Raw genomic sequence first — 72,089 nt, 5'->3', positions numbered from 1 at the left:
TCATTTTCCACCATTGATATATCCTTATGCAGTCAATCACTCTGAACTACATTGTCATGAAACACTTTGAACTCATTATATAATAGTGACCACTTTCCAATTTCTATACCATCAGATCACATTCATCCCCCTTGATTTCCCAATATATCAGTCCTGGAAATTAAAAAATGCAAATTGGGCATCCTATCAATCCTATATCAATAATAAACTTGAAAACTTCCATTTAAGCAATGATATAAACTATGATATCACCTCTTTAAATAATATTATTATAGAAGCAGCTTTAGAAAATATAGGAAAGACAAAACCCTGTAAAAGCAACCCGTACCTTGGTGAAATAGTGAAATTGCAAAAGCACTCTCATCTTGTAAACATGTCTTTAATAAACTTAAAAAACATAATACAGACCAAAACTTACTTAATTTTAAAAAACTCAGAGCTGAATCAAGATATCTTATGAAAAAAAGCAAAAAAGATACTTGGAAAGACTACGTATCGTCCATAAATTCGGAAACTTAAAGGTACTAACTCCTTTAGGCATATCAATGCACTAACATATAATAATGAGATCATCACCTGTAAAAAAGCTATTGGTGAATCTTTAGCCGAAGTTTACCAAGAAAATTCTAGCGACCAAAATATAACGCCGCAATTATTATTTCATAAACAAAATATAGAATCAGTTGAAATCGTTGATAAGGAATCTGGTGATCCATTAAATGCTACCATAACTCTTCAAGAACTAGAATACTCTATTGTAAACTCCAAAAATACATCCCCAGGACATGATGATATTCCACCAATATTCATAAAACACCTACCTTTCAGAGCAAAAATAATATTGTTAGATTTATTCAATACCTGTTTTTTAAATCATAAATTCCCAAAACCCTGGTCTCAGTCAATAACTATTCCCATTATTAAACCCAATAAGCCCGAAGATATACCCTCATCGTACCGTCCTATTTCTCTCACATGCAGCATGTGCAAAATACTGGAAAAAATTCTAAATCTCCGTCTAACATGGCATTTAGACACAAAAGATCTCCTTACCCCATTTCAGAGTGGTTTTCGCAAGGGACGGTCTACATTAGATAATCATATTTCACTGCAAATCTCAATCAATGAAGCCTTTGCAAACAATCAGAAGTTGATTGCAATATTCTTTGACATAACCCAGGCTTTTGATAGGACATGGGAACACTCTATATTAGCAACACTTAATAATTATGGAATTCAAGGTAACATGCTTGCTTTTATAAAAAAATTCTCAAGTAATCGTTCTATACAAGTTAGAATAAATGGAATCATAAGTTCTCCAAAAATGCTAGATAATGGAATCCCTCAAGGATCCATTTTAAGTCCAGCCCTATTTTTAGTGGCTTTTAATAGCATCATAAATGTAATCAGAGCTCCTATTAAAGCTAGCATTTACGCGGATGATATTGTTATTTACACCAAATCTAATAACCTAGTTTCAGCAACAAATATATTACAACTTATGTTAAATCGACTTTAAAATTGGCCATTACAAACCGTATTCAATTTTTCTGCAGAAAAAACTCAATACGTAATGTTTAGTAAAAATAACACTCACCATACAATTAATTTAAGATTAAATGATTTACCTATAAAACAGTCAACAGAAGTAAATTTTTTAGGCCTAACTTTCGATAAAAAATTAAATTGGAATGTGCATATTAATAAATTACAACTAGCATGCCAAAACCGGTTAAACATACTTAAAATATTATCTAATAAATTTTGGGGTGCCGACTGTAAAACATTAATTAACCTATACAATCACTTATTAGAAGTAAATTAGATTACGGTTGCATATCTTACGGTGCTGCAAGCAAAATTGCTTTAAAAAAACTAAATAGCATACAATCTACAGCTTTGAAATTAGCACTGGGTACCTTCAGAACTAGTCCTATTAGTAGCTTACAAGTTTTAGCGAGAGAACCACCTCTATATATTAGACGCCAACAATTATCCCTAAAGTATATAGGGAAAATATCAGCACAGAAACAACATCCAGTATTCTCCCAAATTTGCCATCCGAATATTGGTTCTAGAAAACCAACTAAAAATAGTACTCCCCTTATAAAACGAATGAAATCTTCTAACTTTGATATGGATAAGCTAAATCGATCTCTACAAGTCAGTGTAAATTTTCCTCCATGGATAATCCAACCACTTACCATTGATTTAACCCTCACAAAATACCCCAAATCAACTACAAATCCGATTTTCATTAAACACAATTTTCAGTGATGCCTCTAAAGCTCATGACGGACATGCTGCTGCATACTACTGTAAATACACTACTCACACTATATCCATACCTACATCCATCCATCCAATAGAAGGGATCAAGTAATAATTAACCGACTAAGAATTAGACACACTGCACTGACCCATAGATTCTTAATCAACAAAGAACCTTCTCCAACCTGCAGAAACTGTTCTCTCCCATTGACGGTGAAGCATATTCTGATGGACTGCCAGTACCACGAAGAAACAAGAAGAAAATATGGAATCTCAGATGACATCAAAACCACTTTTACCATAAACACTGACCATGTAATAAATTATTTAAAATATTTACGTTTATATACATCTATTTAATGTAAATAAAATGAACTATTGTGTACGTTACTCCACTAATAACCCTTCGTGGTTGATGTGGATTATATGTTTTTTCTAAATAAAAAAAAAATTGGGAATTGATAATATTAGTTTTGGAAATAATGGGCCAGCTTATGTCTGGAAAATTGAAATCTCCAACAACAATAAGATTTTCAAGGGATGATAATTCCTCAAGTTTGTTAATAAGCATATTGTCCTGAGTAAGTACTGTATCCAGAGGTCGGTATACGCAAACTATACTAAATATGAAAGAGTTTTTAGTAATAAGTAAGTGGATAATTTCTATACCGGGTACGTCTATTATTTTATTACTGATGGAAAAAGTATTAATAATTTCATTTGCTAAATAGATGCATACTCCTCCCCCACAACGAGCACCTCTATCTCTACAAAATATAGTAAAATTATCAATGTTTATAATAGCATCGGGAATAGAAGAATTAAGCCACGTTTCTGTTAGGAGAATAATGTGAGGTTTTAAAAGTTGAACAGTATACATAAGAAGCCAATCCGTAAATTTTGGTGCAGAATTTTTGTATAATATGTCCATATTCTTTTGTAACAAATTATCATGAACAATGGAAATTACCCTGTTTTTCATACCCAATACTGTATTATATTTTTGACGAGTGGTGTGGTTTGAAAAGTAATTCATATACCTGCCCGATGCTGTTGGCTTTTGGTACCAATCCAATGTCAGAATATTGTCATTTGATCTTATTACCTTTGTGTCTAAAAATGGTATACTAAGATCTGTCTCGGTTTCAGTTGTGAACTGAAGATGATGAAAGATTAAATGAATTAAAAATTTTTAATGTGGTATTGATGTGATAAGATGGAACTGCACATATGATCTCATCGACATATTTATATATAAATGGTAATTCAAAAGGTAATTGTGTGGTCACATTGTCTAAGACATGATCAGTTACAATAATAGCAAAGATAAGACTAATCGGGGAACCTATAGGCGTTTCAAAAATTTGGGAGTAAAATTTTTCATTGAAACTGAAATAAGTGTTATTAAAAATGAACCTGAGAATTAGTTAAAAATTACCTTTAGATAATGTCGTGTAGTCTTTTATACGGTTCCAATTTGATTCTATAATGTATGTGACCATATTTAGTGGAATGTTTGTAAATACGGTCACGGACATTATAGAATCAAATTGGAACCTTATAAAAGACTACATGACATTATCTAAAGGTAATTGTTTACTAATTCTCAGGTTCATTTTTAATAACACTTATTTCAGTTTCAATGAAAAATTTTATTCCCAAATTTTTGGAACACCTATGGGTTCCCCGATTAGTCCTATCCTTGCTACTATTGTAACTGATCATCTCTTAGACAATGTGATCACACAATTACCTTAGCTTAATAGGAATATTTTGAAACGGAATGGGTACCGTTGTTTTAAAGTTTCAACAACTCAAGAGTTATTAGCCGAGGACAATTTCAAACGCATGGAATTTTGTGAACTGATGATGAATAAACAAAATAATAATGAACATTTTTTAAAAATCATTTTGTTTACCGATGAATCGTTATTTTCGTAAAATCGGAAACATAATCCTTCTATCGTATGATATTGGTCTCAGCATAATAAGCACTTGAGTATTCCAGTACGAACACAATCTCCCCAAAAACTTAATGATTTTGACAGGTATTTTAGGGGACTACATCGTCGGTCCATTTTTTATTGATGGTAATTTAACAGGAAATGAATATTTAGAATTGTTAAAAAATCAAAGTATTCCAGCAGTTCAATTGCTTCCTGTCAATTTTGAGGATATTTGGTTTCAGCAAGACGCCTGTCCTGCTCACAATACACGAGCAGTTCAAAATTATTTAGAAACCATTTTTGGAAATAAATAAATTTCTTCTCGTGGTACGATCAAGTGGCCTTCCAGATCACCAGACTTATCCCCAAATGATTTTTTTCTTTGAGGATATTTAAAAGCAAGTGTTTATCGACACGATTTTAAGAGAGTCCAAAATTTAGAGGAATTGAGGGACAAAATAATTCATCTTTGTGAAAGCATTAAACCGGAACTGCTCAGAGATATGAGAGTATCTTTGTACAGATTTGATTTTTGCTCTGCAGAAAGAGGCGGAATATTTGAACCTCTATTACGTTGGATTTTTTTTAATATTAATATTATGTTATTTTTGGAATTCGTTTTTATTTTAATTTTTAGAGGTAGGTTTTTGGCGAATTGGCATGTAGGTACCCCACCTATGTTTCGTTTTTATACTGGCGGCTTGGCGAGATGCGAGATGCGAGATTTTATTATACGATAATTATTGTTTGCGTTTGGTAACGTGCCCACGTGCGCAGCAGTCGAAAAGTATCGACTGGAGAGGGAGTCCAGTCGAACAAATGAAATAATTAAAAGGATCGCGACGTTTTATTGATACTTACACTGGGTAATTGCAAATCAGATAATCATTGTATAGTTATAAAATTACTATATTCCGCAAAATTAATTCCAAGTATATATATATATATATATATATATATATATATATATATATATATATATATATATATATATATATATATATATATAAGCAGACTCTAAGTGTACTGTATCCTTTGTTCAATGATTCTAGGTTCCGCCTCTGTATTTGTTCTCCTCATAATTGTTCATTGAGTTTGTCATAAATTATTGGTTCTTTTTATCGTCGTTTAGCAATTAAATGTTGAGTTTTATTATATTTTTGGGAGATCTTAATGTATAAAGGCATGTTATAGGTAGTTTAAACCACCTGCTAGAGATACAACTTTTTTTCTTGGCAAAATTTCGCTACATTATCCCTTCTTTCGCTTCTTATTTCTCTTGACTACTTTTGCGTTGAAGTTCCCTAATATAAAAGTGCTTTTGTCGTTTTCGGTATGGAATAAAAATTATTTTATTTTCCCGTAAAACGATTTAATATCTTTTTTTTTATTTAAATTAATGTGTCTCGACTGCAATGGCCATTGACACAAACAATATTGTATACAATAATTATTACAATAAATACATGTTACTAATTGCTACAGTAAGTTAATCTATAAGCTTAGAGCCTATGACTAAATAATACAACAGTTTTATCACTAAGATATAAGTTAAAGGTAAAATACATGGAAAACAAAAGGTCATAATCTATTGAACAACTGAATGTCTTTCAAGAAACCAATTAGGTTAAAGACTTGATCGGGCGAGTTTAAAACGTCTTTGATATTTGACTTAAGTTTATGTTGCACTCTGTGTTTTGCGTACTGGGGACACTCGATCAGGATATGTTTCACGGTTAATACACTTGAGCAGATTTGGCAATTGGGCTTCGACTCGGATTTCATTAAATATTCATGTGTGAATCCGGTATGTCCTATTCTTAATCTTCGGATGACAGCTTTTTCATTTCTAGACATATTTGGAAGTTTAAATTTTTCAACAGTCTGCCGGATCTCATGTAATGCACTCTTGATTGTGTTCCAGTGGGTTTGCCAGGTATGATACTGTTGTTGCTTGAAAATTTGCTTTAGGTCATTACGGATTTGAATGTGTTGAGCTTTTGAGGATTGACTGTTTACACAAGAAGCTTGCTTGGCTGCTTGGTCTGCTTTTTCATTACCGGGGATGCCGACATGGGATGGTAGCCAGATGATCGTGACATCTACACCTTGAAAAGCGAGTGTATTGTGTGTCCAATGGATTTCTTGAACTAAGGGATGCTGAGAGTATAGGCTTTTTATCGATTGTAGTGACGACAGGAAGTCTGTGCATATTGCTTGGTTTTTGATTTAATATCTGATTCTGGTTTATTAGCGGTTTCAGAATAGACTTAAATAATATTAAGATTATTCGGTATTGCCTTGATTAATATCATAATTGTCTTACCAGAAACTGGTATAAAATTTGTTACCTAGTGATCTGTTATCGGATCTAGCATAATAATGGCTTAGATCGTCATTTTTAGGTTGGTAAAACGTATAATGATTTACTTGAACTTCTCGGTTGTTTCATGATCTGGTTTACTTCTATCCACGATATTTATTTTCATTTCATATTTCCAGCCGAAACATTTCATGGTTTGTATTATGCGTCTTTTCCTACATGTCAATTGTTTTAACATTTTATGTTCTGACTTTCATTGGCTTACTACAATCGGTTTTTGTTATTTCTCTTTTTGTCCTCGTAAGTATTCTTAACACACCCGACCATTTAAGGTCTGCCACGGACTTAAGACTTTTATTTCTTCTGCCGTAATTGTTTTTGAGCAATATAAAGTGTTTATTTCTCCTTAATTTCCACACCGCTTTACAAGCACCATTCTATGGACTCTACTCTGCTGCTTGGTGTCTAATTCATAATCGTAAATTTTTTAACTTCCCGCCCGTGATCAGTTTTGTGTAACCGTCTGCCGCTATTCAATTTTTTTGCCATATCTGACTACCTTCAGTATATCTACATATCCCATTAATATTTACAGGGATGTTTTTGAGAATAGATTTTTCAAATGTTAGATCTGATTATGCTTAATATTTTAATCTAATCTAATTGTTATGTACAATTTAAGTTATAATTCTTGGTTACGAGAAATCTTGCCAACAAAAATTTGCATTGTAGTGGTATTTTAAAAAAAATAATAATATACTAAAAGGTTTTTTAAGCAAATAATTTTTTATTACTGCTCACTATAGTACAAGGATACATTTAATGAGTACGTTGTATACGAAACAGCGGCTTCGCGTGTTATAGTGATACTTTGATTTACAAGTTACCGTTGCCAGCTTAATTTAATAGAATTCGAATGGACTTAATTTAACGGGGACGTTGCCGGTAACAACATTGATTCAAAATAGACGATATTAACCAACTCTCCCATAAATCACGTACGTAAAGAAAATTTACATTTGTAACGTTTGAATTAAACCTTAAAAGGAGGATACTTCCAGCCCCCTAACTAAATTATTAACGGTGTAAGTAATCCCCCACTTGTTGGTCAATAGCTACCAGTGAAATAACTGACACGTGGTAGGGCAATTCATTGCTATGCAGTTGAAAAATTTACTACGAAGGCGGAAGAGCTAAATTAGTCAACTGTATTGAGACATGAAAAGAAACAGGATGACTACAACATTAAAGATCTGCATGGCTATCCTCAGTGAAATTTATCATGGATCTGTAGCATTTGAAAATCCCCTCGTATATTTATTAAATTAAAATCCCCTTAATATATGCATTATAATAACGAAGAATTTTTTCAATGTTTCTTAGTTCGTATCTTTCAATTTAAGACCCAAATAAAATTTCGTTCTTTTCACGTCGCCGTCGATAATAAATCATTTTATTGTTTGTTTATGTCACAGGCGCAAATTCTTCGATATTTCTTTGTTCAAACCGCCCGATATTGCGTTTTCAAATTAATAATTTACGTCTTAATTTCCGTTGTGTTTTGTTTATACCCAAAGTGCTTTGTTTATTTCAACTTATGCGATCAATTTTTAAAGATAATTTCGTCACTCTCGCAGGAGCCACTGTCAAAGACAGTTGGTGTCCGTGTTAGTCCGAATTTTCTTCAGATTCGTAAATGTGTTTTTATTGTTTCTTTTATTATGGAAAATAAGTAATTTTGTGGCAGTTTTACAGTTAAAAGGAGGTTTGAAATGTAGGCGATAATAAGCAGATGTATTTGGTTAGTTGAAGCTACGATGGTTCCAGTTTTTTAAGAAGCCGAGTCAAAGGTGTGTTCCAATACCCCAACTTTCAACCTTAGATTTGTATTCGTCCTAATTAAGAAGTCCAGTTTACAACTTAATGAGTGATTGTGACATCCAGGTAACTCTTATTGTTTGTTAAATTTTCAAGTAAAGACAGACATTTTTTTAGAACAATAATTGCTTTCGTACCAATTTAAATTTTTGTTTTCTAAAAAAAAAATTGTAAATTTTAGGTTTTAACTTTAGCTGTCATTTTAATTGTTGTTTTAAAATTAATGTTAATTTATGACAGCTCGTTTTAGTATTTTTGATATTGATTTGTTTTGTTTTTTTTTAAAGGTTAACCTCCATGCAATTTTGTAAGTTTATGTTGTATCTCCAACTCGTAGAGTTTGTAAACAGATAGGACACATGTAAGTTTTTCTCTGTATTTTGTAATTTGTAACTATTAATATAGTGTTTTATATGTGTCTATTTTGTGTAACTGTTTGTGGCAAGACACAATAAATGTTAAATTTTGTTTTCTTAACATTTTGTTTATTCTTTTTTAACTAACCCTTTTTTGAGTTTCCATTTGAAATAGACATGTTTTGCATTTTGTTTTTTTGTTCCATATTTTTGTAGTTACCCAAATCCAAACCCCTTGTCATTTACTTATCCACTACCCCAGCTCTCCTAACAAACCCTGAGTGCCGTTCTCACAAGTAGCGTTTATTTTGCTTGTCCTATCTTTGCCCCAGTAATTTCTACCCCAATTTTGAACCCCATAATCTTACCCTATGGTAGGCAAAATATCTTCGTTACAAAAATGTCGCCCAACGTGTGAGGCGTTTGAATATCCCTGCACCATAAGTTGTCTTAACAAAGTAAGACAGATTCTTTTCCCCCAAGCCAGATATCTTTTTCAATTCTTCCCCGAGTTTTTCTGCCATTTATATGAAACCCTGTCTTTCAGATAGTGCCCCGAGTTTCCCACAAACAGTTTGTTTATGTATTTGTATTAAGATATGTATTTTATATCAACATATGTATTGTTGTTTTTCTATGTAATGTACTGGAAATTTTTGAATATGTATTTTATGTGTATTGCTAAATGAAAGCAAATATTTTGAGATTGAATATTATTTAGATATGAATTTTAAATAATGTTTTGATATTGAAATGATTTTTAAAAGATATTAACAGTAACAAATAATACCGTTATTGCTGTATTTATTTTTGATTGATTTGACATACTTTACAGAATAATCGGTTTTTGTAATTTCAGTTTGTTCGGTCATTTTGAGTAGATGTTTGTATTGTTCGAGTGACTTTTCTTTAAGCTGATGAGTATAGTTGAGTTTTGCCCTTTTGTCCCAGTTGTATTTGTATTTTGCCTTTTGCCTCAGCTGTGTAGATGTGTTTTCCCCTTTTGTGTCTCCTGTCTTGTATCTGAATGACCACAAGTGTAATACTGGTGATCGGAGATGCTGTTTAGTTTCTGTTATATATATATATATATATATATATATATATATATATATATATATATATATATATATATATATATATATATATATAATATATATATATATATATAATATATATATATATATATATATATATATATATATATATATATAAATATATATATATATATATATATATATATAAATATATATATATATATATATATATATATATATATATATATATTAAAAGAAATAAAATAAAACTTAGAATCAATTTAATTTTACTACCAAAATGACGGGTTTCGCTTTCTACACATTGCAAAGCATCTTATCAGGTCAAACAATACAAAGTAAATTAAATGCTGAAATTGTAAAAAAAGCTCATATTAGGGTGCTGTCTTATAAAGATAAAGTTCAAAAAGGTTATAGTAATTATACCAATATTACGTGTGTGGGTTTATTAATATGCATAAAATTGATTTAACAGACAATGTGAAAACCCACAAATTGGTAAGAGATAAATTATTGAATTGTAATAAATAAGTAACAAACAAAATACCACTTACATTCCGGTACAAGAAGTTTAAGTTATTGATTCGTGATACATAGTTCAAACTATCCTGTATTGCTGATGTTGGGTGATCTTCGGTTAATGTTGTAACTGTCTGACAATTAATAAGGAAGTTTCTTGAGGGGAGAGATATTAACAAATGAAATAGGAGTAAGGTATATGTGATTGTTTGTTAAATGAAAGTGATGTTTTATATTATTTATTTATATTTATTCAAGAGATATATTTTGGAAATATGTGCCAATTTATTGATATTTTTACAGTAAAAGTACAGTTGTGTGACAATGAATTAAATTAATTTAAATTTAAATTAATCAGCACCCAGTACCCAGGAGGGTAGAGTATTTTCTGTTGCGAAACCGATCGTTTTGGGTAGTAAAATTAAATTGATTATGAGTAAGTCTAATTTATTTATTTTACCTATTTGAAATGGACTCACACAAGCAACACATTCATGATTTTAATGGAAGTATTTTTTTGTAGTTTAGTTTAGTTTACATTTAGTTTAATCCAATTTTTTGACTTATAGAGCACCTTTCACTTGTTCTTTTGTCAAAAACTTATTCTCATTCTCATCCTTAAAGTACTGACCAATTTTAGGTAAATTTTATTTTTTTTCATCAGATTTTATTTTTCTCTTTCGTTTTTCGATACCACTTAAGATATTTATTAGAACTAGACATGTTGGTATTTAATTTTCACAATTAACTTTACTTTGCCTTTATTTGTAGGTTTAATAAAAATAAAACTACGAAAAATCTAATACACAAATGACCCATTAGCACAGTAATTAAACGAAAAATGTTTAATACATACTTACTTGCATAAGAATCTAGGACATCCCCTAACACCATACGTCGTTAAACTGCCAGCGCAATAAAAAATGTATTTCAATTAACTAAGTGTTCATAGACCAGTCTGTGAGAAAATCATTGATTTCATATAAAAGTCTTATATAGATATTTAAAGGTTTTAAAAGTTATATGAGGAAAAACTTATGACAAATTCGTGAATTTGCTTTGTTCGTCATCAGCTACCGCTGTCGTCATAGACCTTTTAGAAATTTAAATACCTGTAGTAAAGCAACCAAAGGATTCGTTCTAAAATTGATCGTTTTTTTAGGAATGTGTTTAAATCTTAATTATTTTTTTGAATTTGTATATTGGTTCTATCTAAAGGTAACTGATTTTAAGTACTTACACAGAATTTATACCTTTTAGCAAATTTTGTTAAAAACATTATTTCACATATGAGCTCGAGTATGGGGGACCCTTCAAGGCAGGGGCCCGCGGCATTGTGCCACTCCTGCCACGCCGTAGTTATTCCTTTGGAAATAAGTGACGTAAACACACAAACAAAAAAAAATTTTGAAAATGATTTCTGTAGTGGAAGTCGAAACGTCAAACATTAGTTAGTTAAAAATATAATTTTCGATACAATCAGTTCTTGCTTAATCTCATATAGACATAATTATTTTTTATGTAGTTCATAGTTGTTTTTAATACATTTCATTTTATATCAGATACTTTAGATTAATTTATTTGGCAAAAAATTTGTCCGTTCCACTGGCTCAAAAGCAAGACGGGAGGTTAAACTTCTACACAGTAACAGAAAACTATATATATATATATATATATATATATATATATATATATATATATATATATATATATATATATATATATATGAGGCTGAGGCTACCAGCGGGGTCACAGGTGGCGGATAGTGGATGGCCTTCAGATATGAAGGTTAGTTGCGAATATACTGAATAAGCAATCCCCGACCAAGCAGCGGCGATACTGGAGGGTGTAGTGGGCATGCCTTAGGAAAGCATACCTTATAAAATGCTACAATAGCCCAAGGAAAGTATTGTGACATGGCGAGTATTGCCGCCATTAAATAAGCATAGCCTAACTCCCTTACCTTACCGACTGACTGCCGGTATACGCAGTCCCTCTCTTGTTAGTCAACAGCTTCGGGTGGACGAACTGAGAAGAGAATAAAAGCACCCCCTTGTCCCTGGAATAAGAAATTGTCCCAAATGGCGGATGAGCCGATAAACGGCCAACGGCATGAAGATATAGTAGGCAACGGAACACCACTATATTAAAGATCCCTAAGGATATTCCAAAAACAATCGTCAATGCAAGCAATAACGACGAAATAACAGTTACTGATCATGGATTCGGACCCCAAGATCCGGCAGAGGAAGATCATAGGGCTTCCCCGGTCGACAACAAGCGAAATCCCTATAAAAATTCTCTTAAGTTAAATAAACAAAAAATTAAAGTATACACGTGGAATGTTAAAACGTTGTATGAAGCAGGAAAGCTTAGAAACCTCTTACTTGAAATGGACAGACTCGATGTTTCTGTATTAGGAGTCTGCGAAACAAGATGGCCAAACAACGGGCAGTACAATTCTCAAGACTATCGGATTTATTACTCTGGGACAAACGATGAGTCACATCAAAACGGTGTAGCGGTCATACTAAAGAAATCACTTGCAAAGTCTGTAAATCACTTGAAAATTTGTCTCATTATCAGACCGAGTAATGCTAATTCAATTAGCTGCATTCCCAGTGGATATAAATATAATACAAGTATACGCACCTACTGCGGACAAAGAAGATGCCGTGATTGAAACATTTTACCGACTTATATCGAAAGCCTTAGCTGTGACAAAAAAACATGAACTTACTCTTATGATGGGGGACTTCAATGCAAAAGTGGGATCAGAAAGTACTCTCAATATTACTGGAAAGTTCGGTCTAGGACAACGCAATGAAAGAGAAGAACGGTTGGATGCAGTTCTGCCAAGAGAAAAAATTTGTATTATGAATACATGGTTTTGTCTACCAAAACGTAGACTATATACTTGGAAGTCTCCAAGCGATCGAGGAGACAATATTGTAAGAAATCAAATTGATTATATAACAGTCAATGAACGATTTAAACACTGCATAAAATCGGTCAAGACCTACCCAGATGCCGACATTCGGTCAGACCATACTGTACTGTACTCTACAATCACAGTTAAGCTAAAGAGAGTATGTAAAAATCAGAAAACCTTCAAAATATCACTAGATGCACTCCAAGACCCATGTACTCTAAATAAGGTTTCTCAAGAAAATAACGACAAGTTCCACGAAATTAGACTAAAAGTTACCAACAACATAGATGATTGCTGGGAACAAATGAAAACGACAATAACCACTGCATTTCGAGAAAATCTTCTAAGACGACCAACAGTTAAAAATGACTGGATGACACCAGACATCTTAGATCTAATGGACGTTCGGAGGCAGTATAAATCCATAAACAGAGAAAAATACAATGAAATACACAAAGAAATCCGAAAAAGAATTAAAGTAGCAAAAGACCGATGGCTACAAGAATCCTGTTTAGAAATTGAGAAACTGGAGCAACAACACGACAGCTTCCATTTGCATAAAAAACTCAAAGAATTAACAGGCAAAAACAGAACTTATGGGCAAAATATATTACAAGACTCTGTTGGTAGAATTTTAATTGATAAAAAAGAGCGCTGTACCGAATGGGAAAATTACATAATAGAAATTATTTAACGATGACCAAAGAATCTACCAAGAAATAACATCTAACCGAGATACAGGCCCACCGATTCTAATCTCAGAAGTTCAGAAGGCTATCGACCAAGCGAAACGAATTAAGGCTTCTGGTCCTGACGAAATACCTGCAGAATTGTTAAAACTATTAGATAATGAGAGTGTTGCAATTATCACATCCTTCTTTAATAAGATATACAGCAGCGGCAAATTACCAGAAAACTGGTTAGAATCGATATTTATAACTATTCCCAAGAAAAAGAATGCCAGACAGTGTAGCGACTATCGACTTATCAGTTTAATGAGTAACACGCTCAAAATTTTTATGAAAATATTGCATTGTCGCATATATAAACTTTGTGAGGGGATAACTGGTGATGAGCAGTTTGGTTTCCGAAACGGTATGGGTACTCGAGAAGCTCTTTTTTGCATGCAAATACTCTTACACAAGAGCATTGAGTTAAGGAAAAATATTTACGTATGTTTTATAGATTTCGAAAAAGTCTTTGATAGAGTACCACATACATTATTATTTCAATGCTTAGACTCACTTGGTCTGGACACGTATGACATTAGATTGCTTAAAAATCTTTACTACAATCAGACCGCTTGTGTTAAGGTGGACCAAGAGATTTCAGCTAAAGTTTCTATTAAGCGTGGTGTCAGACAGGGATGTGTTATGTCACCGATGTTGTTTAATGCCTACACTGAACCAGTTTTTGAAATAGCGTTAAATAATCGCCGCGAAGGTGTTAAGATCGGTGGTGAAATTATTAACAACATCAGATACGCCGATGACACCGCACTAATGGCAGAGAGTCTAGAAGATAGCTAAATAGCCAACGCTTGAATACAAGCACGGCACAAAAAGAAGAAGATATATATATATATATATATATATATATATATATATATATATATATATATATATATATATATATATATAAATAAATGGCTGATCTTTAATAATTTTTTCTACGTTGAAAACAGCCTTCATTAAATATCAGTTCACCCGTTCCAGATATTGTGGTTCAATGGATTCTTAAAAACGCAACTTTGACAGATGGCGCTGTGTAGGAAGTATGTGTTTGTGTATAAAGAATACATGCAGCGGATGTTAGTGGATTTTTGGAACCTTATTTTATTTTATTGAGTTCCGTATATTATTCATTGTCAATTTAAAGTTTAATTTTATAAATAAATAAATTAGTTTGGTAATATAAATTTATTTCCAGAAAACCCCGTTTTACTGAAAGTCGACTATTTTACTAGAATATTTTGTATTCAAGACTATGTTTATTTTAATTTTCAAGTTCTCGTTTATTTCCTGACTTTATCTTCGAAAAATAAAATAGACTGAATCTTATAATGTGAATACAAAAACTATACAACTTTTACAAAATTGTCAACTTTTTTATTAATAATATTATCTATGCACGTTAATAATGTTTTCAGCGGCAGATTGTAACAGCAGGAATATACGGGTGAGTTTTAAGTACGACATTGATCGATAATTCCATTATGGTACAGAATATCCAAAAAGTTATATAGAAAAAATGTAGACAGTGATATGCTCCAGGCTTGGGTAATATGCCGAATTCGACAGCTTAGTTAATAACTACGCCATAAAGCAAAGATACATTTTTTTTAATTAGGTTACCTTGTCTATTTTCGCATCTTCCCCTTTAAATTTAAAATCCCTGTTCTTAAATGATGGGGTTTCACAATACTATACAAGGTATTTTACGAGTTATGGCAATTTTTATTTCGACATTGCTATGAAATAAACGTATAGAAGGAGTATTTAAATAATTAGTTTACATAATAAGCTAAACTATATGTTTTGGTGTTCAAATAATTTTAACAGAAATCATTGACTAATAACTGTATACAGGGTTAACTACAAAAAAATTACAATTTTCGCATATTTTTGAAATGTATAACCCTTTGTTTTATTTAAAAAAAAAAACAAATAAAATTCCTAGTGCCTTTTTATGTACTGAAAATGGCATCTGAGATGGAGATATGAGAAACATAAAAGAAATAGAAAATTACCGGGTTGAACCGGGTTCATTTTTCTAAAAATCTAATTTTCCACAATTTTTACAAGGTAAAATATTTTGTTTTCACGATCTGCCGTTATGACTTTTTTCTACTACTAGTAAGTAGTAGGAACTACTAGTAATCATTGGCCCATATTTTTTGACGGCCGTGTGAATGGTACTATATATCTGGATTTTCTGAATAATCATTTGTCATTACTACTGCAAAATGTTCCACTTAATATTCGACAAAGGTTGTGGTATTTACACGGCAGTGCTCCAGTTAATCACGTTCCTCTTATTCGGCGGGTGGATTGGCAATAGAGGACCAACTGTGGCTACAGCAATCACCAGAATTGTAAAAAATTGATTTTTTCATATGGTGCTGTATAAAAAACGTTGCGTACCAGAAGCTTTCGACAATGCGAGATCGTATAAAAATATAATCAGAGAAGCTCTTAATAATATTTGCTTTCAAATGTTAAGAACTGCGGCTCGGTCATTTGAAAATCGGTTACAAACTTGCATAGACGTTGGCTTTGAACATTTTGAACATTTACTTTAGACTTATTTCCTTTATACCACAATTATTGTTACAGTTATTGCATTTTTGTTGGTAACTGACCCAGTGCCAGCAACATGATTCATTCATTTTTCAAAAGCTCTTTCGTTTGGCCCCTTCCGTTAAATAAATCGTTGTTTCTGGAGGTAAGTAGAAAATTTCTCGAATTTTCTCCTAATACCCAGAATTTGTTCTTTATTTTAAAAATGAGAATAAAGTTCTGCTGTAGAAGAAAATAATAGACATGTCACACAGAACGCTTAAAAAGATAATAATTTAAAGACTGTTATTTTTTCAAGTGGCCTTTTACTAATTATTAATTGCCCGTCACAATCGAAAATTATAAATGTTTTATTAAAACTTTCTTGGCAAGGAGCTCTTTTTGTATATAGGGTGCGTATTTCATAGCGATGTTAAAAAAACATGGACATAATTTGATAAATATCCTATATGGCAACGTAAAACTTCATATTGTAAAAACAGGGATTAGAGAGGAATTCAAATATGAGCGCATAGAGTGTTCCATTTAAAAAATATTTGCTTTACCACGTAGTTATTAATAACCGTGTAGGAGTCTATATATTCACTAAGCCTGGAGAATTTCTTTGCCTAAATTGTTTCTAAATATCTTTTTTGGATAGTCTGTTCCATAATGGAATTTTCGACCAGTGTCACACAAAAAACTTACTCAATATATATTGATAGGCGTATTTCAGTTGGTGTTACTAGATAGATATTGGCGGTAATTACTTAAAAATGTTTTGTTAAATATCTTTGGATAAAAACGAAACTTCAAAAAGAGTAATTATTTTATTTTGAATTTAAATTACTTTGCATTATCCGCAATCAATTTTTTAACTTTCTAGGTTACGCTTTTAATTCCAAGGAAAAGGTTCTTCAAGTAATTTTGATGTATTTTCTAAGATTGAGTAACACCATGGTTTAGAGAGTATGGTTTATAATTTTTGTTCGAATCGATAAAAATGTCGATTTGCTTAGTTTGATCTAATATCGTGTTCGGAAATTTTACCGGATTTTTACGTCCAAATTTATATATTCGATTTTGTCACTGCAAACCGTATACCGCTACGCTTTATAAGATTTGAATTAAACATCAGTGGCGCCATTATTAGCAACTATACTATATTATAGTAGATATACCATAATTACACTCATTTTTACTATGTAATATGCCTTTACAATAATCTTTAAAACTATTATAATTTTTCTAAACCACATTTTTAGACCGAAAAAACAAATTTTTTGTAATTAATTTTTAAATGTTTTTTATTTTATCGAAAATGTTGATACAGTAGAGTACATTTCAATATAGCGCTCCTACCGCATAAAACATCAACTACTTCAATTGAATCATGTAAACATCTGCAACCTACTCAGTACTAAAAAAATTGAGAAATATTCCTAACCACTATTGTGATCTATATACTCGATAACTGGTATTTAGATTACTTATTCTTTATTACTTACCGAATTATCGGTAGAACCAGTTACAAGTCAGTAATCATATTTTCAATAATTATCATTCAATCAGTAAGCCGTTACAAAAAATAGTATTACCATGCTGTAATGGCATTGCTGATCTTATTGTTGGTATCAGGACTAATTTTGTCAGGTCAGGCCATGAAGTTAAGGCATCTACATAGTAAAATGTCGTGCACCCTCCGTGCTATGACATGCTGAACGAGCCATACAGTCTGTAGTCCACACCCTGAGGTATAAGCGGGAACGCAAAGTGTATCAATACTCTTATGAAACGCACCTTGCAGATCGTAAGGGCCTTCACATTTTACTTTTTAGCTTGTATTGAGTAAAATGTCTTTAATTTTTTTTATCAATCTCTCTTGGCTAACTCTTGTCTCTTCCGACCCCGAATGGCTATTAGGATTCCGAGGGCAGAAGGGTCACTATATTTCCTTCTACTACAAACTCTAGTAACCAAACAATTATTGGTATAAGTTAATATTGTTCTGAAGCTATTTTCTTGTGGCATTTTAAATTAATTTATATTTAAATGGGAATAAGCCACAATTAAAAGTTAAAATACGTTTATTGACGTTTCAATTTCCACTTCGGAAATCGTTCTCAAAATACAAACATTAATACTAATGTTTGTATTTTGAGAACGATTTCCGAAGTGGAAATTGAAACGTCAATAAACGGATTTTAACTTTTAATTGTGGCTTATTCCCATTTAAATATAAATTAATTTATTGGTATAAGTATTCTCCCACTTGTTCGTAAACAGCTACGGGTGGAAGAACTGACAGTGGAAGAGCACTTTATTACTCTTAAGCTGACAAGTTGAATCCAATGACAGAAGAGCTACATTTTTTAACCGCATTATATTATTGAAAGCCACGAGATGACTACCACATAAAAGATCCATAAGGATATCTCCAGGACACCATAATCTTGGCGATTCATGAAAAAAATTCGAAAGAAATGGCGATAAGTACCAGGGTCTCCTTAATTGGGAGAGGACGATAAGACTCCCTCGAGACTCCCGGTCAGCCTATGAATGTCCTTAAAGTAAAAAGGATCGATAAGTGAAACATTCGAAGCATATAGCAAGCAGACAAGATAGTAAATCATTTTCTGCAATGCGTACAAGTTAGATGAGTAGATTCTGGAGTAATAGATATACATGAACCAGAAATAGAAATGGCGCCCTTATAAGACGAGAGATGTGTTATGGAAAATTAATTAAGTCCCTTTTAATATAAACATCATTCAAGTCTACGCACTGATATCCAATCTATTGAAGAAGAAATAGAAACTTTCTATCTGACTCCAGAAGATTACCTAAAACTAAAAAAAAAACTAATCATTATGTTGGGCATTTTAAACGCCAAAATAGGACAAGGCAGTCAAGAATTTTGTGCAGATATATGATCTTATCACAGGAAACGAAAGATGAGAAAGAATGATCCAATTCTGACAAGACACGGATATGGTTGTAATGAATCCATTTTTAAAATTACATCCAGGAAGACTTTATACACGAAAAGTACACAGTGATACTCTAGAGCGAAATAATGTTGATTTTATCAACAGAAACAAACGATGTTTTCTCGTCTCATAGTTTATTAGTTGTAAATATCAATATACCATTCAAAATGATTCACAGGAAATAAGGCTCAACATTTACTAAAAAAAAACAACTTCCTGGAAAAACTAAAAACAAAGCTTAATAAGAATTTTGCGAAAATAGTTGAAAACACTAGTAGCAACATAGAATAGTGAAACGAAATGAAGACATCTATTACCATACTTTTACGTGAAAATCTTAAATCAAAAAAAGAAAACAAGCAAGAATGGATGAGGGATATTATATTGCAGAAGCTCTTTTAACGGTCTTGGGAAGATTCTGTCTTAGAAAATGGACTGGTCTAACGTCAGCTGATCTATTTCGAGCTGCTATGAATAGTCGACGTCTTCTACTACCAGTAAAAGATATCATATTAAACAAGAAACAATTCTGTATATTTTTTTGATTGGAAGCAAGAATATTAAGAAAATAGAAGTTGCAAATAAGGTAAGAATTTTTATTTAATTCTTGCATAGTATTTTTAATAATTGCTTAGTAGTTTAATTTCTTATCTAATTTTCGTGTTAGTTTATAATTTACCTCTTATATTTTAAAATAAATTATCTTTTAAATATTATGCTTGCATTTAACTTATGTTATTAACTTTTGATAAGTTTATATTCTTTAATTTTATAAATTTTTGCTTAGAACATATTCTTGATTTACATATTGATATCTGCTTGGATTTTCATTTATACATAACTATTTAGGATACACTGTATAGTGTGTTTGAAACAGCAAGAGAACGGCTCTTTTGGTGGATGAGCCCCATGTTGTGTCTTATAAGACAACGATTCTAATATCCCTTGTGGTTATTTTGTCTCTTTTATGGCGGGACGTAAGGGTGTCTTCGTACTGTGACGTTAAAAAAACGAATATAGAGGCATATAAAGAAACATTAGATCGTGTTTTTGTTGCTACTATTGAAACTTTGACGTACGAGACGTCAAATGAAAGGGGACTGGAACCCGGGGTAACAGAGAGAAAAACATGACCAAATTGGGCAATTATTCGGTATCTTTATTCTGCTCAGGGTCGTTTTCATCTTTATTTTGCTACATTTTTGCAGTAAAAAAAAATATTTTTTCGTATTATTTTAATGTGCACTTGCCTTTTGCATCGATTTTTTTATCTAAAAATGTTAATTTTTCTGCCAATTTCAAATATTTATTTACAGTTAGTAATCATATTAAGTTTACATTTTGCACAATATTTATTTAAATTATATTATCAACTTGTATAGAATCTCCTTTGGCACAGATACATATACAGATTTGTGACACACTATATTGTTTACTAACTGATATAGTTTTATTGTTTTTTTCAAAATCTGTCATTTTCGTCCAAAAGGACTTCCAAGTTACTGCTATTTCAGTGTTCTCAAATATTATGACTTTTATGTTTGTCCTCTGCTAATAAATATTAAAAACATTTGTTTTTAGTTTATTTATTTTCGTTTCATACTTAATTCAATATTCTTCGTGTTTTAAGATATTCTATGTATCTCTTTCTTATTGTTAGCTGCCAGCAAGTACTAAATTTAGAAAGTAATACTCGTTGTGGTTTTTAAATCCTCAATGTACTTTCTTTTATTTATTTACGCTGTAACCACAAGGGTTATTAGCGACCTAAAAAATACAATACAGGCAAAGTAAGAAAAAATTACAATAATTGATACAGTCCTGAGCCTTTAAGATAACTTAGTGTGTTTTTAATATTCATGTTTTTTCCTAAGGCTCCCTTTATATTATTTTTAATAGTGTGCTTCTTTCTTGCTTCTTTATATGTTTTGCACTGAGTTAGTCTATGCTTCACGGAGAGTATTACTTGACAATTTTCACACACTGGCAGCACAGTTCGCGTAAAGGGGTGTTTATGTGTAAAGTTAATGTGTCCTAACGTGTTATTCTCACTTGGTTGTGTCTATTCGCTGTAGGTTGGAGCCACGGTTTCACTAATTGTTTGATTTCCTTGAGTTTATTTTGTGATACACTTCACTTATTTTGCTACGCACTTAACACTTTATATTTTATTTCTGACCCGAAGTCATCTGAAGAAACCTCATTAATAAGAATGGAGTCCTGGATGAAGGATGCTAAGTGGGCTGGTTCATCTGCTTCTTTATTTCCTTGTATACCTAAATGTGATGGAACAAACATAAACTCAACAGTGATCTTATTATTATTATTTCGAATCTCTGTTTCTGATTGGATATGGAGGCAATTGGAGTATTGGTATATAAACGTTTGATTATTGCGAAGTGAGCTTAGCGAATAGGTTATTATGAGAGACGGGGATTGTTTCGACCCTTTTATGTGGATAACTGCTTGTAATACTGCAAACAACTATGCAGTGTATGATGAAGTAATTGGGATTGAATTTAAATTTTAAGGATGTATTGGTAATGAGGATGGCCGCACCAACACCGTTTGAAGATTTGGATGCATCAGTGTATATCTTATAGTGATTTTTATAAGTAGGGTGTTCTTTATTACTAGCTATTTTAGAAGAATATTAGAGAGGAAGGTATTTGCATCGTAAACTTAGGTGTGGTTCTTCTGTCAAGCATTGTAGACTTTCAACTGGTGTCGTTCGAAACGCACCTGTAGCTATTCGTAGAGCTGTGTTTTGAACAGTTTCTAAGGTTTTTAATACTGATACTTTGCTTGATGAATAAACTATCGCACTATAGTCGAGTTTGAATCTGATTAAAAATTTAAACACATCTAATAGTGTATTTTGATCTACTCCCCAGTTTTTGCTGGAAATAGTTTTCATTAAATTTAATTCTGCTTGGCATGATTTTTTAAGTTCTTCTGTATGTTTTTTCTAGGAGAGCTTTTGGGTAAAACCATACCTAAAAATCTGATATTATTTGTGAAACTGAGGGTTTTTGTAATCCGATAGTCCTAGACCACAATTTTGACTAATTGATTCTTTGTTGTAAATGTTTTTAAATAGATGTAGAGTTTTTTCCTTTGGCAAGTAAAACTAAGTCATCAGCGTATAATAATCCTTTAGCAATCGGTGAGCATTGTTGAAGTATGTCGTTTATGGCTATTAGAAAAAGGGTTGAGCTTATAACTGATCCGTGTGGTACTCCGTTCTCTTGAACTTTTTTATTTGATTAACCATTGTCTGATCGAACTAGGAAGTTGCGAAATTAAAGAAAATTTGAAATAAATTTTAACATATTGCCTTTGATATTTCAATTTTGCAATTTTGATATAATGTTGAATCGCCAGACAGTATCATAAGCTTTATTAATATTAAAAAAGACTGCGATACAATCTTGTTTATTTGCAAATGCTTCATGTATTCCTGACTCTAAGTCTATTAGGTTATCTATAGTGGATCGATTTTGCCTAAATCCGCTTGGTTGTGTAATAAGGAGTTTTTGTTGTTCTAAATAACATCTCAGCCTTTTATTTACCATTTTCTGTAACACTTTACATATAATATTGGTTAAATATATTGGTAGATATGACTCAGGTGATGTCCCGGATTTCTCAGATTTAAGAAGTTGTAGTACTATTGCTTCGGATCAAGTTCATGGGAAAACCTGGTTACTCTAGATAAAATTATAAAGGTACAGAAAGTTCTATGATGGAAAAAGAGACGTTAAGGTTGTGAATCTCATGTCCATCGAATCACAATATATTTTTTTCTACGTTGTTTTTATATATTTTAAAATTATCAGTGTAATTTTCATCTTCTTCTTCTTCTTCTTCCTTTGCCCTATCCGTTTCGGACGTTGGCTATTAACAAGGCTATTTAGACTTTGTTTACGGCACCTCTGAACAGTTCGGTCGATGTTGGTCCGAACCATTGTCGTCCTACTCCTACTGTCGATTCTTCCTTGGACTATTAACTGTAGCAGTCGGTACTTAGTATGCCTCATGACATGTCCGAAGTACTCAAGCTTCCGTTTCTTTACGGTGAAGATTATTTCTTTGCTTTTGCCTATTCTCTGCATTACTTTCACGTTGGTGATGTGGTCTGTCCAGGATATCCGAAGAATACGGCGATATATCCACAGCTTAAAGGATTCTAGTTTCTTCAGGGTGGCTTCCGTTGTGGTCCATGCCTCTGCTCCATAGAACAAGACCGGGAAGACATAACACTTGACCAGTCTTAATTTTAGTTCCATTGAGATTTTGCTTGTGAACCACTTTTTCATATTGTTGAACGCGTTTCGCGCTTTTTCAATTCGTGATCTTATTTCTATTGACTGGTCCCATTTTGTGTTGACTGTGGTTCCAAGGTATGTGTATGTCTCCACTTGTTCTATTTTTCGGTTGTTTAATGTCAATTGCATCGGAGGTTGTTGTGTTCTGCTAATGAGCATGCATTTAGTTTTGGTTGTATTGAGTTCTAAACCATATTCTTGACTTGCTGTGTGTATGCTTTGCATGAGTCTTTTCATCACTGAAATTTAATTCGAATTGGTCGGCTAATATATCTACGATTTCTTTTCTATCACTAATTATTTTGTTATTTTTTGCTTGAAAAGGAATCTTATATGGTTTGCTTTTGCCAGAGATTTTCCTTAAATTCCTACAAACTGTACTTATGCATGAAGAGTTAAGAGCTAATATGCTATTTAGAGATAAGATGAATTTTTTTCAGGATTCTTTTCTATTTTTTTTTTCTTTTTCTTCGTTTTTTGTAGTCCGTTATATTTTTGTCTGTTTTATGATGCTTTATTCTATTGAAATCTTTCTTATACACTTTTGTAGCTTGGCTACATTCAGGTGTCCACCGCGGAAAAGGTTAATGTCTCTTTAAAATTTTTGTTTTTCTTACATACGTCTCTGCAGCTGCTGTGATGGTTTGTAGAGATGTACTTTAAAACTTTCAATATCGTTTGATGATGTGAAGTTGATTTTGTTAATGTTCTGTTCGATCTGTTTGGTAAAGTTAGTCCAATCAGCATTTTTAATATTCCACTTTGAGACAGGCCATTCTATATTTGTGATTTTCTGATGTGTTAAAGATATTATAATGTGGTAGTGGGGTAGAACGTCCCATGTTAACGTAGTGGACAGAACTGGGTCACACAGAGAAATATCAATTGCTGATGATGTGCCATTTTGTATGCTGAATCTGGTTGGTTTTTAGTCGTTAAGTAGATTCAGATTTTGGGATGTTATATCTTATATGTAATATTATCTTCTATAATTCGTCCTGTCGGGTTCAGTTTTATGGAACCCCACATCGGATTGTGTCAGTTAACATCTCCAACGATAATTCTAGGTGAAGGAATTTGTTCCAAAATAGTTGTTAAATCTTCTTGGGATATGGTCTTATGTGGTAGGATACACATATTAGATATACAAAATTTTTTGATGTACATTTATTGTGATCGTTATTAACCCTACGTTGGTCGCATGGTGAGCGCAACGCTCACCATTTTACTTTTTTTTTAACATTTTTCAAAATTTTACTCACATTGGCAACTACGCTCATGTAATCCTTCCTACTACTATTGTGTATAGAATGTTTTACGCAGAATTGTGATCGAGCAACCGTCAGTCTATTCCAAGTATTGATTAAACGCAGATGTCGAGAAATGAGCGATTAGCTCACCCGCGACTAACAACGTGATAATTTTGGAAAGCTACAGAGTAATTTTGGTTGGGTTTTTTTATTGACTTTGTGTTTTAAATTATATAACTTTAACATATTATTGTGTAATAGATCCTAAAGAAGAGGCCAGACAGTTAAAAATATATGAAGAATTGGAGCAAGAGGATTTGTTACTTGAACAGACGCAAAAGCAAAATTTGGACGATGAAGAAAGCGACATAGATTCAATAGAAGTCAGTTCTAATCATGATACAGACTCAGTGTTTTCGGCCGATGATACGACAAATACTATTTCAACGTTTTGGTCTTAAGATGGTCCCAAATATATCGGCAGAGACAAAAAGACCATTTGGAAAGTTCACCGTGAGCGAAAACCTAGCCGTATTCCACAGCACAATATTATTAGAAAACTACCGGGAGTGAAACATGCGGCAAAGGATGTTAAAACTCCATATGAAAGTTGGAACCTGCTCATAAGAGATGATGTTATTAAAGAAATTGTGACGTGCACAAATTTGTAGATACCTACAGAAAATTAGAAGCAACTATACACGCAAACGAGATGTTTTAGATACTGACTGTGACGAAATAAAAGCAGTGTTTGGATTGTTGTACATGGCAGGAGTTTTGAAATCCCCACACACCAACCTAAATGACCTATGGAGCAACGATTCTACAGCACCAGAGTTATTCAAAATGGTGATGCCCCTGAAACGTTTCTCTTTGTTGCTTCGAGCACTATGTTTTGATAATATTCACACAAGAGCTCAACGCAAATTAATTGATAAGCTAGCTCCAATAAGAAATATATTCCAGAAACTTATAGAAAGAAGCCAAGCCTGCTACATGCCTGGTAAGAACTGTACTATTGACGAAATTCTGGAGGGTTTCCGTGGAAGGTGCAGCTTCAGGCAATATATCCCGAGTAAACCAAACAAATACGGGATAAAAATATTTGCCTTGACTGAGAGTTGTGTATTTTATACTGTGAAAATGGAGATTTTGATAGTCCATTTTGTATTGAGAACAGTCCAGCCAGTGTGGTAAAACGATTGTGTGAACCCATTATGAATTTAGGACGAAATTTAACCTGTGATAACTGGTTCACGTTAGTTCCTTCGGCCAAAGAATTAAAAAAGAAAAAAATAACTTTAGTTGGGACAATTAGAAAAAACAAACGTGAAATTCCTGAAATATTTGTTGCAGCTAAAAAAAAGCCAATTTGTAGCAGTTTATTTGCTTTTGGTCGTGAATGTTTATTAGTTTCGTACGTCCCAAAAACAAATAAGAATGTCCTGCTTTTGTCAACCCTCCAGGAATATGACGAAATTAACGAGGAAAGTGGTGAAGCTTGCAAACTAGTAGTAGTTACTTTTTACAATCAAACAAAATCGGGAGTAGATTCAGTGGACCAACTGAAGAGTCTTTATTCAGTGGCAAGAATCACACGTAGGTGGCCATTGACTGTTTTTTTACTGTGCTAAACATCGCTGGAATAAATGAAAACATTATATTTAGGACAAATGTATTAGAATCCTACCAACCAAGACGTGAGTATCTGAAAATTTTACCCAGACAACTCATTACCCCACATATGCAAAAAAGAGCGGCCCAAAACTTGCCATTTCTGCTAACTTTGCAAATTAAAAAATATCTGAATCTCTTCCTTTGACACAGAAACGAGATGTTCCTGAGGAAAATCAAGCAGGTGCAAGGCCAAAATGCTCCTATTGCCCCAAGAAAAAAAATCGAAAAACAGCATCAAAATGCGCCAAGTGTTTCAGAGCAATTTGTAAAGAACATACAATCACTATTTTCACAGAGTGTGAACGCGACCTATTTGAAAAAAAGGAATGAGGCGAAAATTTAGGATGCTGGTTTTATGCCAATTTTGACAACATCCTGTATAATAAAAAAGGCAACTTTACACTGTGAACGATAATACTATATCTGGTTAATAAGCACCTAAAAAATAGAAACTTTTATTTAAATTACGTTAGCGGATATTGAATATTATAACATGGTAGAAGAGTGTAATTTTCATATAAAAACCATTATAACTTAAAAACGGTTCACAATAGGATAAGGAAACTATAAACAAAAAATATTCAAAATAACGAAAATATTTCTAAAATTAAAAAATTCATTAAATAGGTCACTCTTTAAAACCCCTTCATACCAATTTTCATTAGTCAGTTACCTTTATTTCTCGAGATATTTCTAATTGGACATTTATCTGCCGCACCCTGTATATTAATAATAAGTACTTATTTTCAGGAAAGATTGCAATTCCGCTTCTACGAATACGAAATGGAGAAAAAACGTGGTTTGCTCTAAAGGATAAAAAACTACGAACGAGGGCGAAAGGAAATGAACCACAAATTATTTTAGAAATGATAATTCAGCGGAATCCTATGAGAGCGTGTATAAGAACTTTAAATCCAAGGGAGGAGAAATATATGCAAACTGAAGTAAAGTTTAAGCGGCAAGTTTTTGTAAAAAATGTTCTAAGGCTAAAAGTATTTGTTATGTATTTCTTAGAAGTCGGCAAGCTTTTCCAGTAAGTAATCAGATACTTCTTGAATACATATTTTTATCTAACGTAAGTTTTTTCAATAATGATCCTAAACATTAAGGCAATTTTTTTTAATTTTTTCCTTTTTCCTTGCATTATCCTTAGAATTATTCTTGAAAACAAGATAATATTTTTTCTTCACAACTCCATCACATTATGTCCCATGATATACCTATTGTATTTCTAGTTAATTGTAAATGTGCTGTAAATCTTATTTAATATTTTAGAAATTGTTTTGAATGGGAGTCAAAACTACAAAGTTTTGCGGCATTGGTAGTTTGGGTTATACTTTGCTACTATTTCCAACCATGGATGTTTCCGATATTAGTTCTCTTGGTATTCTTAAAACAGTATATAGTACGATCTTTATTAGGACCTTTACAAGTCCCGTGGGATGAATCGCAGGATTCAGAAGGAGAAGACGACGACGAAGAAGACAAAGAGAAAGAAGAAAAGAAAAGTCTGAAAGAACGTTTGCAGGCGATTGAAGAAGTAACGCAGGGTGTTCAGAATGCGATTGGATGGATTGCATCCTTGTTGGAAGGTATTAAAAAGTAAGTTATTAATTATATCAAATCATATTACAAGACAAAAATTTACATAGGATAAAAATTATGTCTGTTTTTTTACATAGGTGCATATTTAATCCATTTTTAGACACAGCTGTGCCCATATTCTCTTCGATGGCTGTCCACCAATGATTTTGTCCCTATTGTTGTAGAATTTTTCTTATGATCATCCCTCTATCTCATGTAAAAGCGCGTTTCGCAGTCACTTTGCAGTAGGCGCAGCATACGGCTATTTAAATCTTATGGAACCTTTGAGCTTAGTGTCGCCAGTTTTAAGTAGGCGGAAAGACTTAAAATCCATCCAAATAGAATATTGCAGAAGTCCCAAACACCTTGACTTGAAAATCTGTGTTTTGGTTTTATTATTTTTAACTTTGATCAAATGAAAGGCAGATATCGAGCACAGTTTATTAATTAAATATTACCCAAGTACTTTCGTTTCCTACAGCATATTCAGGGGTATTTTGTCAATTTTGGCCTATCCAACATTCTGTTGAGAATATCATCAACATAAAATTGTACATTACACTACACGACACAAGGACAAACAGTTTAAAATTTTAAAATTTTTTAAAAAAACTGCTAAAAGGAAGCGAAAGTACTTGGACAAGATTTAATTAATAAACTGTGCTCGATATCTGCCTTTCGTTTAATCAAAGTTCATTTATTCGAGCATTCAACCTAATATCAATTTATTATTTTTAACTAATTCGTAGATACTATGAAAGGTATTTATACGATAGAACAAATACGCCACAGGACATAGGTCTTTGTTAGAACAGTTTTAAGTTTTGTATTTTGCTCTCATTTATCATTCGTAGCATAAATGAATGATTACGTCTTCTCTGTCCTTTTGTATGGTGTTGAATCGTGGACCTTGAACGAAGATATGTGCAGAAAACTGGAAGCATTTGAGATGTGGCTATATCGGAGAATACTTAAGATCCCGTGGACTGGCCGACTCACAAATGAGGAGGTCCTCAGAAGAATGAATAAGAACCGGGAGGTGCTGGCCAGCATCAAATTTCGAAAGTTACAGTTCTTCGGACATATTATGCGAAGTGAATCCAGATATGCTCTCCTTCAAGCCATCCTGCAAGAAAAAATATTTGGAAAACGAGTTCCAGGAAGAAGAAGAACATCTTGGTTAAAGGACCTTAGAATCTGGTTCAATACAACATATATTCAGCTTTTCCGCGCTGCTGCAGATAAGATAAAGATTACCATGATGATCGCCAACCTTTGTAACGGATAGGCACATCAAGAAGAAGACCTGAATGATTACAGGCCTCTTAAACTTCTTTACTAACGAATCTTTATCTTCATAACTACAAATAATTTAAATTATCATTTAAAACCGTACGAAATAATAAATGTTAGTGTATTTTTACCTTTTACTTTTTTTAACCGATCTTTTAGACACTTTAGCCATTCTCTTTCGACTTCCCTTGTTACCATCTTTTACACAAATACTAGATATAACGTCTTCCATTTTAGTAAATTAACATGCAGTCTCTGATGTAACTGTACAAACAAACAACTCTCTATAAAATACCTAAGTAACAAAATACATTCTTATACATAATAAAATAGAAGAAAAAGAGGAATAAAACTGTGATTGCCATCTTTTGGTAATTTGCGCAAACTCAACAAAACTTTCACAAAGATATTATTTCAAGCATTTATTGCAGTTTGGTTAAATATGATGAATTTATGTCAGTTTGCCTAGTCTTAAATTGGGATTTATTGCATTTTTGTTTGGTTTTGAATTATTCATCTAGCAATATAGGTATATTGGATTTAAAGAACATTGCCTGAAATAAATAGCTCACAATGTAGATTGAACTAAACCAAGTTCTTTGTAGTATTTACTTAAAAATGTCTAAAACCTGGATTTATTGCTCATACCACAAATAAGGTACTCGTATTTTATGTACCTAATATAGATTAAATTTACCACTAAAATTTACCAATTTAATTTTACTGAAGCAAACAATATAAATTTAGTTTAGTAATTTTTTCTTTTTTATCAAATCTTTGTTACGTGTTAGAATATTTCTAAAAATATATTTTAACAATTTTTAATTCATTTTCAGTATGTTCAACTTCACAGTTCCTTACTTATCCTGCATAGCCATATTCCTGCTGGTTGTAGCAACGGTAGTCTTGTACATCTTGTCAATTAGGTACTTACTAATGTTATGGGGTATTAACAAATTCTTAAGAAGGATATTGAGACCTCATTCAGTGCCCAATAATGAAATTCTCGACCTTTTGTCGAGAATTCCAGACGATGAGATGTTGGTGAGTGTTTTTAAATATTTAAAATAACCACAAATATGTTAAGAACTAAAATAAGACATTTTATACGTGTTTTAATATATAAAGTATAACTAATGAACATTTATTTTGTATTCGAGGTAAACCTTAAATAAAGCTTTTTGTTTACAATTTTTATTAATATGTAAAAGAATTTACGGTGTAAGGGAAGAACTATATTATTTAAATAATAATTTTGAGAACTTGTGAGATCTTGTCAGTAATATACAAAGCAGAGTTTATAGATATATGATAAAAATTATTATAGAAAACAAAAGAGGAAGCAAAAAAACAAACTGACTTCAAAAGTGAAAGATTAACAGTAAAACATCTTTATAAATTCACTTAAATAAAAAAACAGAGCATATTTTAAAGTTAAACTAAATAAGCTTTGGTGGAAAGCCAGAAAAAACCTAAAACCAAAATTTAATTAAAAAAATTAATTAGAACACATCTGTATCTGTATCTGTAGGGGAAGGCGAGTTAAGTTCCACAGCACTAAGGCCACAATTGACCCATTGTGCATCCTCCCAGGGAGCTGTCGTCCTTAGCTCATTGTCCATCTTGCCATTTCTAGGAAGGTGGACAAATCGCCAGGGGACATCTTGCTTTTGTGGACAGGTGTGGGCCAGGACTCGCCGAACGCATACTCTCGTAGTAATGATAACTCCAGGCATTCACATAGGACATGCTATATAGTTTCGTCTTCTCCGTTATACTTCCTGCATAGAAGTCTGTCTACTAGCCCCAGTATAAAGAGGTGTTGGCTTAGTTGACAATGACCAGTTTTGAAAATTTCCGCGATTATTGTAGTTGACCAACCAAAAAGTTCCCCAGGTCCTAAGAATCTTAGACCTGCCGCCTTCGTAGCCAATTGGTCAGCAATGCGATTGCCTTTATTCCTATTGTATTCTTTAACCCACCTTAGGATGATGGTATTCCCATCTGACGCTTGAGTTAGTGACTCGTAACACTCCATTACTAACCCTGATGTGACACGTGGTCTATTCAAGATTAGTAGCGCTTCTATGCTATCTGTGCAGATTATTATAGTTTTCCCGGCTATATCTTTTTGGGTTATCTCTTTTGGGGCTATGAAGAAACCAGCCAGTTCTCTCTGAACTACGCTGTCATTTTTGCTCATACTACTACTACTATTGGTTTACAGCGTTCTCCGACGCCTTTCGACTCCTAACCGCCATTCTTCTCTATTTAACCATAGGCCTGGAGGAATTTCTCTTTCCTCTAGTTCTTTTTCAATTCCCTCTCTCCAGCTTCTTCTCGGCCTTCCTCTTTTTCTTCTTCCTTATGGTGTACACGTCAAAATCTGTTTCGGAATCCTGTCATCTGGCATTCTCTGTACATAGCCGTACCATATTAACTGTTTTGTTCTTATGTCATCAACTATTGTATGCTTGACTCCCATCACTTTTCATTTCTTATTATTCATTTCTCGTATTGTTTTATTTGGTATCCGATCTCTTCTTGATTTGCCTGATGCTCTTCTCCAGAAGTCCATTTCTGTTGCTAGCTAGTCCATTTTTGCTCATACCCCACTTTATTCTTAGATTCAGTGATCTTGAGTTTATCCCGAATCCTGAGCCTTCCTCCATTTTGGAGCCATGCAATACGCATTTGCCACGTTTTTCTCCCTATACTGTCCTGTTTAGATTCTGTAGGGTTTGTCAAAGACAAACTTTAGCTTAATTGAGTCGCAGTCTGTCTGTAGGAGAGGTAGTGCACCAAAAATGAGTTCTTAAATATCTCATTCCTACATCAAGGTTTGCACCAACTGAGCGCAGTTGCATCATTGTTACCAGCGCCAGCTCTGTAACATACAGTGTAGGTAAAAGTTTATGGTCGGTATGGACCTTATGTGAGATGGAGTGAGAAACACCTATTTAAAAAGAGAGAGGTATATTAGGTCAGCCCATTATATCGTCAAAATGGCATTAGTGGAACTAAGAAAAGAGGAGAAGTTCAACGTTGCCAAACTTATTGGTTTTATTTGACCTGTTGTCTTTTTAGCATTTTAACAACGTTCTAAGATAATCAAATTTGGCGAATTGATTTAAATGGCAGCTTACTGTTTTTTATTTTAAATTTGCCACAATTTTTCTTTACGATAAGTTTAATTTAACATTTTGATTTTCACTTCGGAAATCGTTTTATGTAAATAAAATTTATTAATGTTTCGTATTTTAAGTACGATTTCCGAATTAAAAATCTAAACATCTTGCTGAAAAATAAGCTCATTTTAAAGTCACATTGTGCCTTATTTCCAATAAAAATAATAAAATGCATATAACTCCACAATAAATAAACCTTCATACGAAATTATTTGGCACCGACTCATGTCGCGTAGTCAAAGCACCGAATCAAAGTAGGAACACAGATAACGAACGAGTAGAGGTGGGCATTCTTTTTTTTTTCGAATCCTGAGAAAACTAATAAATATTTTTGAAAAATTTAAACGCAGAATGAAAGAGTACATTATTACCGAGGACTGAAAGTCTCTGAAAACTTCTATAATGTTTATTTTAATAAGTTACAGGGGCGAAAAAAGAGAAAATTTAGTGTGATTTTGAATTTTAAGTATCTCATTCAAAAAAACTTTTTGTTTATTTCGGCCCTCGGCAATAATGTCACCTTTCATTCTGCGTTTAAATTTTTCAAAAATATTTGTTAGTTTTCTCAGGATTCGAAAAAAATTAATACATTTAAAAAGCATTGGCCTGAAATTTTGCGTCTACGCTCTTAACGCGACTAAACCGATTTTCGTAAACAATAACTATGATTGTTTAACAGTAGTTTCAAGTAAGAGAGTACCTGCATAAACAAACATAATGGCTATTATCGTTTATGTGTATATTTATTGAAATAAAAGAAACTAATGAAGGATATATTTATTATAACTTGAAAAATAAACTAAACAATACAAATAGTAAATCGTACTTACATTTACATTACACGTTATTATTAAATCGTAAATCGTCTAAATTGACATTTAAAAACGTAAGTTTTTCTACTCTATTTCTTGTTAACCGTGTTCTTCTTTTATTTAAAATTAAACCAGATTTTTAACATGTGTTTAAATTTACAATACTTTTTCCTAAACCCGATTGTACTACGGCGGATACTATGAATGTAAGGTTACCGTTTGCTAAAATTTTTTTGCAAGATTCTTGAAGGCAGCGTACCATAACAATCACTGAACTACCCTTCAAGTATTTTTTGCCACTCATTGTACTTGTTATTTCTTTAAAAGGCCGTAAAATTTGGGAAAATTGAGAAAAAATAATCCAGTCTTTATTATTTAGATTTGGTCCAAGTCTAAGTCTGTATTAACTAATACAAAAGTGGAACGGATTGCCTCTTCTAACTCGGTCATTCTTTTAACATGTAATAGGTGAAGTTCTACCTAGTTTCCACGTCTTGGATTGGCCGTTTGGGAACTTTGTTATGTTGTAATTGATACTTTAAAAGCCTTTCTAAAGATAAGGTACTTTTTTTGACATGTGTTTTTTTAGAAACTGAAATTTGAAATTAGTGAAATAATTTCACTAATTTCAAAAGCGATCTTTTCTGAATTATGGTTTCCACAAAAATGGCAGCAGCCTAATAAAATCGTTTTAAATTCTAAATTTTCGGTTAAATATTGTCCTGTTAATGCGATGTAACTCTCAGTTACTCGATATATCCAAAGGTCAGTAGTAATACAGATATTTTCTACTTCTTTAACAACTTGTGATCTAATAATTTGCTTAGTTTTGGTATAACATTCCTGAAGTAATGAGCCTGACGTAATATCGTTTAATAATAATAATAACGTAATAACGTTTATATCCAGGAATCCACCCTGCAAGCTTTTTAAAAGCTCGTTCTTTAACTATGGAAAACGGATGAAACGAGTATTTGCATAGGTTTATTAAATCCATATCTATTTGTTTCTTTTGTTCGAAACTAATATTTTTATTAATGGAAGTATCCATCACCTTTTGACGCTTGGGTGGCGGTGGCAGTAGGTCAGTACTTGTAGTAGAAGTAGTCGAAATGGACAGAAATGCGTCAGGAGAAGTTTCAATCATTGCAATATTCAGAAAGTGGACCATAAAAGCTGCATCTTCTACAAATGCGCATTTTTTGAAAATAGAGTTATTATTCTTATACTAGGTCAATAATTTTGACTAAGAAAAATAATTCATAATTGAATATTTACAATAAATAAATCCTTTGACGAACTATCAATAAAGATTTGAAATCGAAAATGCAGATCAATCGTAAATCGAAACTCATTCATTATTCAGAATACCTAGTTATAAAAAACAAAAGAAAGAGTTAAGAAGCTGGTTACTTCTATAAAAAAAGAAAAAGAAGATTGTACTAGTGAAAATCAACCAGTACAAGAAAAAGAAACTAAAGATAAGAGGTTAGTCTTTGTATGTGGGTATATTTTATTTTATAAAAACCCTTAAAAGGGCAACATTACAAGCACGAACGTTTTCGGAACAACTGTTCCATCATCAGGTTAAAATGCCTAAAATAAGTATAAACCATTTAGTTACAACAAACGTGGTTTAAAATTTTGACTAAGGTTAAAAACAATAAAATGGTTATACTTACAGGTTAACATGCCTGAGCCACCAAAATATTTGGGTAAAAACCCTTTAAATTGAAAAATGTTACCGAAGAATGTACATGATGTTTATAAAATTATATGATGTTTAATATTTTAATTAGATTTTACTTCAGGTAACATACACCCATGCTTAAGTGAGTTCCAGTGTCCGGAGAGTAAACCTCTTCAAACGGACTACGGTTGGCAACTGATTGATGAAATACTCATGAGCGGTGTCAGAAACAAAATGTCAATGAACCATGAAACAGTGTTAGTTAAACATTATATTACTACAGCCAAAAGATTAAAAAACTTTGATGATGTTAAAATGATAACAGTAATCCAGGTGTTGGAATTTAAAAATTTTTCTCTATAATTATTTAATATTGGATGTAAAAGATGTAAATTACTGGTGTTGTTGAAGGTCATGTTTAAGAAGATGACGTATGTATTAGGCAGCTTATTTTACTCTTTATCGTATGGAGTGTGGTCTAAAAGGTGTAATTTGTGAAGAATTAGCTGAAATATATGGAAATGTCCTTTTATGTTGCTAACATCTAGGACAAGGAAGAATAATTAGTATATATTTGTAGCTAATGTAAGACTTTTTTAAGTAGATGAAATTGTTTAATACTGCTAGTATCGTAAAAATTTTTTTTTAATATAAGTGAGTCCAATAGTTTGAGAAAAAATGATTGAAAATCTTCCGGCTGAAGGAATTAAAGTTATAATTTATGTGATTAAATTTAAAAATTTTTATGGAAAGACTGAGATCCTCAGAGACCTGGCAGGAATAACAGTAAATGGAATGACTAAAGAATAAAGGGGAGTGGGTTAAAGGGAAATGAATGAGTTAATCAACAAAATTAGAGATGATAGAGGTCCTTCATGCTTAAAGCATCTAGCACCCTGAACAAAATATATTTTGGTTGTGTTAAAATCTGATACATAAAAGTTTGAAATTTTATTTGTGAGTATGGTGTACTAAGTTGTTGACTAAGAGAGGGGAGAGCAATGGTTGATTAAAGGTTTAGGTAAAGTGGGAGAAAGTGAATTCTGATGAATTGCTGGATTGTGTTTAAATGTTTACTGAGTTTGGAACTAATGGGTGGATGGTAGATATATGAAAAGACAGAGAACTAGCAAAAGAAAAAAGAATGGACAGGAATATGGTGCAAACGTGAAGATTGTAAAATAATGAAATAGTGAGGTATAAAAGATATGATGTTAACAATAGGGGGCTGAAAAATTCTTTTGGAGGGAGTGTTGTGACAGTAGTGTAGAGAGAATGGTTGTTTTTAAAAAACAATAATTGTTGAGAAGGATTAAGGTGTTGACATTTATAGAGGAAAGACAGATGAAGAAGATGGGGTAAATTTGAGAAGTGTGGGTTATGAAAAGAGTTGTCGGTGTAAGGGTTGAAAGTCACGGTTGAAAGATACATGGCGATTAACGCAGTTGGGGCTTCTTTGCTTTTCCTTGACTATTTCCAAGTCTTCATATAGATCTAATTTTAGAAAATTTTTTTGGGGTATATTATGTAACAAAGAGACGTCTTCTGGTATGTTGAGGGTATGTTTATGTTGTGCAAGATGTTGTGAGAAGGTGGAAGTGTTCTCTTTTTTAGTGTGTTCTTGGGAACGGGAAGTTAGTGATCTACAGGTTCTACCTATATATGTAGCATCACAATCAGAGCACTGTAATTTGTAAACACCACTACGATCCATGTAGTTGATGCAATCTTTTGAATTGGTTAAACATTGTCCTAGATTGTTCAGGACTTTAAAAGAAATGTGGGTATTCTCAACAGATCTTTTTAGAATATATCTGATATCTCCAGAAAGACGTTCTTGAAGGTAAGGTAAGGAAGCATAATGAGGTTTAATGGTCAAGTCTCTGGGGAACGCAGCCTCTCTCAAAAGTTTGAGTTGTCTTTTATTAATAAGTTTGTTAATGAGGTTGGGGTCATACCCATTGTTGGATGCTATTTGTTTTAGAATATTGAGTTCTGTTTGGTAGTTAGATTGTGATAGTGGGATTGTTTCTAGGCGGTGAATATAACTATGGAAGGCTGCATATTTATGTGACATTGGGTGGTTGGAAGATAAAGGTATGATATGATCGGTTTGTGTAGGTTTCCTATAGATACTGAAATCGAAATGGTCGTTTAATCTGGTAATAGTAAGGTCGAGGAAATTAATTGATTGAGACGACTCTAGTTCCATGGTGAACTTTATATTTGGGTGGATTTGATTTATTTTGGAGAGTAATAGATCAGCTGAATTCGAGTTACCTGATATGAAGACTAAACAGTCATCAACATATCGAAACCAATGGAGAATTTCAGGATTTTTCATAATGTGTGTGGATTCTAAGTGATCCATAAATATATCAGCTAGGAGAGGGGAAAGGCAACTACCCATGGCTAAGCCATCAGGTTGTCTGTAAAATTTACTATTGAAAACAAAAAAGTCTTGAGCTAGACAAGTTTGTAATAATTGAATAATTGAGTTAGTGGTAGACATAGTGATAGAATTTGCTCGTAGAAGAGAGTGGACCAGATTAATAGTTTCTTGTTTGGGGACTGAAGTAAACAAATTGCTGACATCAAATGAAAGCATTGTGATGTTGGGATGAAGATTTATTTGTTGGAGATTGTTGACTAGATGAATTGTATTTTTGACTGAAAAGCGAGGGGTGAAGTTCGTCATATTGTTAATGAGATTCAATATGAATTTTGACAGGATAGAAACTGGAGTGTTTATAAAACTAACAACAGGACGAATGGGAATTCCCTCTTTGTGTATCTTAGGTAAACCATACAATCTGGGTGTTAATGGGTTGCTAGGTACTAAAGATGACTTAAGTCCATGGTGTATTTTTGATGAATTTATTAGACATGACTTATCTAAACATACACCTGTATCTAGAGATATAAAAGAAGTCGACATGTATTTGTCTGATGATATTAACCACAAAAAATTTCGAACGGTGATTGGAACTGTCCATTACAGTGGTGGAAAAACCATCGCCATGTATATCCTAACTTAACCACTATATTATGTTTAAAATCTGGTTTATTTTTAAACAAAAGAAGAAACAACAAGAAAAGTGGAAAAACGTATGTTTTTAAATGTCAATTTAGAGTTAAGATTCGCGATTTAATAATGTGTCATGTAAATGTACTATTTGTACATACATAAAATGTATACATGTATACATAAAATATGTAAAAGTACTATTTGTATTGTTTAATTTATTTTTTAAGTTATAATAAATATATCCTTCGGTAGTTTCTTTCAATATAATAGCCAATATGTTTTTTGTGTACTCGCTTATTTGAAGCTACTGATAAACAATCAACTAGTTACAGTTTACGAAAAACGGTTCCGATAAAAATGTCAACGACCCACCTCTAGTTTCTTAGGATCGGAACCAGAGATATGTAAAATATCTCTGATCGGAACTAACCGGAACTAATCGAAACTCATCGGAACTAATCGTCTTACTACTGGGCAATGGGCAGCAATAAGAAATATGGAGGGGAGACCAAGGGGAAATATGATTGTTATTTTTGTCTGTTCGCTGAAAATATGATTTTATATCTGCGTTAGATATCCTGTTAAATTTTACCATACCGACCATAAACTTCTACCTACACTGTATATGTCTAGAGGCGTGATGCCAATGACCGACTCCATTGCAGCAGTTAGTGTTGTTTTCATGATACCTGTTATATTTATGTAAGCCATCCGCTGAATATGGTTTAAAATTAAAAGTGAAACTGGAACAAACCATGAAGTGGAGATATCCAGGAGTGGCTAGTATACCTGTTGAATACAAAGCACGTGGTGTTGGTGTGTATTAAGGTATAAAAAATGCTTATTAAAAGCTTAAAATTTTTATTTTAAAGAAGATCTTTTCGGAATTGAATCATTCCATCATCAGTTTATTAAAAGAGAGAGTAAAAATACCAATATTAAAAAACAAGTAAGTTAAAATTTAAATATATAGACAGAACACGTTGGTTTTTTACTACTTACATAAAGAATTGTTAAAAACATTGTATGGCCACTTAAAAACATTGGAAGGACATCCGTATTAAAAAACAATCCTCATGGTGATTATAAAGGTAAATGCAATAGACTGTTAATTTGTTGATTAATAAAAACTGAAAATAGGGGCACCTTACATGACCTTCTGTAGCTGGTGAGGTTTTATCGACTTACTGTCAACACCACTTAAGTTGGCGAGGCGCACAAACCCAAAATTGAAGTCCGCTTGGGGTGGATTAGGTGGTTGTCATCAGTCTCCTCCTAGTAGTCAGGTGCGTAACACAAAAGTGAAGTGCAGCTGTTATTGTTTAGATTTCTTATTATTTTGGATAATTAAGTGTGTTTGTGGCAGTTTCTTTAAATTATGGCGTTAGAAAGTAATAGAAAGTTAGGATTGAAATGTACCCCCATCCCATTTCACACAAATTATCTGCATTCAACAGTTTCATTCATCGTTTAGAAACCATCCCATTATCCAACATTAACTACAACCAAGAACTAAACATAATCAAACAGATTGCTTTCAATAATGGCTATAACCCTGATATCATCCATAAACTCATTTATAAAAAGAAACGTAAATTGCTTCAACAATCAGCTTACCCTAACATTACTTCAGATTCCTTATCTTACTTCCCATTACCATTTCACTGTCCAACACTCTCCGAATCAATCAAAAACACTATCCTGAATTTTGTTGAAAATATTAAGATTTCCTTTAAAGTTAACAATAATTTGAGTAGATCATTATGCAATAGTAAGGACTCTATTGACTTCAGCAAGCGCAGTGGAGTTTATAAACTTCAATGTTCTGACTGTGATGCCACTTATATTGGTAGAACTTGTAGATCTCGAGTAACTAGGGCCATTGAACATTCTAAGTTAGAGAACACTTCTTCTTTTCCCATCATCTTAAATATCACAATCACACAATCAAGGTACCAGATGATATTTCTCTTCTTCATAACATCCCAAGTAGAGATTATCTCAAACTTGACCTTTTTGAGGATTTGGAAATAGTCAAGGAAAAGAAAAATAGTCCCAATTGTGTTAATCGTCACACCAGCATCAACAGAGACTTCGTCCCACTTCATCGACAATTATTCTCCTGATCTAACTTTCTTTCTTTTAACTACACATCCAGTTTTACTTACTTCTACATTTCTTTCTATTTTCCCATAGCTTAATATCACCCTATATAATCCGCCATACTTAACTTTATTCTTGTCACCATTAATACACTAACATCCCCCCTTTTCCAATATCCAATTTCCCATCCTCTCCAATAACTACCATCTAAATAATCACACAGGTTTTCTTATAAATACTCACTTTACATCTATCAATCTCTTATCACAATCAGTTTCAGTATCCCCAGCTTACATCTTTACATTCATCTCCTATTTCCTTTTCTTTCTTTTTCTTTTATTTCTTCTTCCTCGATTCATCTTCCATAAATTTCAAACCAACTTTTATCTATACTTACTTCATACAAGGAAACAATTAGGTAATAACATTCTTTTTATCGCCTTTAAACTGATTTATTATTTTCAACTACCTAACTTAAATTTTGCCCTACCCTGGTATACCAAATTTATTTTACATCACAGTCACTCATTGTTTTACATTCTCCCACCTTTTTAAAATACCAAAAATTGCTATTGATCCTACTACACACAAAACACAATTCTTCACTAAAAACGGCCTATTCTCAAACTTAAGCACAATGACTTTCCTACTACATCATTCCACTTGACATTGACGGGTACTAACTGATTTTTCATACCATCTTTCTATGAGTTAGCCCAAGACTCCAGCACAGATCAGCGGTAATGTAAGTCGATAAAACCTCACCAGCTACAGGGGGTCATGTAAGATGCCCCCATTTTCAGTTTTTATTAATCAACAAGTTAACAGTCTAATCCATTTACCTTTATAAATACCATGAGGATTGTTTTTTAATACGGATGTCCTTCCAATGTTTTTATGTGGCCATACAATGTTTTTAACAACTTTTTATGTAAGTAGTAAAAAACCAACGTGTTCTTTCTATATATTTAAATTTTAACTTACTTGTTTTTTAATATTGGTATTTTTACTCTCTCTTTTAGTAAACTGATGATGGAATGATTTAATTCCGAAAAGATCTTCTTTAAAATAAAAATTGTAAGCTTTCAATAAGCATTTTTTATACCTTAATACACACGAACACCACGTGCTTTGAATATGGTTTAGTTTGTTAATTGCTGTTGCCTGTAGCACTTTTGTTACCCAAGCAATAACTCCGTAAGTTAGCATTAGCCTAATCCGTCTTCTACATTTATGCTTATTGCTCGATTAGAAAGCGTACTAAATATCCATTCACTTACGGTGAGGGGAACATTCCTGACACTGAGCTGTTGGGTGATGGTTGAGAATGTGGTTTTATCAAACGCTCCCTCAGTGTCTATGAATATACCTAGGTGAATTCTTTATTGTCCAGTGATCTTTCAATTCTTCCACTACTTGATGCAGTGCAGAATCAGTAGATCTTCCCGAAGTAAATGCATGCTAATTTGGGTGAAGTAGATTATGGACCAGAACTTCATCCCTTATGTACCTCTCGCATAGCCTTTCCATCGTTTTCAACAGAAAGGATGTTAGACTAATTGGTCGGAAAGCCTTTGGTAAAGTGTAGTCCATCCTACCTGGTTTTGGTATGAAGACCACACATTCCTTTTTCACTTCCTAGGAATATATCTCAGAGATAGATCACCATAGATAGAATTAGAACATTAAATATTGACTCAAATACCAAGATAAGGTAATAAAATTTCATTAGGAACAGCTTTACGCCTACTAATGGACTAACTGGTAGTACGATAATGTGATTACCGCTCAACAAAAATACTATATATACGCTGAGATTTGTAGACAATGAACTACTTACATAGAGAGAATTCGAAAACTTGAAATTAAAAGAAAGTTGATTGAACAATCGATAAATGATCTAGTCTTGTCATAAATATTGATACAATGTATTAAACTAAAAAAAAGTTAATATAAAAAATATTAAATAGAAAATAGCAAATTGGTAAGTATTTAGTGGATATAATTATTATTAAATAAATTAATTAGTTTATTTATTACGATTATATTTAGACGGATTATAAGTTTAAAAGAAACATGTTATGGATGTATAAAAAATGAAATAAAATTTGAAATCATAAAAACACATTGGGTATTGGTTAAATATTGAATATAACTTACCACAGAGAAGATTTAATATAATAAATGAATTTTCAATCCAAGCATACCTTTTTATAGATAAACGATATTTAAAAAAATATGCCACCACAGAATTGTGGCAATGCCAGAAAAGTGTGACATGACGGAGCAGAGTTACCAACTGATAGATTTACTGACTATTAAATAAAGGCATAAAAATTTATATGTTTCATGTATGTGACATACAAATTACTGCTTGTATGGCAAACTGCCGAAGCCATATAAAGAAAAAGACATACAAATAAAATCTTCACGACCATCACACTTAAAAGATTAACAAACAAGATTGCATTTCGAGCTGGTCAAGTAGGCTTTAGACCAGAATCCTCCTGCATAGACCACATTAATACTGTAAGGGTAATAATGCAACAATCGGTTAAATAGAACACACCCCTATACATGGTTTTTGTTGACTCCGAGCGTGCCTTTGACAGCTTATCTCGTGCTGCTTTATGGAAAATTTTAGAGCTACAAAAGATCTCGCATAAAATAATTTCCATTTCCATTATATAAAGTCACTGAACACTGAGGTCAAATGGAGAGTGACACACAATGGAGTCAACAGCGACGAATTTGACATACTTACTGAAGTCAGACAGGGATGCGTGTTTTCTCCATTTTTTTAACATAGCAGTAGACTATGTTCTCTCCAAACTAGACTCCGACACAAGAGGGATACAGAGGACGTTAATCACACGCCTAAGCGATTTGAAATACGCCAACGATATCTGCCTGTTAGACAAAGGTTTGAAACTTTGCCTAAGTGAAGCCAAAAAAGTAGGTTTGAAAATAAATATTAGTAAAACCAAATCCTTGAGAGTAAATGCAAGGAACAACACGCTATTTACTATCAACAACAAGCAGATTGAAAATGTGAAAAACTTTACGTATCTTGGAAGTGTCATAACAGAAAGTGGAGGTACAGAGGACGATATTCGTATGAGGATACGAAAAGCTCAACAAGCATTCAGCATGCTTAACCCTGTTTGGAGATCTGACGAGTATACTACAAGGACAAAGTTCCGCATATTCCAGACGAATGTCATGTCTGTTCTACTCTACGGATGTGAAATCTGAAAAGTGACAAAAACCCTTACAGATAAACTGCAGGTCTTTATTAATAAATGTCTACGACGACTTGTTCGTATTTTCTGGCCTAACATCATCAGAAACGAAGATCTACTACACGTGACCGAACAAAAAAGGGTAGAACATCAAATAAAGTCCAGAAAGTGGAGTTGGATTGGTCACACTCAAAAATAATTAAAGTATTGCAAAGATTGCCCTAGGGTGGAATCCCCAAGGAAGAAGAAAAAGAGATCACCCAGTACAAACTTGGAGAAGATTCATCATGGACAAGATAAGAGGTCAAGGAAAGTCTTGGAATGAGGTGAAGGCCTTAGCGCAAAATAGAACCCGGTGGCGAGTTTTCACTAAAGCTCTATGCTCCACTTGGGGGTTCAAGAACCTTAGAAAAAATAAGGATTACATAGAATATTTAGTTAATTGAAGAATTGAGGCCAACTATTTTTGAAATAAAAATAGTAAAATGAAAGATAATGTCAATAAATGAATAAAATCAAAAGAAATTAAAATAAAATAATTATTAAAAGAAAAATAACGTAATAAATATGAGACAAAGGTTTGATACATAACGTTACAAAATTGATATTTTATTTTACGCATATTTTAATTAAATTTAGAGTTTGATATTATTGTTAAAGTTAAATAACAAAAAAATGTTTGCTATTTATGTATGGCAAACGTACTTATAAATGTTTAATTTTCTAAAATATAGGTAAAACATGGATATTCATGTTATTTCTCAATTTTTGTGCAAATAATATTAAAATAAATAGTTTCTTAATATATTTGTGGTGTTTTTTCGGTTGCAATTAATTTAGGTCTGCTGGTGTCATATGGAAGACGGTCTAACAATATTAACTGTATTGGGATATGGTTAAACTTCATTTTAGCACAAGGTATGATAAAACTGAATGGTAAATTAGGTATTGTTGTAGTAATTTATGCAATTCTTTTATTAATTTACAGTTAGATTTGCTTTCAAAACAAATACTTTTTTATTTTTAAACGTTACGGTTTTTACATGTAGTGTTTTACTTCAAAATAAAATCTTTTACTAGTAAAGTGAAAAATGTCAAATAAAGTTTTTGAAATACAGCCGACTCGCGTTAATTCAAACCTGCGATAATTCGAATCTCTCTATAATTCAAAGATATTACGAGTTCCCTACAAAATCTCGTTATATTTCGAACTAAATTAACACATTTTTGTGAACTTGGTAATTCGAACGAAAAAATCATTGCTATATAACAAAACGACGCGTTACTTCGAACTCATCGGCATTTTAAAGTTGCAGAGAGAAAGAGAGGGAAAGTACAGTTCAAACTTGTATCAACGCACTTTTGTTGTTGTTATGATTAATTTGACTACACACTTCTCACGAATTGGTTTGTTTAGTTATTAGTTACTGTTACTCTTTGGTATACAGATTAAAATCTTGTTAGTCATGAGCCCTAGAAAGTATGAATGTTTGACGATTGCTGAAAAGAAGTTAATCCAAAAAGTAGAGAAAGGTGAGAAGAAAAGTGATGTTGCAAAAGAATTTAAGATTTCTCTGAGTACTCTCTCAACCGTAATAAAGCACAAGGAGAAAATTAATGCTGCTCAATTTGCTTGAGTACGGAAAGAACTACAAAACGTGAATTTCCTCGTCTGAAAGAAAGTCTGGTTATTTGGCTAAGACAATGTAGAGGACAAAAAGTGTCTATTAGCGGAAACTTGTTGAAGCAAAAAGCAAAAGAGTTCGCGTCTACTCTAAGCATCAAGTGAAGAGTGGCTTACAAATTTCAAAAAGAGAAATATAGTTGTGTTTAAAAAAGTTTGCGGGGAAAGTGGAAGTGTTGATGATGCAGTTTAGTTAGATTGGCACGATAAATTGTAGACCTTGATTAAAAACTATGATGTCAGCGATATTTTTAATACTGATGAAACTGGTCTATATACCAAATGTTTACCGGACGCAAGTTTACCGGACGTAACTTTAAAAGTAAGACGCTTACTTTTAAAGATGAAAAATGTCATGAGGGAAAACATTGTAAAGAGAGGTTAACAGTTTTACTTGCAGTAAATATGGACGGATCAGAAAAACTTACACCTTTAGTGAAATTGCGATGTTTCAAAGGTGTGAAATCGTTTCCTATGGATTATCGTGCTAACAAAAAAGCTTGGATGACGACAGAGATTTTTAACAATTGGCTTTTAACAGTTAATGGGGACATGAAAAAGCAACAAATTTTACTATTTTGAGCATTGCACTGTCCACAACAGTCCTCCTACATTTTAAAACGTGGAACTCTACTTCTTTCCGCCAAATACAACTTCAAAATTGCAACCATTGGACTAAGGGATCATCCATAATTTTAAGACATTCTATCGCAAAGAAATTGTTAAGCTCGTTTTAGAATCTCTCGACAAAGCTAACTGAAAATATCACGGTTTTGTCAGCTATTTTACTGATTGACAAGACATGGAGAGGTATAACACCTCTAACAATTCTCAACTGCTTCAAAAAATCCGGTTTCTTACAAGAAGATCAGGAAAATCTTCCAATACTTATGCAACTAGCAATAGAACCATTAGTTGACATTAGCGGTGTGAGTGTTTCTGACTTTGTTGTCAGATTGTCTCATTCGATACCTTACAAACCTTGTGAATACAAAATGAAACAGATGAAAAAGCATTTCAGGCACTTTTTTTCTTAAAAAAAGATTGATTAATGCACATTAAGAATACATACATGTATGTACACGAATGTACTTCTAAACTTTTGTCATTGTTATAAAATAGCAGTTAATAAATAATCATTGAACAACACTTAATAATTCGAAGTTTGTTTTTTTTTTCACAAATTTCGAATCATTTGATATTTCAAACACTCAATAATTCGTAATATTTTAAGAGTCTCTCGAGTTTCGTACTAACGAGAGTCGACTGTATAAGAGTGAAGAAATGCGTTTTACAAAATTAACTGTTTAAATCAATAAAGGCTTTTATCAAGTTGCGTATATTGCTGATAGCAGAACTGTTTGTATATTTTAGATAATCTACTCGTCAAACATGATGATCTATGTAATTACCTTAATGCTCATGATATTCATTTTTGACATAAGACTATTATTCATATCCCTATTTGTATTATTCTGTAACAAGTTTATTTATTTACCTTGTTATTGTCATTAACCTGTTGTACCTATTATTGTCTTTTCAAGTTCATATCCCTATTTGCATTATTCTGTAACAAGTTTATTTATTTACCTTGTTATTGTCATTAACCTGTTGTACCTATTATTGTCTTCTCAAGTTCTTAGTTCATTTATCTTAAATCATACGGCTACAATAAAGTACTTTCTTGTTTCACAAATTCTTATCTCTTAAACAAGGTAGTGCCATATCCCCGAACTGAGCCTGCAATGACCTGGTCGTCGGCAAGTTCGAGAGCAACGTTATTCCTAGCCGTTTGTTATCCACTACGATCAGCAAAAGCCTAATGTCTGAATGTATACCTGCTGTCCAAGCTATCTAGTTCCTTAATATACTCATGGCCCAATAAAATGTCACATGAATATCTCTTTCACTTATCTCGGCTAAATGAATGCCAAAGCAAGGTTTTGTCACCTTCGGTAAACCTGTGCTGGCTACCTTCAAAGGACATCAGAGAATATTTTCTCCTCCTTCTCACATAGATGACACTTTAAGTTATCTATTAATCGAAGTAGATTCTTTCGTCGTGAACAGTAAATATGGTGACCGCCAAAGAGAATATTCTACGATTAAGGATTAAATAGGAGGAATAAAGTTGTGAGACTTTTAAAAGACTCTGCTACATAAAATCTAGTCTATCTCACACTTTCACAAGTTCTTCAGTAGCTCTAAAACTTTTGGGTGAGAAGCTTCTTAATACTATCCCGGTCAATACTAACAGTTACTCCAATCATAGGTTCCAGTCTGGCACTCTTCCAGTGGAGGCAGTGACGACGAGACCCGAGTTTCAAAGACCCCAGCTGTTCATTACCGTCTACACCTAAGTATTCCGGTACCCATACCAAATTGTTGAACTTGTTTGTACAAAGTTATAGCTTGGGTCCCTTTGCTTTCCAGAACTAGCTTGAAACTAACTCTGCTGTCAGAATGGCCTAAATTCAAGGCTGATAGAAATAGTCCTGCCAAGACAAGTCCTATTAACTATCTCGTAAAAATCTCAGCATGAAAGGTTAATGCATACCAAACGAGAGCCTGGGCCTAGTTTTCGGTTCATTTACTTAACACGATCATAAAAATAAATCGATGAGCGAAATGACGGACTATGCTGTCCTGTATTATGAAAAGTATGGGATATTACTCCACGGCCTGCTTCCAAAAGTTACAATGATCAATAAAATATACATTCATTACTGTAACATTTAAAAATTATGTTAAATAAATTTATTTTAAGTTGTTAATTTTTTATTAAAATGGTTTAAAAGGTTTATATATTCGGTAATGGTTACTTCTAAATGATCATATGCACCAAAACATACTTAATATTTTGTAAATGTTTGTTGCAAGGAATATTGTTTATTATTATTTTATAAAATATTTTAATACACTAATCAAAAAATATTTTCCTGGTTTTTACTGCATCATTCAATTCCATTTAGTTATCTTTTAACTTAAAACATTGTCCGTCGATAGCAGTATATAAAAATATCACAAATACTTTGAGGATGTAAACCACAATCGATGAGTGAAAAGTATCTAGAAAATAAATGATAAGTTTAAAATAAATCCAAAAAGTTGCATCCAAAAATACAATGCATTGACCTTTATTTTTGGACTCTTTTTTAAGAACTTCATAAATTAGTCCACTTTCGATATAGGTATAATCCTCTCAATTCAAAATATGTCTTATTTATTTCGGAAGCTTTTTCTTATACACCATGATGTTGCGCTTTCTGCGATCATTCACCAATGATGTATTGCCGCCTTTGACTTCCTGTTCATGATATCTATTTATGATACCTATTGCAGAATTCTGGACCAGATAGTAGAGATCCACTGGATCGGTACCATAAATTTTTGGAGTCACTTGGTAATCTTCAACATGTGTTTGTCATCTGCTATCTAGTGCTTATGTTAGTATGCAAGGTATGGTTGACTGCTTCGGGTTAACTGTCGATTTTTAGTTTTAGATAAGTGATGGATTCAATCGTTACTTGACGGAAGTTAATTGTAAAACATTTTTTTCTACACTTTCACAAAATTTGTTACAACTGATTTTTACTACAGCTGTTTCGGCAGAGTGCCTTACTCAAGGGATGTATTTTTACTATTTGTACACTTTATAGTTGATAATTGACTAATTTGAACAGGGGAGAGTTGTTTATTTTAAGTTGATCATTCAGATTTATATATTTATATTTTTTAGTTTATTTATTTCTACAGAATATAATAAAGATAGCCTAAAGCCTTTATTTTAAATGGGGAGAAATTAAAATTGGTCGTTATAAGAATGATTATTATCTATATTGTGAAGTGCGTACGTAGAATCTGTTTTTCTGTTTTTCGATTAATAAAAGCCCTTTTGTGTTGTGTTATACGTTTGTTAAAGGTTCTATCAGTTTGACCGATGTAAGTTTTTGGGCGGTCACCACGTGTAAGTTTGTATACCTCACTGTTTAAGTGCAATTTCTTTTGGCTCTTGTTGTTCTTAATAATTTTGTTTTAAAAGCTGGTATTATTGTTTTTTTATGTGTTTGGCTATTTTTGTTGATATCTTGCCTGTATATGTAATCAAAGAAAAGGTACTGGGCTTTTTATCTAATGGTCTTTAGTCTTTCCATTCTTTTGAATCATTCTTTTACCGACCAATTTCAAATTCTCAACATTCAAAATAAAGGCCTTTAGCTACCTTTATTAAAATTTATGGAAATTAATAAACTAAAAAATATAGATATATGTACTTCTGAATGACCAACTTGGGACAAACACTCCTCTCCTCAACTTATTTAGTTAAATGCTATAAAGTCTAGACACATAGTAAAAGTACATTACATGAGAAAGAAATCAAGTTCTCATTGTTTTATCATTAAATTTAGTTTTGGCATCAAGGTCCCTTGACTGGCACATTTCCAGTAAGAAAGCCTGGTATGCTCCTGAGTTGGTCCTTGCTTGTTTTCTTCAGAAATTCACCCCTATTTACATGTGTATAGCCAATATATATTTTGCTATATACTTGACCAGGTATACTTATCAAATGGGAGTTATGTTATGTTCGGATCCAATATATCTGATTGCGGATAGTGCTTTTGGTTCTCCTAAGGTCGGCCATGGACCGAAATATTTTATCTAATCCTGTTTTAGCACGTTCATCAGCTCTTGTATTGCCATATATTCTGTCTTAGTACCCATATTAGTGTGACACTGTTCTCGGACTTCCCACACTAGCCTAAAGACTATCTTAGACCTTCGCAGCCCTGAGGGCTGCTAAACTATTTGTGCTCTTATCGATTTCTGTTGCACACTGCAAGATTAAATCAATATCTGCCTAAAATATAGAGTTACGTCCTCCAAGATGGAGTCTTAGATATCCTGGTGTGGTTACTTTCACCCAGATCCGGTATTCCCTCCTGAATTTGATTTCGCATTACTGCATTCGTTTTTACTTTGCTGAGTTTGCTTCTGTACATCCGCTTCAGCTCTTATGTAGTATTGAATATTATGCAACTGAATTGGGGTCGTTTTGCCAAGCGATGTACAAATTACGTTTATTATCTATGTTTCTGAATAGCCTTATCATTTTCATTTAATTATTCCTGTTTTCTTTTAATATTTTCAACAGTTTCTTTAGCAGATGAGAGTATTTCTGACTTAAACTTTGACCAATGCTCCTCAATGTCGTCAAAATATATATCGATGAGCTTGGCAGTCAGTATTTCCTTCAATTTTGTCAACCTTTCGTTGTGCGTAAATCCAGCAGTGTTAGTTTATTTCTTACTTATTTTCTTACCAATTAAAAAAAAGAATACGTCTTATCATGAAGATGTGAAGAGCCATAATATACCGCACTAGTCGGTAGTCAGTCCAACACTGATCCGTACTGGTTAAAGCACTTGTTAGTAGACATGAGCATTGAAATCTCCCAATATAATGAGTTTGTCTGTTTGGGAAGAAGTCTGTCCAGTTGAGATTAAAGGCACTCTTTCTTCTCGTCGTACGTCTAAATACAAAGTGCATGCGTATGTACTAACTACGGTTGCTTATTGTTTATTTACCACCTTAAGGCGGAGTGTCATAAGCCTTTAATTTATTCCAGAAGGAATTTAAAGATAGTCGATGAGCTCGTTTTTTATAACAAAGCTTAAGCCGTGTATTTGGGTTTTATTTTTTGCTTTTTCCTTCCAAAAGAAAGCATAGTCACCGCCATGTTCTTTAAGGTGACCTTCTTCTACTTTTATGGTTTCACTTAGCGCAGCAATATCGATATTAATTTTTTTCAGTTCACGAGATATTATTATTATTTCTCGTTGTTGCCTATAAATTCTGTCTCATAGCAAAAGTTCATAAAACTCTTTAAATTTTCACCTCAAAGTAGTTTTGCATCTGGACACTGTTATCCAGCCGGACTGTGACTAGCGAAAGTACTTTTTTCAAACATTTACTTTACTACTTTATAAAAACTTATTGAAACTGATGTATCAGTTTATTTGAATACAAGTTCTCTTTTTATAAATATAAAAATATATGGGACATTCCATTTAAAAAAAAGTATTTTTGACGTCAGTATTTAAAGGTGATCGATGCTGTATATGTCTTGTATCATAAGAAAAATTCAAATTAAAAATAAAATCCGACCTATGCGAAGAATTTCTTCACAAATGATATTGGGAATATTTCCGACTTTTTTCCTTTTTTTGTATGTACTTTATGCTTATCTTTTACTTGCAACATGCATTTAGATTCATTGTATATTTGGAATTTATTGCTATTGATTTGGTATGTAAACATAATTTATTCACGTAGTTTAAAAGCTTAAACTCTTTTTAATCTAAAATACACATTTTATTATCGATCTAAATTTAAAAATGACACCTTCAGACCTACATTAAATTACTGGGCTCCGGCCTCTCGACGCATTTGGGCCGATTGACAGTTATTCGATGGTACTTGCAGCTGGACTACAAGGACCTCAAGCTCCTCATGAACAACGAACCAGCCGATAGACGCCGAGAACCGAAGAAGAAGCAAAAGACTTCCTAGTGGTCACTAACCAGTGTCAAAGACAAATGGAAAGTGCACTTCGAAAAAATTCATGAAAAGTCTGATTAGCATTTACATTATTAGTCATCTGTAGCTAGTGATTTTGTAAATTGGTAGACGATGTTAAACAACTGAAGTTTCCGAATTCAATTAAATGGAAAAAATATTAGCTAATATTATTATATATTAATCTATTTATCTGATGTTGAATTAAAGCTATTTTAAAGTTATTACTCTATATTACGATTTATTAAACGTATAAAATTTATTATAAACAAATTTTATCCACATAAAAAGATTTCAGTTATTTTCGTTTACTATATGTACCTAATGTTTGATATATCTCCCCAATTTACAAAGAGAATAAATAAATAAATCTTAGGCACGTTAAACTATACTTCTTAAATTACAAATTGCCATTTAGTTTTCTATCTTCGCCAATTTATTCCAACATAAATGCAACTGCTAACTTTAAAAATGTAACCAATAAATTATCAACTGCGATATTTGTTGTATAAGGAATTTATTCAACATTTTGTATATGGAATATATTAAAAATAGTTATTAAAATTAGTACAAAGTAAAGGCGAGATTACAAAAATATATTTAAATACACATTTTGGTTAAAATCTATTAGAATATCTGGAGAAAATATCACAAAATTATCCTATAAGGTTGTTCTTCTTGTTCATGTTTCATTCCTATCTCGAGATTGGATATTATAGATAAGACTAAAGGTAATGGATTTTGACAAGAGCTATGACCTTGTAAATAACAGGTAAACTTGTGTACTGTATTGGCATGACTCATAGCTCTTGTTAAAATCCATTACCTCTATCTTAATTTTGGTTATACCTGTGAATCGACTCCCATAGGTTATGTCCTGAAAAAACGAGGATAACCAGTTTGTCGAAATTAAATTTAGGTTGCATTGCATGTGGTACCGTTTTAAACTTTAAATGATTATTATTTAGAGAGTTTCTCCAGATTTAATCCCAGTACCCTTTCGCCCTGCTTCTGGCGTCTTATTCGCTTTCTGTATGCTCCTTCCTTTGTCTTTTTTTTTCCATTTATATTTGTAATAGAGGAAGGTCTAGTATACCCTACATAGAGTCGGTTGGGTCAGTCGACATAAATTCTGTTGTGATTCAGCATTCAGCACATTTTCTGCATACGTAATCGTAGGTCTGTTATTGTTATGGTTATGGTAGATAGGGGCAGGGCCCATTTGTAAGCCCTTCAGATACTTAGGCCTCCTAAAATGGATTCATTTAATTACCTCTATCATATGGGCTAGACCCATAAGGATCTAGTCTTTGGCGTTTCTGATGCCCAGACTACTCTGGGCGAGAGGGGCCAGATTAAAGGGTCCAGTAAAAAAATGGCACTTTATCAGAGTGACGTTATAAAAAAGGTAGAAAAAAATAAAATTTTAACGAGGTAAAATTTTATTACAGCAATATTTAATAATAATAATAATAATAATAATAATAATAAATGTCTTTATTAACAACAGATTAAATTTTCTTTACAATGAAATATAATATCAGTAGGACCAGATTCTGTGGCACACAACTGCTCTTCCACCTAACCCCCCGAAAATAGGATAGATAGACTATATCTAAAGAATGAAATTGTATTTACAATAAAACATAAAAATATTAAGTACATATTAAATTTATTAATTATAAAGTATTTATTTTTTTTTAATTCTTAAATTTTTAAATTACTGTTCAGCGAACAACTGCTCATAAATTAATCTCTTGAACTTAAGTCTAGACAGATTTTTAATATTTTAGGACAAACTGTTAATATTGCAAGCAATTGAATATGAAAATGAACGTTTAAAAAAGGATGTTGTATGTTTAGGTAAAGTGAGGGTATTCTTGTGTCTAAGATTAGGATTATGAACGTCCGTCCTATAAGTTATTCGATTGTACAGGTATGGTGGAACTCTCTCTTGAATTATTTCATGGTAAAAACATAAAGCATGGAGTTTCCGACGATTTTTCATATTTAGCCATTTGACTACAGTGAAAACATGACTTATCCTTTAAAATTTCCTGATGCCAAAAATCAAACGCAAACAAGAATTTTGCAATTTCTGTATTCTCCATTAATCAAATTCAGTGAGACACGCATTGTAAAGCACGTCACAATAATTTAATTTTTATAATACCAGAGCATTACATAATAATGACTTTGTGGCCCTACTTAATAAATTGCGGCTTTGTTACAGTAATTTTAAAACGGCGTAAGCTCGTTGTAAACAAATACTTACATGATATGTAAACCTTAAATCTTCGTCGAACCAAACCCCAAGGCTTTTAATCTTTTTGCTAAAAATTAAATTGTCATTTCCTAAGATAATTCGATTGGCATAATTCTATAAAAATATTTTCCTATGGAGATTCCTCCCAAAAATGATACCCTGAGTTTTTAATGTATTCAATTTTAAACAATGATTTTGAGAAAAAATCTGCAGCTGAAGAAGGTCATGATTTATTGCATTTACCGCTTGATTACACTCATTTGGATAAAATGACATATAGAGTTGGGTATCGTCTGCATAATAATGTTGTGAACAGGACAAAAACACAGAAGGAAAATTAGATGTGTGTATAGAGAATAAAATTGGACCTAATATAGATCCTTGAGGCACATCAGTATTAAGATCTAGAAATGAAGAAATATTTTGATTAAGTTTTACTGCTTGACATCTATTAGAAAGATAGGATTTCATTAGATTAACTGCTCTCGCTTCTAGACCAATATATTTTAAAATAGAGAATAACAAATTATGGTTAATTGTATCAAAAGCTTTTGAGTAGTCTAGAAGAATTCGAATTGATATTTTGTTTTGGTCATAGGCTCTAAAAATATCATCTGTAATATTTAATAAAGCAGAAAGACAGCTATATCTGGACCTAAAACCGGACTGCATCGTAGAGATTATGTTGTTATTTTTTAAATGCGTTTGTAACTGAATATCGATTACCTTTTCCAAAATTTTAGATAATGTAGGCAGTACAGTTACTGGCTTAACTCTTTAATGCTTTCTGTAATTTTAGTCTTCGGTAAAGGAATAATATGTGCCCGTTTCCATTTACTGGGAAAAATTGAGTTTGTTAAGCAACAGTTAATGATATGTGTGATCTACGGTAGAAGAAAGGGAATAAACAGTTGCAGCGTTAATATTTTAATACCATCATCACCAATAGTTTTACGTTTAATATTAATAATAATATGCAAAATATTAATTTCAGATACTGGTTTAAAGTTAAGAGAAGAACTGAGAGAATACTTAAAGTTGTTTTCATAGAATATTTGTGTATCAATGTAAGCTTTTATGTTTGGTATGACTTTAATAAAGTGTTTATTTATCTCGTTTGCATTCCACACGTTTTTTATTTTAAAGTTATTTTTGGTTTTGCAATTATTTACCAACTATTTTAAATTATTCCACATATCTTTAGAAGATTGATCATGTATGTTTTTAAAATATGATTTTTTCTCCCTCGTAGTCATGGCTATTACTAAGTTACGCAATACTTTGTACTCATTCAATTGATTTATATTTTTAGTAACCTCGTAAGTAGTAAGTGCTTTACCCTATCTAATATTAATTGCTTGATGGCATTAGTTAACCATAGAGCATATTTCTTTGAGATTCTAAAAGTCTGATATGAAACATGTATGTGAAGTAAAGTAGTGATATTATTAGAGAGAAAATCGACTTTACTGTCTATTATCTATTATCCGCGGTGTAGAATCCAGATATGATTTAAATTAACTGTAATTTAAATTTTTGAAATTCCGAGTAGTAATAAATTTATTTGTATTAGATTTGACATCACAACCAAATTTTAAAACAACCAATTCATGATCGCTTATTTCTGGGATATGTTTTACTTCAATAGACAAGATTTTATCCTCAGTAGATGTGATTACATATTCAAGCAGAGTCGATGTGAACTGGGTGATTCTAGTTGCTTGATTTACCATCTGCCTTAGTCCAAGACCATCTAATATATCTGTAATGAACTGTGTGGAATAATTATTGGTATTTAACAGATCAACATTAAAATCGCCCAAACAGAGTAAATGATCTACACTTGGCAGTACTGATGATAAAGTTGTTTCCAAAACTCCAAAGAAAGTTTTATAAAATGCTCCATAAGGATTATATAAAACACCAATAGCTAGTGTTTCATAACGAAGAGAGAGTTTTAACCATATCTTTTCAATTTCATTTGATGACTTAATCAGCACATAATTTATATTACATTTTATGTAAATACCTACACCTTCACCTGTGTCATTTTTATTCCTGTCGACTCGCTCAAAGTTATAGCCAGGTATATTAATGTTTTTACTGGATATTGATTCCTTTAACCATGTTTCACTTATACCCAAAATATCTAAATCATTTTTCAAAATAAGTTCTTTTACATCAATAAAATGCGCAACTAGCGATCTAGAGTTTATATGAGCAAACTTTAAACTACTCATGTTAAGCTTAGATTAGATCCTTACTAAATTGGTACAAACGATTATGTAAATAATTTAAGCAAAATTTGTAGATGATTATTATTTCCATAAACAGTAATTCACATGGTGATGTATTAACAGTGTAAAAAAATATATAGATATTACTCTTTAATTCAAAACACAGTATAAACTAAGGATTTTTTACTAAATAACTCAAGATGTACAGTTAAATTTGAATTGAAGCTTAAAGAAAATAACCTAACAGTAAATAAATTTAATTCGCCTAAGTTCAGATAATTAAAGCAATAATTAAAAAAGAAACAAAAATAAAATGTTCAAAGAAAAATGAAAATAAAGTAAGTACCTATATGCCAAAATCTATCCCCAAGATATACCATTATAACTAATAATAATATTAACTCTAATTGCAAACCAACATATATGAAAATAAATTTAAATTATAATAAAGCAAGGTCGTTTTCAGATAATATAAGCTTCTTTGACCCATTTTGTGATACATATATTTTACCTTGATATGTCCAGCAGTTTTTGGTACCCACAGATGTCCTCACTTTTTTTTAATAATTCCTGACAATCAGGAGAAAGCATTTCACTAATCACGACACTGCAACCTTTAAGATTTTTCTTCTGATTAAACACTTTTGTTTTCAACCATCTGTTTACAAACACAACGGCTACCGGTCTTGGCCTCTTATCCAAATTTCGTTTTTTACCTAGTCGATAGCAATCAACTAAATTGGTTGACAAGATAGGTTTATTGTTGATTATATTTGTAATAACATCAGGTAGGTCGTCTTTTTCTTTCTCATCGACACCATTGATAATGAGGGATTTAAGCCGTTTGTCTTGTTTTAGATATTCAATGCTATTTTGGTTTTGAATTACAAGTTTTTGCACTTTATTTAATTCTTCTTTGACGGAATTACTTAATTCTAACATATTTTGCTCAAATTTATTTATAAAATCTATTTGGGTACCTGAGATATTACTGCTTACTTGAGATCTTAGATCCTTCATACCTTGTTGTAAAGCTTCTTCAAGTTTCTCAACACGTGCTACAACATTTTTATTGATTGTTTTAGGAGTATTTCTTGTTGATGGCATTTTCTTTAAACTATATAACTTATACGTATCACTACACTAATTAGTACTGAAAAACTATTAAAATGAATGCAATTTACCGTAAATAACTTAGGTTTTCTCGGAGCTAGACTTAAACACACACTCTTACTCGTTCAGCGCCATCTATCCTATCTATTATATCCTATCCTATTTATTATTAAAGCTGCATTTAGGGTACAAAAAAATAAGAAATAAAACATATAATGTATATGAAACTTACATTTTTTATAAAAGAGTTCTCTAATGCTAAAAAGAGTCAGTTATTTTCTTCTGCACAACATTTCCGAAAAATAAAGCTATTATAAAGATATTATTAAGGATATTTTCTGTAATATCCTTAATAATCTGAGCTGCTTCTTTGGTAATTTTGGATGCCTCCCTAAACTGATAAAATCTGGATATGGTCTCAGCAGCTCTCATTGCTTCTTGGATTGTAGGATAATCAACGCCGTCTTCTTCTTCTTCATTATCTTCATCAACATTCATTTCCACATTTTACACTTGTTCCATAATTTCTATATCACTTAAAACTTCTCTCTAGTTTGCATTAAATTTTTGTATCCACTCTGACAAAGGCATTTCGTCATCCTCGTTAACATCTTGAATGTCAGGAGAAACTACAGTCAATTTAGCTTGACGAAAACACTTACCAATTGTCACTGACGTAACCGCACTCCACATATTGTCTAAAAACTGAACTGCGTTAAGAATGGTAATGTTCACTGGTTCCCCATTGTCCATACAAAAAATCATTCTTTTCAAAAGCTGTTTCTGATAACGGCCTTTTAAACTTCTTAGGATTCCTTGGTCCATAATCCGCAAGATATTTGTGCAGTTGGCTGGTAAGAAAACTAGGTTGATATTGGTTCCTTGTCTCACTTTCTCAATTCTTCTTTAAAAATAGCAAAAGTCCTCCATACTTGTTTGTTGGCTGTGTAGTTTACTGTTTTTGAAACATCTAGGATGTAAACTTTTCCCAATAACTAAAAGCTTTCTTTTCTCTGTACCTGTTATGTTTGCACAAACGAAAGCTGTGACTCTTGTTTTGAAAGTTTTCCACTGTTCGCTTTAAATTTCCTTTCTGAAATTTAAAGTTTTGTCTGGCGTTAATTTGTAAAAGACACCAGTTTTATCGCCATTGAGATATCTTCATCCTTGTATGGTTGCCTTAGTTGCGGCCATGTGTTTTGTAACCAATTACCTGTTACGTTATCGTCGACACATTTTCGTGAAGGAAACTGAGTGCCGAACTTTAAACCGATCTAGCCAGCCGATAGAGCATGTGAAATCTTCACCAAACAGTTTTCCGAACTTTGTAGCCTTCTCCTTTAAAAGTGGCTCAGACACAGGAATATCAGAACTGCGACACTGCTTGAACCATTTGACTAGAGTTGAATCTACATCACCACGAATGCACTTCCTAATCTTTTTAACATTTTCTCCCTTCTCATTAAAGGCTTTTAAAAATTTTGTCCTTGTTTTTTAGGATTGAGCCGACAGTCGAATTAACAAGTCCAAATTGCCGACATACATCAGCAATTTTTCGACCATTTTCAAATGCTCTTATAACATGCACTTTATCTTTAATATACAAAATCTTCCTTTTAGTACTACAACTTGCCATATTAAAAAATAAAAAGTTAATTACTAAATTAAAATTAAAACCTAAAAACAAAACGAGTTCGACTAGTTCGACTCGAGCAGCCGAACAGTACGGACGTGAGAGAGAAGCGTGCTTAGGTGGGGGCGACTGACCTATTGTCAACGGAGCTTTTCAGCTCCCGGTGGGTAAGACACCGAGTGTGGCATAGGCACTTGTCCTACATATTAGCGAAAAGCGGATGCGAGGTTGTTACTAGTTAAACCGTCGAGGAGCTGTTTTTATAGGCTCCTCGCGGAGGCTATAATAGCTTCGCGTTTGCGAAGAATTCGGGATCACCTCAGTGTGTCGTCAGGGATGACACTGTAAGGCCTTGACATTTGACAAGGTCAGACAGAAACGGCCCCTGCTCCTGAGGTGTGAGAAACAGGAAGAGGATCCCTCACTCTGAATACAGGGAGTGAACTACTGCGAGGTACCTGGGACGGCACCCAGTAAGCCGTACTGACAGCGGTCAGTCGGTGGAAAAAAAAACAGAGTCGTCTAAGTAGAATTTTCTTATATCTTATGAACTATTTGTTCACTGCCTTACGGCAATATGAGTGATATCCCCCCCCAGAAAGTGTTGTCACGCAGGTGACAACACAAGAAGAAGAAGAGAATGATTTAGCCGAATCATCAAACCCCTCTGTTGACAGCTCGATCGAGCTATATAATAAATTTATTAAATCGACTAATCCCGCGATCGACGACATAGAAATCGTAATATCTTCTGACAATGACTCCTATCTGCCCGAGTCGGAGGAAGAAAAAAGCGAAATCGACACCGATGACGATATCAATACGATGGACGCCATCGACGAAGAGCCGAGCCCAGCTGCAGAATCGCGCGAAGCCCCACCCCCAACTGTAGTAGAGACACAACCCGCCGTGGACAACGTCTCCAAAAATGAAGCCGAGCCCGAAATCGGCAAGAAAATGAAAAGGCTAAGGCCCAAAGAAGACTCTTCGGAAGACGAAGAAGTAAAGAAAAAGGCCAGAGAAATGGCGGAAAGGGAAAAGGCCAATGAGCTTTTAAGGTCGGTCAATGTACTGACGGAACAGATCAAATCCCTTAAAGAAGAAAGCCGTATCCGCGAGGAAAAGGCAAATAAACAAATCCAAGACCTTCTCGCTCAGATGACTGAGCTGAGAAACGAAAACAAAGAAAAGGACAAGGAGATACAAAAACTTGTACAACATATAATGGCATTAACAGCAGCCAAGGAGAAAGAAGAGTCAATAATGGAAATCGACCCGTGGAAAGCCTCCCTCGATAATGACGTTGTAAAGCTAGTGGAACTAGGAATCGGTTCACCTCCCCCCGTAAAGCCATCCGGTAGCAAAGGCAAGCCTAAAGAGCCGGAAAGAATCATAACAACCAAAGAACCTGCAGGTTGGACACAAGTCCAAAACAAAAAAGGAAAAAAGACAGGCACCACTACTGAGAAATCAGACAGTAGTGTGAAAACAAAAATAAGCGTCGCCGAAAAGCAGACGCAGATAATAAATCAGCGGAAAGAAATCGAATTTAACAAGGCTGCGAAAGAGGCTCATGAAAGAAGCCAGAAAAAGAAAACTGCCCAAAATAACTTGAGCAAAAATAGCCAAGTTGAAAAAGAAAACGACGTACCAAAAGACTCACCGCAAACAAGCGAGGAGCCTATAGTAAAAGAGCCGAAACCACCGGCGATAATCCTAAAAACTGTAGGAGAACACCAAAAAATCCTGCAGAGAGCAGCCAACCAAGGCATAATATCAGTCAATAAGTTTGCACGATCAGGCAGATCGATTGTTATTAACACAAAAACCAGAAAAGATTACCTAGGAATGGTACACATCCTAGAAGAACACAGTCCAAAAGTAGAATTCATCGCATATCCCATAGATAGCGATAAACTAAAAAGAGTCATTATAAAAGGGCTATCTGCTACTACTAGCACAGTAGCAATTAAAGACGAACTATACAATAAAGGAATAGAAGCAACAAGGGTGATCAATATGATCTCCAAAAAAGCTGATAAAAAAGTACTGCCACATTTCATCGTCACCCTCAAAGAGGAAGACGTTGCAAAAATTAAAAAAATATCTGATATATGCTACATGCGCATCTATGTGGAGGATGAATTCAAAATCACAAAAGACACCCTACAGTGTTTTAACTGTCAAGGGTTCTATCACAGCTCAAAGGCTTGCCATTGCGGATCCAGATGTGTAAAATGCGGAGAAAACCACATCAGTAACGACTGTGAGAAAAGCCGGGAAACCGACCCCAAATGTGCAAACTGTGGTGAAGCGCACACAGCAAATTATAGAGGATGCTCTAAGGCCCCCAAAAAGAAAACACCTGCCCCAACAAGACCGGTAGGAAGACCCATAAACAGCGCTCCAATCAACAAAGGAGTCAGCTACGCACAGGCAGCGAAAAAATCCGCTGAAACCACCTCAGAATCTCCAGCACAACCACAAGAAGTGTCGGTACAGGACGCAGCTACCCTCATCGCAAACTTCCATACAGAGTATAATAACAAAATGATGGAAATGATGTCCATGATGGACAAAGCAACAAAAATGATGACTGCATTTGGAGAAGCCGTCCGAAAATGTTAGCAAACCAAAACGAAGATCTACGCATTGGGTCATGGAATTCCGGCGGAATATTCAAAAAGATCAACCTTCTGGATGAAATAATAAACAGATTAGAGCTCGATATCGTAGCCCTTCAAGAAACCAAACTAGTGGAAAGGAAAAAAACAAAATTTCCAGGCTACGATATCTATAGAACGGATCATAGAGCATTATCAGGAGGAACAGCTATATTAGTCAAAAGGGGACTCGAACACGAGCACATCCCAACACCAGACGGACTGGTGACAATGGAAGCCACAATTATTCGACTTAAGGCCAACAACGAAACACTAAAAATAGTGTCAGCTTACGTTAGACCACATGATCCGATTTTCAACGAAGATTTGAGCCTAATACTGAACTCAGAAGAGCCAACTATAATTATTGGAGAACTAAATGCTAGATCTCCCAATTGGTTTGACAGGACGACCAACCGAAACGGAAGATATCTCTGCAACCATCTCGAGAACAGACCGAACACATATGTCATCGGACCAACAGAACCGACATGTTTCCACGGAGAACTCCCTACGTATCTCGACATTGCAATCCTACACAACGTGGGTCAACAATACGAGATACACTCTCTAAATGAAGGCGATTCGACACATAATCTAATCGTCCTGACCCTGGGCGCAACAGAATTGAACTATTTGCAGCCCCACAACAGAAAGAAAACAAGTTGGCCAAACTTTAGAAGAATTGTGAGCGAGAACATCGGTAACATCCCAACAATTAATAATATTACAGAACTAGAAGACAGTGTAATAAAACTAGAACAAGCAATAAACAAAGCTATCGATGCCAGCTCCAAAACCGAAACAATCACAAGACAAAAAGGAAGATTCAGGGATATAAGTATAGAACTTCAAAACCTAATCAAAGAGAAAAACCGGAAAAGAAGAAGAGCCTACCGCACAAGAATGGTAGAAGACAAAAGGATTGCAAATGAGCTAGACAGGGAAGTGAAAAAACAACTTCAAAATCATAGAAATGAAAGCTGGGACTCCTATATCGATGAGCTAAATCCTAACAAATCCGCCTTCTGGAAGTTATCTAAAATCCTTCGAAAGGACAAGAAACCCATACCTCCCCTACACGGAGTAAACGGGATTGTCCATACGGAAATCGACAAAGCCGAAGTCATGAAGGACGAACTAGAAAGGGCGTGTAGAAACAACGAAGACCCCGACGATGACATAGACTTTGAAGAAGAGGTAGAAAGAACAGCGAGAAGACTTAGAAGGAAAAAGGGCAGAATAGGTATTACACATACATCTCCCGAAGAAATAAAGGAACTTATAAAAATGACAAATGCCAAAAAAGCCCCAGGACCCGACAACATCACAAATAGGGCGCTGAAAAATCTACCAACAAAAGCTATTGTTTATATCACTAACATAATAAACAACATGCTAAAACTACGATATTTCCCAGATAGGTGGAAGGAGGCACACGTAATAATGATTGCAAAACCTGGTAAAAACGGCACATTTCCGCAAAATTACAGACCTATCAGCTTATTATCATCTATAAGCAAGATAGCGGAAAGAGTTATACTAAAAAGACTCAATGAAGAATCACAAATGCTAGGAACCATACCAGAGGCTCAATTCGGGTTCAGAAGCGAACACTCCTGTGAATTACAGGTACTACGACTTACAGAATTCATCACCAAAGGATTTAATGAAAAAATGTACACAGCTACAGCTTTTCTGGACGTCAGCAAAGCCTTCGACAGAGTCTGGCACCATGGACTCATCTATAAAATGAATGAATTTGGTTACAGTGAGGCGATGACATGCCTCCTTGCGTCATATCTTGCCAACAGAAGGTTCAGAATTCGAATAGGGGCAACCCTATCCGAAGTCGGGACCCTGGAGGCGGGTGTGCCTCAGGGAGCGGTGCTGTCGCCGTACCTGTACACCATCTATACGGCCGACACGCCAAAAGAGCCAGGCTCTCTGTTGAGTCTTTACGCTGACGACACAGCAATAGCTGTTAGCTGGAGAAACCCGGATCATGCAGCTAATCATATTCAAAGAGCACTAAACAGATTCCAAAGATGGTGCATAAAATGGAAAATAGCCCTAAATCCAGATAAAACACAGGCTGTAATGTTTAGTCATAGAAGAAGTGTACCAAATCGCGAAATTACAATCGAAAACACCCCAGTAGACTGGACCAACCAGGCTAAATACCTAGGGGTACATCTAGATAAGAAGCTAACGTTCACTGAGCACATCAATCAGCAAATACGCAAAGCCAAAGCGTTGAAAAGTCAGCTCTCAACACTTATTGGAAGGAAAAGTAAACTACGATTTAAAACCAAAATCAGGGTTGCGAATAGTATTATCCTGCCAGTCCTAACATATGCATCCGCTGCGTGGGGACACACCTGTAAAACAAAGAGGAAAAAGATACAGACTACTCAAAATCAAATAGTCAGAGATGCCCTTAAGATACCAAGGTACGTACCCTTGAGATATGTATATAGAGACTCAGGACAAACAAGAATCCTACGCACGCTAGACGAGAGAGCATATGAAATTTTTAACGGACTAAGAAACCACCCCAGCAGAATGTTAAGAGAGCTGACTAACTACAATGAAAACACAAGGACGGTACACAGAAGACCAAAACAACAGATAGCTCGATATAGGGAGAACCCGAACGAATAAATAAAGAATGAGATGGTTGCAAGAAGAACGAACAAAGAAATGCAGTCAATCAGAAAACACACCAAAAAAAAACTCTGGCGAGAGGGTACGCTTTTCTTTTTTAGGTTTTTAGGTTTTTAGGTAATTATAAGTCCAATATACACCGGGGTGTGTGAGAGCATTATACACTTGGAAATGCACACCCCAATACACGCACACAAAGGAAAGAATTGTTGCCCAGGCATTTTATAGTCCCGACGCCACAAGGAAGTCCACAAAAAAAAAACAAAAAAAAACAAAAAAAAAACAAAAAAAAAAAAGTGTTTTCTGATTAAATAACGTAAATTCATATTGATACATTCATACTTTTCATTAAACCGTTTAACGTAAATTTACCTTATATAGCAAATATAGAAGGGGCCCGCCAGGCCTTCTATATACCGCTCCGCGGACTAGGCCCTTAAGGCAGATCGAAATGAAAGATCTACTCGCGAAATCCGAGCACTGAGGTCATGTGCGGCATGCATGGGCTTGGTGGCCGGACCCCTCTCGGGTGCTCAGCCGGCGAGGAGAACAAAATTTATTTTGCCAAATCGGCGGCTGAGTGACCGAGCACACACTCTTTTCCGGACATAGAGTCATCAGCTCAGGCTGATGGCTCTATGATCGGAACACACGCTCTTTTTTCTTTTTTTAGGGACTCAAGTCCCGACGTAAAGCTAGAGTAAAATCAATTGAGTCAGTAAAGTAAATAGGGAGAAAAGCCTAGATGTGGCTACCCCTACTGTTAGGTGGCATAACCACATTCACTAAAAACCGAGGATGTCCTATTACCCAGGGCATCTTAAGTAAATTTCAGATCATAAGCCTCCTCACGTAAGTCACACGATGAGGAGGGGTGGTGGAAAAGCCTGGGGGCCAGATAGGTACCACTTCGACTAGCGAGGTGTGACCGGTTTGATCTTCGGACATGTGGATCCCATTCTTACATTGGTATACACATGTTCCTAGGGGCAGGGTTGATCACTGCGTGTGTGTGTGTGTGCATCTAGATGTTATATAGGTTCAAGCTCCTTCCGAAACCTACTAAAACTGTTTTGTAATGAAATAGCTAAGAAGACTTGTGGTAAAAGCTGATACTTCACAAGGGCTTTATTAAAGAATTATTAATACAAAACTAATAAAATAGACAGATTTATCTGTAATCTGCAAAAAGAATTTATATCTTTAATGAAATAATGCAAAGAAAGTTACAATACTACGAGTAATTATACTTTCAAAAAAATAATATTATTTAAATAAAATAGAGTTTTCAAAAAATTGTGTTTATTAAATACTCAAAATGACGTAAATAATGAACGTACAGCTAAACAGGTTGCCGTCTTTAAACGAATTGAAATAAAACTTTGTACGCAAATTAATTGATTTAAAAGTTTAAATTTCTCGACACAAAAAAAGATTTCATTCATACTACAATTAGGTTACAAAACAAAATAAGAATATTTATAATTTTTATCGTTAAACGTTACACCTAGTAATATTCTTGTAAAAAATAAAAAAATTATGTGCCCCTCACTAAATCACCGAACGCCAGTGGCGGATCCAAGGGGAGGGTCACGGAGGTCATGACCCCTCCCAAACAAAATTAAATATCAATCAGATAATCATCAAAAAATAATTTAAAACCCATCAACCCTATAAGCAGGAAGTCAAGAGTTGAAATAATTCAAACTCATTTTTATTCTAGGTGTAAGTGTAGAATTATACAAAAGAATTTTTACATTGCTCTTTAAAAAAATCAACAATTCTGAATACAGTAATTCCTCGACTACCGCTACCCAGACTTCTGCGAATTCAGAGATACGCGATTTTCAAATTTTGTCAATTCGTCATTTGGGTGCCAGAGAATCGTTCGATTATTATCGATGAGATAGAATTACCGCGCACACATTATTGCTTACTCTTATCGCTACATTTTTATTTTGTATTAGGTATTTCTTATCTTCAGTTTTGTCTACAAATTGGTTGTTTGTAATTTGAACATTTGTACATGTTATATTTATCTATAATAAAGTCAATATTGTTGTTGCATTAGCTCTGTCTGATACGTTAGTGATCACTTAGTCGTCTTCTTCAGTCACCAAAATTAGATTTGAATCTATGGATAGAGGCCATAGAGGACACTAAATGCATTCTTCAAAATAAAAGATCAAATCCTGAGTCTGTTTTTAGCAAACTTTACTATGAAGTAAAGGAAATAGCTGAACAACTAGACATTGAATCGAAGATGCCTCATATAGTTGCTCATCAAACCTATTGTCAAAACCAACCTGCTAACTTTTGCGAAGAATATTTCCGAAGATCTATTTATTTACTCCTTTTAGACAATATCTTAACTGATTTAGAAGAATGACTTTCACCGAAAGTTATGAAGCTATTTAATCTTCGAGTTCTTTTACCTAAAACTGATAACACACCAGAAGATAAAGTTGCATTAAAAAAAATTGTTGATTTCTTTCAGGATATTATTGGATTATTATCTACTGCATATTCCACAGTAGAACAAGAGTTTTCACTGTGTATTCAATAGTGGAAAAGGATGTGCAAAATAATGGAAAACTTCCTGATTCTATTTTAGAAGCATTAGAAAACTGCGATATTCATATATATCCAAATATCAGAATATTTCTGCAAATATTAATTACACTGCTTGTCACTGCAGCAAGAGCAGAGCGTAGTGTTTCTACGCTTAAGCGTCTAAAGACTTGGCCACAGTATATTGCTTAAAAAGAATTAGTAGGTTCACTCTCGCATTTTCACGGTTCCAATTTTGAATCCACTCCTAGGTCCGTGCCGGTCCGTGCGCAATAGATTTGGCGAAAAATGCTGCTGTTGCAAGATTTAAAATATTTCATTAGTTTCAAAGAATATTCCAAAATTATAATAAAATAATTATTATTATAGAAGTTCTTCACACTTACACACTTCTAAAGTTTGAAAAATCATATTGCCTAATTGACTTAATCTATTTAAATAATTAATCATAAGTATCTATCGGGTTTGTCAAAGTGAAATAGATTTGTACTAAGTAGTACTTGTAAAGAATTTCTACGTCCTTGGAGATCAGTATATCATTGTTCCAGAAGTATCAACACATAATTGTAAAATTTTGAAAAATGACTTTATTATGTTGGAGGGGTTAAAACTGCATTTTCTATATATTTTTAAATCATCATAACTGTATTTACGGAATCACCGGTCATGGCAAAATTCGTAAGTAAAATTACGACGATTTACAAATGAAAATGCAGTTTTGATCCCTCCGACACAATAAAGTCATTTTTCAAAAATTTTACAGTTATGTCATTATACTTCCGGAACAGCGATATATGCTATCACTTTTCCATCGTTGTCTGGAAGTGGAATCTGATTTTATCTTTCAAAATTATGATTTGACTGTTCCTGTCTGTGAGTATCTTAGCTGGGTGTAACATATATTCTATTATTTTATATTCTGCAAGAATTTGAGTATTACCTTCAGAAACTATTTAACAGGCCTCCCAAAACCCAGCTTTGGTTTGATTTGTCATGCTTTAGTCTCAAAAAAAACTTAAGCTATGTAAAAAACATAATTTTCTTGAACCTTTTAAAAAAGAATATTAAATAGCTGAGGAGATATATCGCATGTCAGGATTCGATCAATTAATTGTGTACTCAGCCTGAAGCCTTTTTCTGAAGTCAATAAATCAAAATTTGTCTTAAGGAAAATCTATTTTTATCCATAGTGCCCTATCATATCTTGTATGTCGCTATACGTTCATTAATATTGAAAACATTGTTTATCTTCCCTATCTACCCTTTCAGTGGTCGCCTTGTTTATTTTTTCTATCTGAATATATTCGTTATATCCTCCCCTTTAATTTGCTATGTCGCATGTTAGGATTCAATCAGTTGTTTATTTTGTACTCAACCTGAGGCATTTTTTAAGTAAAAAAATCAAAATTTGTGTTATGGTAAATCCATTTTTATCCATAGTGCCCTATCCTTTCTCGTATGTCGCTATACGTTAATTAATATTGAAAATACTGTGTAGTGCCCTTTTATTTAACGCATTTTTCTGTCTCAACAGCATTTTTACAGCTTTTACTTAATTATATTTAATTTTGGTAGATGTTGGTAGTTCAGATTTCTTTCCTAGGTGGCGTAGTTACCTTAATGGACAAACAGTGTGACATCCTAGTTTTTTATATCGATAGATTCTTTCAATTGTAAATGTATGTAAAAATTTGAGTTTAACTAACTACGTTTTGAACGTAGTGATCCTACAGTGGGATATTTAGGCTATATGACATTTTTTCATTTCATTATTTTGTTATTAATAAGTTGTGATTGTGGAAATATATATATATATATATATATATATATATATATATATATATATATATATATATATATATATATATATATATATTCTATTTTAACTTGTATTCATAGTTCGCTACTTGTGTTTTTTATAATCTTGTTTTTATTATAACTGCTATCGTAAAATTGAAATCCTCAAAATATAATTTATAATTCGAATGTATTATTATTTTTTCATCTATAGAAATTAGTTTCCTCATTAGCTCTTCGTTTTATGAGATTTCTCACCAGTAACAGTGAATACAGCGTGATTGTCTATGGAATACAAAAAATTAAATATTCGATTAATCCAAACTGATGGATTCAACATAATACATTTTGAAGGACAATCAGTAATCATTATTTGGGAAACTATCGATAATTGTCGAAAACGTTAAATAAAGGAAAGTATTCATTATTCCGAAAATCTCATTAAATTTTAGGTCGCCACAAGTCACACTTTTCCTATTTATTTTCGAGCAGTGTATTAAAAATTATATTGAACAGTGTAACAAAAACTGGAATTTATCTGCGCGTGGAACTCATGCGCGTGAAAAAAATGGAACATGAAGAACAAAGGACTGGCGGCAGAGTGAACCTACTGATTCTTTTTAAGCAATATACTGTGACTTGGCTTAGAAATAGAACTTCGGAGGAAAGGTTAACTGATTTAGTACTCATCAATGTGCATTCTGAAATTTCTCTAAATGTTGATGCAATCGTAGAACGATTTGCTAAATTGGATAGGCGCAAAGAATACACTTTATAAAATTATATATTATTTACTTATCTTATTCTTATAATATTTTTAATCACTGAACTCTTATTTACCACTCGTTGCCGGCTGTTGCTGACAATTCGTGAGAAAAATTTCAATACCGGGTAAAAAAATATTTCACTCACTTGTAGCATAATATGCCTTATTATAGAAATAACTATTCTTAATAATATTAACATAATATTATATTATGTTTTTTATTGAATAAATAAATTTAACTAAAATTCTGTTCTTCTAATTCTTCTTAAGGTTCCTTCTTCATTATGGAAGGGTGGCTATAACTATAGCAAATTGCTCTTTATCTTGAGCTGTTCTTAGTATCAAATGTGTGTCCATGCCTGTCCAGTCCCCTACATTCTTCAGTCAGGAGCATTTTCTTCGTCCTGGACCTCTTTTTCCTTCTACTTTCCTTTCCATTATGAGTGGTAGAAACTTATATTTTTCCACTCTGTAAATATGTTCTAGATAACTCGTTTTTCTGTTGTTTAAAATGCTTAGGAGTTCTCCCTCAGTCCTTATTCTTTTCATCGCCTCATTGTTGGTCACATGCTCTGTCCACGAAATCTTCAGCATCCTTCGAAGAACACACATTTCAAAGCCTTCTATAAGCCTCATACTTGTAATTCTAAGATAAGATAAATACTTTTTTTTTTATTGAATGAATTAACAATTAAATTAGTAATCTTACCGCATAAAATGCAGGTTTCACCACAAAACTGTATAATAAATCTGTATATGAAGCCATTTCGATGAAAGACTTGTTTTATAAGTTCGGGCAAAACTATTTACATTTCGAGAGGGGTAGTATAGTTATGTTGATAATATTAGTTGTTTTCAATGAGCTTAATTTTTATATTAATTAAGCCAAAACTGATTAAATTTTAAAAGATATTATGTAAAATCACTCTCAAGTATAGTGTTTAAGAAGAAAATGTGCCAATGTTTATGGGAAAATATGAATACTCTAACCCAGACAAAAGGTAAAATTTTTCCCTGTCGCATCACCCATAATCTAAATTCAATAGGATTAACAGGGCAGGAATTTTGTAGTTCGCAAATAGTTGATAGTAAGCGGCACACAAATTTACTTCTCAATTTTCATTTTTGACGGATTACATCTGATATAAGTCCGAACTGGATAAAGTAGACTCGCCTTGTTGCGAAATTTATTATTTGAGGTATACGTGAATGTCAAGAGAGGGACAGGCTGACAGTGTTATCTTTTTCGAAAGTAATATTATTATTGCAATTTATTAAGCTAACCATAAAGCAATCCATTTATTGACCTTCCAATAAGTTTTTTTACAATTATCTTGGTACTCTTCCATATAGGAAATTTAAGCAATGAAATAGCTGATCTCGCAGCAAAATTAACCTTATAATTAACGAATGATAGTGACAGTACTCAAACTGCCAATTATCTTAACCACATTTAAACGTTTCACACTCAACTTTTGGCAAACTAACTGAACTATACTGCAATTATTTAAATTTGAAAAATACAACCACATTGAATATTAGTGGATGTGCAGAAATAAAAAACAATAGTACCTAGAAGACTGACTAGAACACACTAGGTTAACACATAGATACCTAAATGCATTCCAGTAATGTGCCAATACTGCCACTGCCAGCTATATTTCGAACATCTATATTTGTTCAAAATACCAAAGAGTGCCAATGATTAAAGGCTAATCGGAATGAGGCTCTAAATTAATCAACCAATATAAGCATATATTTAGTTTTTACCCATCTATAAACATGTTCATGTTCAAAATGCATCCCTAGTTTATCATCTTGACTAAGAAAAACATATCCAAATACTCTACTGATCACTCTAGCATTCTTATGTTTCTGTTTCTCCATATTTTCCTAATACCTTTTTATATTCCTGGTTATTTGCGCCCATTCTGCTATTGAAGTCACTTACTAGGTAAATATATATTCCGTTTTGCTTGTTATGTGACCAATGCAAATTCTTCCCAGAATTTCCTTATTATAATCCGATTCGTCATCGTTTGGGCCATATACAAATATTATTGTTTCTAAATTCTTGCTTTTTTCTTTCATATCAACTCAGTATTCTCTCTGATCAGGCTCCTCTAATTAGCTAATTGGCTAACGGATCTGGAGTGCACTATGCATCCTACCCTTGCCGCTGCTCTCTAATTTTCTTTTATTCTACTATATATAAATAGATGATCATTTTCTGTTGTTATCATTCCTTGTCCTTTTTTCTTAGTTTCGGTTGTTTTTCTATTATTAGTATATCTAGCCCTGTTTCTTCAAACTTTATCTTCAGTTCTTTTTCTCTGCCTTGTATACTTCTGATATTCTAGGTTCCCAGCTTCC

General features: G+C 33.2%; 2 protein-coding genes across 2 annotated transcripts; one reads left to right on the top strand and one right to left on the bottom strand.

Moving 5' to 3' along the window:
* Positions 1-25,891: 25,891 nt before the first annotated feature.
* On the top strand, positions 25,892-52,142 carry LOC140452642 (multiple C2 and transmembrane domain-containing protein-like). Its single transcript, XM_072546962.1, has 6 exons — positions 25,892-26,129; positions 26,354-26,725; positions 27,554-27,836; positions 28,079-28,405; positions 30,517-30,724; positions 51,836-52,142. The coding sequence occupies exons 1-6, from the start codon at positions 25,892-25,894 to the stop codon at positions 51,995-51,997; spliced, it is 1,590 nt and encodes a 529-aa protein (XP_072403063.1). The 3' UTR covers positions 51,998-52,142.
* Positions 52,143-57,013: 4,871 nt separating this feature from the next.
* LOC140452641 (uncharacterized) lies at positions 57,014-57,613 on the bottom strand. The gene has a single exon (XM_072546961.1). The coding sequence runs from the start codon at positions 57,611-57,613 to the stop codon at positions 57,014-57,016; it is 600 nt and encodes a 199-aa protein (XP_072403062.1).
* Between the last annotated feature and the right edge of the window lie 14,476 nt (positions 57,614-72,089).

The sequence above is a fragment of the Diabrotica undecimpunctata genome, chromosome 11 (assembly GCF_040954645.1).
Source record: "Diabrotica undecimpunctata isolate CICGRU chromosome 11, icDiaUnde3, whole genome shotgun sequence".
NCBI lineage: Eukaryota > Metazoa > Arthropoda > Insecta > Coleoptera > Chrysomelidae > Diabrotica > Diabrotica undecimpunctata.
The sequence above is the reverse complement of the archived record's forward strand: the minus strand, read 5'-3'. Positions and strand labels throughout refer to the sequence as shown.

What these genes read in the sequence shown, in the direction of transcription:
- LOC140452641 (XM_072546961.1), bottom strand. Translation starts at nt 57,613, where the DNA reads ATGCCATCAACAAGAAATACTCCTAAAACAATCAATAAAAATGTTGTA.
- LOC140452642 (XM_072546962.1), top strand. Translation starts at nt 25,892, where the DNA reads ATGGCAGGAGTTTTGAAATCCCCACACACCAACCTAAATGACCTATGG. An exon ending in GAAGTCGGCAAGCTTTTCCA is followed by an intron (nt 27,837 to 28,078) that starts GTAAGTAATCAG and finishes TTAATATTTTAG; the next exon opens with AAATTGTTTTGAATGGGAGT. An exon ending in TTCCAGACGATGAGATGTTG is followed by an intron (nt 30,725 to 51,835) that starts GTGAGTGTTTTT and finishes TGACACCTTCAG; the next exon opens with ACCTACATTAAATTACTGGG.